The following is a 72089-nucleotide window of genomic DNA, read 5'->3' as shown; positions in this document are numbered from 1 at the left end:
TTGCTCACATTTATAGAATACAATTGTTTTGTTTCCTTTCCTTACAAATAAAACAATAGTTAATTAATTTAAATTCATAATTCGATAATAATAGTTTTTTGTTATTTAAGGTCCGCAAATCTTATATGGATTATATGGTGCAACTCTTAAAAGTTAACTATGAAACAAGCCACCGAATTCAACACCAAAAACTCCATTTTCCCAGTGCTATTTGGAGATGTGCTAAAAACATAGAAATGAAAGCAGCACAAAAATGTATGATTGTACAAATTTATAGAAAATATATTGGATCTGTGGTACATGTGCATAATATTAACAAATAAAATTGTTTTAATCATTAATTTAAAAAAATAAAACAAAGTTTTGTTGTAGGTTCAGGAATTAAAAAAAGATACAAAGAATAAAAAGATTAATAAAAAATTATATGAATACCTAAATAAGCATCCAGAAAATGATAAAAAAGTTCAAACAACATTTATCAATCAAAATGCTTGTACTTGTCCATGTGTTTGTATGAAACTTAAGAGAAGACGTAAAAATGATACTCAAAGTACACCTGAGAGTAACAAGCGACATATAACACCATTGAATGATCAATATAAAATACCGGTTGTCATTAATATGCATCCAGAGGCTCAAAATCCAGTAATTACCAAAGATATTCATGCTATGGAAACAATACCACAATCTGACATTATATCTAAACCGGACAGTATTTCACCAAAACTTAATATGCCAAAGCCAGTTGATGATCTTGACACACATGATGAGTTAATGATGCAACTGGAAAAACTGTTTCATGGGAATAAAAATGATGAAGATTTATTCGAAACAACTCTCTGCAACATGCCTACTGATGGTAACTTATTTGAAGATTACACAGTAAATAATGATGCTAGCAATGTAAATACATCAGTTATTGAAAATCATGCAAAACAAATAAAGTCACTAGATGAAAAGCTGGCATCATTAGCAGACATGCTTGTTAATAACACCAAAGATAATTCTGCACGTGAAGACCAAAAACTGCAACAACCAAAAGCACAAACACTACAACATAAGAAGCAAAATCCAAGCAAGTGGTTATGTGAAGAATATTTTTTAAAAGTGAAATTATTTGAAATACTTGATCTTATTGGAGATTCAAATAGAAAAAAATTAGCAAGGGTATATAGATACTGATGCAGAGCTTCGCTTAATCTTTTTAAAGCTCAATTATTTAAATTTGGTAATTTTTTGTTTTTGTTTTAGATCAAAGAATTGTTTGCTGATTTATTTGGACCAGACAGTGATGATGAAAGCATACTATCGCCATTAGAAGAAACCCCTGAGTTTGTTCTGAGTTGTAAAGAAAGAATTGCTCCCTGGGTTGTTAAAATACTTACTCCTGTATACACAAAAGGTCATATTAAAGGGAAAGCACTGTTCAAAGCATTAGCGAAACATCTAATTAATTTGATTTATCAGTGCAGCCACTATCCAGGTAATCCTGTCAATGGTTGATATTCATTTTAATGAAATAGTTAGTTCTGAAGTAAGAAATACTTTCATTTTCAGAGGAGTATGAAGTGAAAAGTTTTGTTTGTGACTTCTTGAAAAGTCACAGAGTGATAAGATGTGAGGCAGATTTCCACCAATTTAGAATAGAGAATCTTTAAATAGATACTATGATGCTTTAAATATTATGTTCTGTGGTATACATATTAAAACCATAATTCTCAGCCATGTCAGTAAATATTCCATAATAAATTCAGTTGTAAAAAGTAGAATAATGTTTAAATCTGTAACATTATTTTTAAAGTAGAAGTTTATTAATTTAAACATAATATTCCAGTTCAGTTCCAGTTAGTATTTTAAAGTTAATAAAAAAAGTTTTTCGTAGCCTCCATAATAATTGTCAAAAAAATAAAAGATTCAAATTACTTTTTGTTTAATTTTATAAAATTATTGTATATCCATATTCGAAAAGTACCAAGGTGACATTGAAAGTTATTAGACTAACACCGGTCACTCACATGCACACGAATACGCAACCCGCAAGTGTAGGACGACATTTGCAAATTATTTTACAAAGTTTTCGCTACATTCGTGGTTTTCCAAGCTGTGTCGGTTTTTTAAGAGACATCAAAGCGCGCGAACCGCGAACCTTCGCGTAGTCTCCCACACATTCGTTTGCCCAGTTGCGCCGACGATTGCGAAGGTAACGGACGTATCGCCATTTTCATAGTTCGTGACGTCTACTATGTAGCGTATCTTCATCAAAAGAAATCCCATAAAAACAGCATGGCTGTTAATGATGTCTGGAAAAGAATTCAAAACTCTTTTTCTCTTCAATGTTCTATTGACGAATTAAAAAGGAGGAGAAATTCGTGAGACATTCGTAAACAAGTGGGAGGAAGCGCAAACGGGTTCGCAAATCGAGCACCGAACCCATTTGCACAGCCGCTAGGTTTGCGAATGAATGTTTGACGGCCCTTCACATGCGCGCAAACATTCGTACAATGTACGAATATGCGCGCATGTCAGTGGCCGGCATTAGAACAAAACAACATCATGTATGTGCATGTATGTGCCTAAGTCATTTATGTATTTTTTTTAAAATCCATTCCTTCAATAATTAAGCATTAATTAATATGGTAACACCACTGAAAATCAATGGACACTTTTCTACAAAGATAATCCCACCTTTTATAAGACGCTCTCCCCAAACGGAAATTTCATAATTTATCACCATTTTTTCGGTGTCTTGAAACTCGAGTTTTTCTTTTTTTAACGGAAATAAATAGCAAAATTCGAAGTCTGCGGTATATATGTAGTCATATGGCGGATGAGTCATTAATGTAGGCACTGTAGAAGAACCTAAAAATGTGATTGCTCCTTCGGCGGAATGTGTTTTGTAAAGGTCGATGCTACTACCAGGACGCTGCTACTGTATACTATAGTGAAAAACCCTTTTTTATCCAACATAGTGATTGTCGTGATTCTCGTGATAAATTGTGGCCAGTCTGATGGTAGAATGAAAGAATCATCTTGTTTTCCAGTCTCCATTCTCTTTTCATTTCACTATTTTTTATAATTATTTGAGGAAAAAAAAACACCAACTGGGATCGGGATCTGTCGAATACTATCAACACGACAGCACTTAAAGAGCTTCTAGCAAATCGTATGTTTTTTTTTAAATGTGGTCTTTGAGATTTATTTTCATACGCTAACCGGTGTAGATGTTAATACTATTACAGACCGATATCACCGCGAAGTTTCACGATTTAAATGTATGGTGACAAAACATTTAAAATTTGCGTAAAAAATTTTTAAACGATGACACGCAATATACATTTTTACATTATGCAAGGGATTCACCTGATCCCTCGAAATGCTGTTGGACGCTCCTAATTCTAAAGCTGGTAGCAGCCATATCACGATTCACTATCCTCGTCGAAAAATTCGACGTGAGATTCAGCTATAACATCAACCCGCAGATTTTCGGGCCAGTCATCAGCAATCAGATTTCGATCTGGTAGTAAATGCATTCAAACTACAGGTCCGATTTGAAAAATTTGTTCAGTGTTAGATAGCTCATTTATTAAGGAAGGCTATATAACATCACGCTAAGATCAATACAAGCGGAGCCTTGAATATATTAAGTGTATAAATCTATGAGCGGAGCACTAATAAAGAATGTTTCATAATCGTTTTTTTTTCTTTTGAGAGCTTCTGCTGCGTGCGCTGCGGAAATAGTTAAAGTTTCGCTAAAATAATGTATGACAAATATTGTTCCCCTTTAAAATTATTTTATCTCTATATTTTATGGTTGGCTCACTATAAAGTTTTATATGCTAACCAAATTTATTCTAAAATAAAGCATTATTTGTGAAGGTGTTTTTATAAAGATGATATTAATCCCTATCCAAATAAATACGTTTTTCATTACAAGTATTTAATTTTAATTAAATTTAGCCACACTTGATTTTAATGAGTATGAGAAGATATCGCAGTTTTAAAATAACATCGCAGCAAAATAATGATCAAGCGTGTAATATTAATGTACTTACAGGGTGCCGGCCGGCCGGTGCGCAGCGACACAGTATAAAAAGAATAACAAGAAACACCCAAATCACTTCAAGACAGGCTATGAAAATATTTTTTCTGGATTTTTTCAGAATCCCATCATCAGATCTTGATGATTACAGGATCATTCGGGAAGTCAACCCTTTCGAACAAAAAAAAGAAAAAAAGATTATCAGAATCGGTCAAGCATTCTCGAGAATTCTGGTGGTAGGACCTCTTGGGAGTCCGCACGGGTAGGTACCACCACCCCGCCTATTTCCGCCGTGAGGCAGTAATGCGTTTCGGTTCGAAGGGTAGGGTACCCGTTGTAACTATACTGAGAGCTTAGAACTTATATCTCGAGGTGGGTGGCGCACTTACGTTGTAGGTGTCTATGGGCTCCAGTAACCACTTAACACCAGGTGGGCTGTGAGCTCGTACATCCATCTAAGAAATAAAAGAAAAAAAAAATCGGTGAACACATAGATAAAAAATAGTGGTCGAATTGATAGCCTCTTTTGAAGTCGGTTAAAAAGTTTGATTTTGGTACCTTAAATAGCTCCTTAACATTCTATTATTCAAAAAGATTTTCACTTTATACGTAAATGAAGTCGCGGGTAAAATTATTTAGCGTTATGCCAAAGTAACTATTCCACGCGGACGAATTCGCGGGCAAAAGCTGTTCTTAAATACCTTTAAATACATACCTTTTCCCATACATATATGTACCTACAAATTCCAAATATAAAAATTATAATTTTTGTTTTCACGTTTTACTCGAGTTGTACATCAGAGGCAAAAGGAATGTGCAGCCTTTACACTTAAATCTTTTGTTATTAGAGATCGAAGTAATTTCTATATTAAAATGAAAAGTCAAATGGAATCGACTGAACTGAAATAAATTATTATAGAATGAAATTAAATATAATTAAATAAGGTAGGATAAGAAATAACCGAAGGAATTCAGATTCTTAAAAATGAAATGTAAGTTGAAGTTGAAATCATTTATTACAATAATCTCACAGTGAAATTGTAGGATTTTCTTTCATTTTAATTCAATTAATCCACATTTAATCTTGAAGAAAAAAAAACTAGACATCTGGTATTCCCACCATACATTTCTCGGTTTATTGTACACACTTTTTACTTTACAGCTTACACTACCATAGATTAACACAATGAATTACCGTCAAACGGGGTTAATAGGAATCGAGGGGTGAATGGGGATAAAATTGGGATTGAAATGTTCGTATTAATAACTATGAAAATCTACTAGCCATAGCCTATAAAATGGGAAAAATGTATAGAAGAATAGTTATTTGTTGAACCGGCAACACTTATTTGACATGAAACTAAAAATAAATTGTCAAAACATCATTCTGAAATTGCCTGTTTGAAAGTACCGTTGGAGCTCATCATTTTACCGATCGATATAAACTATGTTTTTGTGATTTTTGTATTGAAACAACTATATCAGCGAGGAGGTTATTTATTCTGGAGTCTGGATATCATAATTTAATTAGAATTGAAAGGCTTTTTAAGTCATAAAATTACATTTTATTAAGACTCATATTTTTTTAACATACTAAGAGGTTTTTCGGTACGTCTCGGGGGTCCTTAGGTACGACTGAAGGGTAAATTGGGATGAGGTATTTAATAAAGAGAGACGACGCAGTACATCAAGAGACAGTAAAGGGACTATAGGGACAGGGTTGTCACTTTATGTATGAAGTACCTAATTACCTATTGGTGATGTAATTATGAACATTTTGAATTTATAGTCACAGACGCAAATAGTAGTGTGTTATAATTTTACAGCTTTTGGCTATTTATTCGTGTTTATGTAGGCATTGTAGCTCCCAAGTAGATGAATCGATTTCGATACTTTACCATCGGCCGTTTTGAAGATCGATCGCAGCTTTTTTTTCGTAATGGATGAAAGGATTTAATAATGTGTCGGGAGATTTTTAAAATTACGTTTATCTATTTTATTTTATGAAGATTATTTTCTTTCAGATTCCTAACTTCCAATAATACCGCGAACATAAAAACCAAACCGAGAAAAAAATTATGAAAGATATGATGAGCTAGTCATAGAACAGGCACTAAATGAGTACAACAGTACTAATCAATCGTTAATAGATATTGCACAAAAATATAAAATCTCCAAATCAGTCCTTCATAATTGTGACAGCCCTAGCAGTTTTTCCCTATAATTCCAATTATCGTACCTAATAGCCCCATTTCGTGTTTAAATAGGGAAGGCCTATAATTTGAAGAAAATTTTAAAACTGGATGCTTTACATGGTTCCGTGTAAAGTCCTTAAGAATCTTCAGGATGCGACTCAAATATTGATACCAATATCAATATAATATTTTCAGCCATTACTAGTGATAAATGAACTCAAAGTTCAATTCCGTATCCATTCACCCCGTTTGACTGTATGTGGTTGAAGTGGGCTATCAAGTATCAACAGGAGTTTGAATGCTAACTATAACAAATAAAAAATAAATAAGTTTAAGAAATGCAAACGCGATGATGTTATTAAATTCGCTATGAAAGTGTACACATATTGATTTAAAATACACGTAAATATTAATTTAAATGTAATCATGTGGAAATACGTCTCACGACGTATACGAGATACCTTTGAAAGAAGTGTAGCCCAATTTGAGAACCGTAGCACTGTTGGTGTTGTTAACAGTTCGAGTTCATCTGATGAAAAAAGTCTATGTACTCCATCTCGTTGGTTTTCATCTTATAAATGCTTGAGCTCGTGTAGGAATGACGGGACAAACAGCAAACGATGGAATTTTGAGCACAGAACTTGGATTGATGCCATTACATGGGTGAGCCTATTTTTTTTACAGATAATTTTTTTGTTACACAAATTACGTGTTTCAATATTTTTTAACCAAATTTAATTTCCAAGCGGATGTAATGAATGAATATACTTTTTCAGAAAAATATTTTTTTCATCTTAAACCATCATAACAAACTTTAAAGAGCAGCAACAGAGCCGTAAGCAGTAGGTCATGATATTGCACAAAAACCTTGGACTGGCCGGTCCAATCTCAGGCCCTGAGTCGCATAGAAAGTTTACGGGTTTTATGGAAAAGTAGAATCAAATACCATCAAACAAGCATTTGGCCAAGACCTGTAACTCTTTCAGCTAAAATCTTTCAAATAGTTAAATGTTAGTTTTTTATATTACAACAACATATACAAGACGACTGTGTAATTCATCCCTGCTGTATGTTTAAATACACTTACTTACATAGATATTAAATTCCTAGGCAAAGATCTGATTGATATTCACATGAATGTTTGTTCAATATAAGTTTTAAATCCACAACCCTCACCACAGCAGTATAGTCAGGGCACTAAGTGTTTTTTTAAATTAATGAAATCTGTATTATATTTGAGTCGACTATTATCAAAGCCGGCAATCTGACTTTTGGATAATTATTGGTAAATCAAAAAAAAGAATTATTGACTTTGTATTCCATTGGCAGTCACAAAACTCTTCAGAACTACATCTTAGATAAATAACAGGTTAACTATTTATACCTTATAACCTTTATTTAATGCAGGTTTTGAACCGTATTCTTTGAAGGAGACGATTATATTCAAATCAATCTGTATTAACAAATCAATAATATTTTTTTGTCCAAATGCACAGATTGCCACCTTTGATAATAGACGACTCATTTTAAAGAAGCATCTAGCTCCATATTGCTCATAATTTGAATGTCTTCAGCAGAGATGACATTATTTTCTTTATAATAATCATCAAACTTTTTATAACAAAAGTTATAAGGACAAGTTTGATTATTAATTTTACAAAAACTAAATAAAGAAACTGTTTACTTGTGCTATATTTATAATTGTTGTCTTTGTTGGCGCTTATTATTATAAAGAATTGTAACTGAATTTCAGAGCTACAGCATTTTAGGTGACATTAAGTAAAAAATTTAGTACCAGATACATATCGACGCTTGAAAGGCAAACGTGACTAAGCGACAATCCGTGAACTTTACAGTAGACTAATTTAAAGTTGAAATACCTGAAAACAAAATTTATTTTAACGAATCTAGCTGTAGTGGAATCTAGGTAGTAGCTGTAAGATTGAAATGATTTTAATAGACCTAGAAATATTTTTTTTTGCGCATTGAATATGGTTATTGCCTATCATTTATGTACAAAGCAGTTATTGTCGCTTAGTCATATTTGCCTTTCAAGCGTCGATATCTTTAATTCTACTTTTCAGAGCAGTGGATTAATAATTGGCTGGTACACAAGTCAGCTGATTCATATAAAATACAAATACCACAGTAATCAGTATCAAAAGAAATGTCCTACCTTGTCACATATTGTGAATAGTTTACGGCCATATTTCATATGTTCCATAAACAATGGATTTCATCAAACTTCTCCAGTTAGAATTGAGAAAATTATCAGTACATTTACTCCTTCTGTCCATTCCATTTCTAATGAAAAGATTGAAGAAAGTGAAGAAAATTTAACTGAAAGGAAAAATTCAAGTGAAAATGATCTGGGACAAGTCTTAAATTCTATTGAGAATCAGCTGGGTTTAGCTGCTATAGAAAATGGACATTATGAAGATGGACTCAATCTTCTAAGGTTAAGCTTTTTTTACTATTCATATGAAATTGATTTATGAGTTATTTGATTGTCGTCTTATAAAGTTCAGAAAAAAAACAGGCTACAAAAACACACATTACAAAACTGTAATGGATGATTATTTCAGGTCAGCTGCAAATCGTGATCATGCACCAGCACTGTATAATTTAGGCTTATGTTATGAAATGGGTCTGGGAGTGTCTGTTAATGAGAAAATGGTAACAATCTTTATATTCTTTAAATATCAAAACTAACAATACTGTATTTTTGACACATTTGTTAACTAGTCTAGTGTTTTTTTTGCATAAATTGGTGAGCAAACTCAGGGGCCCATCTGGGATTAGGATTAGGTGGATACCAGAGCCTAAAATAACATAATATATATGCTGCCAACCCACCCATCTTGAGACATCCTTCAAACTGGATTACATTACTGCCTCTCAGCAGAAAAGGACAGGGCATATGTTTGTCTGGGCAAACAAGACTTGCTAGCACCAGTAAATAAGTAGAGTGATTGAGTGTGTATAGCTTAATACCACTTTATTTTTCTCATTGCTTAAAATAGTTTATTCATAAATATTGTAATATCATAGGACATTGAAGACAGGAAATAAAGAAGAGTTATTGTTATACATATTGTTCCTACTAGTTTAGCCAATGAATCTATGCTTTTATTATTATATATTATTTATAATATTAAGAAAATATGAGAAACTTGCATTGCAATCCAATCTTTTTGGGACCATATAATTGTTGTATAATGTACATGTAATAAACAATGTATATAAAAATATATATTGTATTTTTAGGCAATGGAGTTATATAAATCGGCTGCGACATTGCATCATCCAGGCGCTCTATACAACTTGGGTATTTATTACGGCCAGGGTCGAGGTGGGCTTCAGCAAAACTCTGAAACGGCTACGCGTTTGCTCCGTCTTGCCGCCGCTCAAGGCCAGAAAGATGCTGTAGAAGCATTAAAAACGCTCAATTTGAATTCTGTAGAGCCACCAGCCGAAAATCACGCGGACACGCGTATTTTGCTTCATAATTATTCAGCACAAAATAATCTTTACATACCAACGCAGACAACTCTTTTTGTTGACAACTTTAATCATTTGAAACACCAAAACTATAGAGCAACAATGTGCTAGTAGTACGTAGCAAACGTATTTAAAGATGAAAGGTGCTGGGCTATATAACAAGTTAGCGAACTTGCTACCGTTGTAATTGTATACTACAACTACAACTTTGTTTTGTAATGTCTTTATTATTATAGATGACGAGCAGTATAAAACACATCGCAATGTGATGATTGTAATGAAACTGGATCTGACTAACTGCCACATGCTTATGTTTCAATTGTTATAAAGCAATTCAAAATTAGGTTCAATTTTAAATGCCAGAATAAACTTCCCTAATAATTTGATTAAATTATTTTTTTCATTATAACAAAAAACCGCCGAATATAATGAAAATGTCCGTTTCGACATTTGAATAATAAATTGTAAATTTATCTCATTGCGAAAAAATCTTGAATAAATAACTTTGAACAAATGTCTCAACTCTTTTTTTTATTAATTTCAAACCTTTGGTAGTGGTAGCCAAACCTTTAAAAAAATCTGTTCGTCCTTAACACGTTGAACTGGTGGTAGGACCTCGTGAGTCCACGCGGGTGGTACCACCACCCCGCCTATTTCTGCCGTGAAGCAGTAATGCGTTTCGGTTTGAAGGGTGGGGCAGCCGTTGTAACTATACTTGAGGCCTTAGAACTTATATCTTAAGGTGGGTGGCGCATTTAAGTTGTAGATGTCTATGGGCTCCAGTAACCACTTAACACCAGGTGGGCTGTGAGCTCGTCCACCCATCTAAGCAATAAAAAAATTAAAAAAACTGATTTATTGTGACATTTTTTTATTGCTACATACACTGAACAAAGCAACTACGGTACGCAATTTACAATTTTACAATATCCGAATTTGCCCTTAGTCCTTAACCACGACTGAAAAAATCTGGAAGAGCATGAATAAGGTAACATCACATAAAACGTCGAATGAAGTTTTTCAATTTGTTACTTTCTTAGTTAAATCTTAAGGCATCGTTGTGCTTCTAATGCTCTATTTTTAGCACAGTTTTCGTCTCAGTCCTATTGCCCCAAGAATTGGACTTTCCAATGTTACACTCTTTTTTTTCCTTCCTAAGATGGTAGCTTTGAGGCTATGCCAGCGTGACCGAGCGAGTAGGTAAGTTCACGGGGCTGTAACCTGAGATTTTTCACTCACTACGTTGACACAGTAAGATTTGGGTTTTACCGTAACAAGAATGATTTTTGGTACCTTATGGGGCTATTCCAACTACGCGTGGACTGTTCACAGGGTTTAGCCTGAGAAGACTTGCTAACACTAGCCCTAGTGAGAGCAATATTTCGCTGAATCTACCACTGGTTCGAAATCGCGACCCACTGAAAAGAATCGGCGAGAAACTAACTCAGTGGGTTGTGTTTATGGACCAAGTTGGCCAATGCCAATGCAAAAAAAAACAAAAAAAAAAAACCTAAATTATTAATATTTTGAAGGGATAGGTAAACAATATATTTTATTGCTTAGATGGGTGAACGAGCTCACAGCCCAGGTTTTACGTTGTTACCGGAGTCATCCATCAACCACATAAGTGTCGCTACTCACCTATTTTTTTTTTTTTTCCTACCTAAGCTGGTAGCCTGGAGCGGCTATTCCAGCGTAACCGTAACTAGTAGGTGAGCTCACGGGGCTCAAACCTGACGACGATGCTAACACGAACCCTAGCAAGAGTCGTGCTTCGCAGAATCTACCACCGGATCGGAAACGCGACCCACTGAGAAGATCCGGCGAGAAACTCAGTGGGCTGTGTCTGAGAGTTAATTTACTCGTCGAGCCCTTTGTCGCAAGCGACGGGTTCGACGAGAGCGGTGACCGGTGCTTGAAGTACCTAGAAGCACCGTTAGTGGATCGGGAGGACCCGAGATGACGTGTTTTGGGCGACGTCGACTGCTTTCCATTCTGTCCGCAGGATCGGGAATGTAGTTACCGGCGGCCACGATGAGAGGGTTCTCGTGTCGTGCCGCTTTATCGAAGTGGCGCATCGAGGCCGACTGCATATACTTAAGTCCAGGTCGTCATGGAGGTCGACGTTCCTGACGAACCGCGGGGCTCCGACGGCTATCCTGCAAAAACGGGATTGAATAATTTGGAAGGATTTTAAGTGAGTGCGGGCCGCGTGGGCGAACACTACACTTGCATAGGTCATGACGGGGCGTATACAAGTTTTGTAATTGTCACCTTATTTCTAAGGAACATTTTACTTCGCCTGCATATCATCGGGTAGAGACGTCCTAGAATGAAGGCGGCACGGTCGCGTACTGTCTTAATATGAGGGCGGAATGTCATCCTTCTGTCGAGGGTGACGCCTAAATATTTGACCTTCGGGGCCCACGGTATGGACTGGTCTGAGATATGAATGAAGTCTCACTTTATAGTACAACGGCTACCCCACCCTTCAAATCTGAATGCTCTTTGAAGACAGAAATGAGCAGAGCAGTAGCAACCCCACTAGATCGCTTTGGCAGAGCAGTTTTGCCAGTAAAATAAAGTCTGGAGAATCTTCCTAACTTTCAGGTATTGATTTTCCAGAATAATTCACATAAATTCAATATTTTACATACGGTCGATCGAAACGAATAAGGTCTTCCGATAAGAATTGAGATTGATGAAATACTCACAACGGACTATAATGGTTATCCCGTATCATTTTAAAGTGCAGTTTTCATTAGCATTTGAAAAATGCATTTTCAAAACAAGTTTCTAACGATTTTTAAAAATGTTGAGTTGAATTTTTCGTCATCCATCAGACACTACTCGGACCACGTGACTGTTAGTGCAGATTCTACAAACAAAATATATTAACAGATCAAATTGTACTCTATTGTCGAGGCAGCTTTATTTTTTGCTATTATCAAAAATAAATTAATGGGAATGTTAAAGACAGTACTTGTCAATTTTCAATCAGCTAAATTGTAGAGTTAATTTTTCAAACTTTCGTTTGACGAGATTGACACATAATTAATAAGCCTTTAAAAGCAAACTTTTTAACCTGGTTCGTATTACATTTATTTATCTAGTCAAGAAATTAGTAATAATGTAATATTTGATCATCTGTGATTTAGGGTGATATTTCACTGGGTAACCAGGTTCGTAACTTTGACACCAAACAGCGTCAGATTTAATAGAGATGGCGTAAGTTGTAGAAACCAATGATAAGCCGTGCACGCGTTAGCAGTTGTTGGCGTAACCAAATTGACACAATCATTAGAACAGTTCAATTTGTGAACATGATTAGGTTGCGCCGCTAGTTTCTCAGTGAAATTGAAATTTATGGTTGCCCATAAAATATTACTTTAAAAATAGAACCCTGGTGATCCAGACAAAGTTGAAAGGGTTAAAGTAGAGTTCGAAATGAGTTTCCACTAAAATGCATTAAACAAAAAATCACATTTATTAATTGTAGGTGTACCTTTTATTGAATTATTCCCAATATGCTTTCTGAAGTCCTTAATGTGGATATTTTACACATTTTCTAAACTTAACACATGTTTTTTGTAATATTTTCATATTGATTAATTTTATTACTTAAAAGACCTCTTTTAAGTATTCTATAATAGTAAAAAGTCCTGCACATTACACATGTTTTACATTTTTATAAAACTATTACACCTTCATAAGTTTTTAATGTATGAAATAAAATTTCTTTAAACAATGCACACAATACGGAATGACTTAATTCACATGTTACAAACAAACTTTACGAAGCTACGAATTCTCCATCACAAATAGATCTTGAAAATCGGCACTGCATTCAACTTTTGTTAAATCCTGTAATAAACACAAAATATGTTGAAGATTTCAGTTTTTTATGCTCCATTTGCGGGACTGTAGTTTTTAAATCATGATAATTTTCAATGTATTTATGAACTTGAAATTCAAATACCTGGATACATATAACAATAGTATAGAGAATAACCAGAACGGTAAAGAAAACAGCAGTAGTATTATGCTTTTGAAGTATAATTATGTATCTATTTAATTATTACAAGTTAGGCCTCCTGTGTGCTTAGTGCGAGTTTTTTAACTTTCTCGATAGCGTAAAAGTTAATCCAATTTTGTATGCAGTTGGAACAGCGCCCCTAACGGCAAACGTAAGCAAACGATCCCATTCCATACAAATAAAAGCTAACTTTTACGATATCGAGAACGTTAAAAACTCACACTGATGTTAGCGGTAGTATGCAGACCTAGTATTTGCGTGGATAGTCTCGAGAGGGCGGTGCGTATCTGTCGGGGTAGGAGGCACCCGGCGGCGGCGGCTGGTAGGACTGGTAGGAGCGCGCCTCGTAGCCGGTGTATCGCGTGTCCCCGCTCCACACCTCGCTGCTGCCGCCGCCGCCGCCCCCGCCTCCGCCACCACCGCCGCCACTACTACCTAGCCAATCAAACTAGCATTTAAGTATAATTCTCACTACTAGAATTTTGTCAGTACTTTAAAAGTAGTATACAAAGTAAAGTGAACCTAAAATATTTTTATTTTTTATCAGCTGATTCCTGAATTATGGACCTATAAACTATTTTAATGGAACAGTTTTTTTTTCTGAGAAGTTTACATTTTCATCTTCATAACACTTCAAAGTATGCCATAATATTAGGAGGAGGATAATAAAATTTTCTATAAAATTACGATTTTTTTCCCCATTATTGGTTTATTGTTTTACTAACGTTATGGCAGTCTTTACCTTTGGTGGGGGGTGCCGAATCAGTATATCGCGGCGCAGTGTTCCAGCGAACCTCTGGCTTGGCTGGCGGCGACGGGCGGTATGAACGACTTTCACGGGAGTCATACGAACGGCTGCATATTAAATAAATTTAATTTTTTTTTATATCATCAATTATTATTTAATTCAATGGAAGTTTTCAAGTAAATATAGCTACACACCCAGGTTCCTTCGGTCTAGTTCCAGGCGGTATTGGTTGCCTCGCGTCATCGTTAGTGCTTCCGTTGCTCGAGTATTTAATTGCACTCGCTGGAAGTGAAAAGTTTTTGTATAATTATTAATGAAATACTTGGTACCTACTTAATCTCGACAGTTGCGGCATAAGCACGGGGATATCCCTCCATCCTACTTTTCAAATTTTCCTTGTATATACAAATTATATTGTAAAATTGAAGACCCGAATAAAAAGACGAATTCGTATTGACGCTGGGTAGGTTTGCGTTGTTGTAGTTCCGGATGGCGCAATGTAAATTGAATTGTGACATTACAATAGCTATTGGGCAATAAATTTCTGTTTCTTGTTTTATTTAAGATCAATACTGTGAATTTTCTAAAATGGAGATAATAGTTGCGCCAATTATTATATCGGAACGACAAATTACTTATCTGAACCTCGGATGAGATAATTCAACTGATTGACAAGATAGCGCAGGGCGTCTCTTGTCCTTGCGCCCACAGGATAGCGGACCGGCGGCATCGGCGACCCGACCACTGGCCTACCGTGCAGTTTAGTTTAGTGGTGGCCAGTGTTAAGCGGTAGTTTTTTTTTTTTTTCCTACCTAAGCTGAGTCTTGAGAGGCTATATCAGCGTAACTAACTAGTAGGTGAGCTCGCGGGGTTCAAGCCTGACGACGTTGCTAACTCGAACCCTAGCAAGAGCCGTGCTTCGCAGAATCTACCACCGGTTCTGAAACGCGACCTACTGAGAAGATCCGGCTAGAAACTCAGTGGGCTAGTGGTAGTAAGAGCGGGGACTAACAGGAGACGTGTCGCGGGTAGTCGCGCTTGTAGTCGCGGTCACGGTCGCGCGGCGCGGTGTCGAAGCGCGGTGGAGGGGGTGCGTCAAAGTGGGCGCGGGGCGGCGGGGGCGGGGGCGGAGCGGCCCGCTTGTGTCGCTCGCGCTCGTAGGCCGGCTCTACACCCCCGCGGTACCCACCACCTCCAGACCCTCCGCCGCTGGTACTCTCGTACCCGCGCTTACGACGTTCTTCCTCTAATCTGTACAGACATTTTTTTTATTGACAGGAGGTGATTTATGAGTATTAAGCGATTTTATGAGCAATAAAAAACAAAAAAAATCTTGAAAGTTTTAAATTAATCTAAATTTAGATACCTGAGTTGTGCTCTTTTCAGTTCCAACCTCTCAAGCTCAAGTTTCTCACGTTCCAATCTATGTCGCTCACGCTCTAATCTCAGCAGTTCATTTTTCTCACGTTCAATTTTTTCACTAAAATGTGTCAATGAATTATAATTTTTTAATAGCTAAGTATTTGTAAAGTGTCATCAGATTGCTTTATCATATATTATGCTGATAATTATGAAATTAACAACAGAAAATCTCAAAATATTTACATTTCGTTAATTACCACATAACATAGGGAAAATAAATTTACCCACCCAATTGCATTAAAATACATTTACCAGATCTGGTCACAGAAATAAAAAAGGAATCAACCTAAGTCTTAAGTCTTCGAAATTTTTTGTTGTCAGCCAGGCCTTTTGTATTTAGTGCCTGGAAGTCAAAATAAATAAAGTTTTATAACCGGTTGTATATTTACCGTTCAGCACGGAGTTTCTCTCTCTCGAGCGCGAGACGATGTTTCTCCTGTCGCTGTCGGCGCTCGCGTTCCCGCAAGGCTTCCTCGGCGGCGCGACGGCGGCGCTCCTCCTCGCGGGCGGCGCGGGACCGCTCGCGGGCCCGGGCGACGTCACGCTCTTTCTATATACAAAAAAAATATTTTAATAATCTATTTATTTTAAACTTTATTTAATAATTCCCATTACGAAAAATTACTCTTGCGTAAAACGCGTGCAAAACAGCTTGCACGTCGTCTTCTTAGGCCCCCCTTGCCGGTACCCAGATCGACATGTAAGGGCGGGCGACCCGAAACACTTAAGAGGGCCAGGGCTTGGGCGACATACGCTTCACTGGCCCCCTCCGTCCGCGTCTCTCACGCGCCCCGCCACCTCCTTCTGCGAGATAGTGCACTCGCAGAAGTCGAGTGTAGCCTTCCACGGCTCGTCGCCATCGATGCTACAACACTCGGCAACGACAAGGCGTTTCCTATTTTTGCGAGAAGGTCACGGTGCCACCCCTCCCGTGAGGGGGCAGGCGACGTACGTGTACTCCACCGTGTCCAAGTCGCAACCACTATGGGATAGTCATATTTATTGGGCTATGAGCAATTAAGAAATATATTGAGTTTAAATCAACTACCCAAAATTACCAATGAAGTTATGTGTAAAAAGAATATGAAATAAAATTACCCATATTTTTGAAAATGACAGCACTTCTCTAGGGGATCGTCTTCGCTCATTACTTTTAGTGCTCCTTTTAGGCTTTTCCTAAAGAAAAAAATTTATTAGACATACAACAAATAAATTAAAATATAATTAATAAAATATGCAATGTTCACCTCACCCTATCAGAGCGATGAGACTTTTCTCGTGTGCGAGATGTAGAGCGATTGCTCTCAGAAGCAGACACATCCCCTTCCTTTTTAATTTTGATATCTTTATTTTCGTCTTTTACTTCCTGAAATAAAATTTGTTTCGTAGAAAAATATATTTAGCGTTAATTATTTTAAGGACTTGGGAGCTCAAGTAAGGACTAAATGTTACAAACCTCATTTTCTTTACTTTCCTCCTTCTTGTCCTTACTTGGCCGTCGTTCAGGCCGCACCACTGGTTGTCTACGGGATGACGACTCAGATTCCGATTTAGCCTTCTCAACAGAAATCATGCGACCATGTAGCTCTGAGAATCAGATCATATTACAAAGTTAATTACTAATATGTACTGAATTTAAAGTGTTCTTATAAATTGTTATACAATTCCGTTTTTTTTAAAATTGCAAAATTTCTTGATACCCAAAAGTTACCTGTTCTGTGCAAATTTTTGATGCAGTTTTCCGCATCTTGTGCTGTAGCCACGGTAACATATCCAAAACAACGTGATCCAGGCCATCTCGCTGTTGTTACTACTTTCGCTCCAATTACCTAAAGGTAAAATTATGATTTTGATGATACAATTGTGCTGTTACTTTATTAGCATAAAATCAATGGCATCTATCTGATTTAAATTAGCTTTATACTTTTCCATGTTTACTGCAGAGTTGCTTCAGGTCTTTGGCACGAGTGTCCCCTGATAATCCACTTATCCAGAGATTACGAGCACCACTCTCTTTACTTTCATCTTTCTTTTCCTTTTTGTCACCTTCATTGTCTTTTTCCTTCTCATCTGTTGAAAAAACACAAATTTACTGTAATAATAATAAACAAAAAAGATGCACTTTGTCATAACAATATTATTATGTCATACCTTTCTGTTGATTATCATGTTTGTCATCCTCGTTGCTGCAAAAATAAGAAAAAACAGTGTACTTAAAGCTTAAATTGCTACTGTTATATTTATACCTTTATCAACATAAATTCTAAGTTTGTGAAACATTTATATCTTGATGGTGAATGATACAGAAATACAATAATCAACTACAAAGTTTTGCATAATTATTCCACTGTTCATGAAGTTAGAAAGCAGCTCGAAGACTCGGTTAATTCACGTTGCACGTTGTTGTTGTGGCCGAAAACTCGAAGGCTGGTTCCGCTGCTTGTTGCATTGTTCACACCTGAACTCTGTTGTTTTATCTTCTAAGCAAGATATGTTAATCTTGCAGAAATTGCCTGCTGTTCCTTTTCATTTTTCAGACTGGATCCTCTGTGTTGATGATGTCAGCTGTAGATTATTCCAGGTCAGCAATATCCAGTTTATGGTAAATTAATGCAAAACTTTGTAGTGATAAGAAAAATTAAATTAACGTATACATGACAATCGGAGCAGAATAGTTGCGTGACGGGGCGAAGCAGCTGCCGTTCGACGTACACCAACCTAATGGCTGAAGTTTCTGCATTAACTTGATGATCCTCCGTTGAGATGGAATCGCAGCCAGCAGCAGCAGTGTCCTGTGTGGTATTCTCGTTGGTCGTCCCCGTGTTGTCCTCGTTCTCACCATCATCTACACCAGTATCAGTTGTGAGAGGAGGCAGCACTGGTCGCTCATTAGTATTGGAGCGGCCGGCACTGGCTCTTGCCTGTAGAACTCTTAATATCTTGCTTAAAAATCTTCCTTGTTGTCTCACTTGATGATGTAAGTACATAAAATTTTGACCTGAAAACTCGATTGGAGATTAGCACCACCATCTGTATTATAGGAGCCCTGAGTCACAATGTCCATTATAATAATTTTTTTACATTCTGTAGACACTGGTATCACCTTGTAATGAGGAACACAAATCAGGGAGGTCAGCTCTGTCAATTTGCACTGGGGCATAACTTTCTCCAAGAGGTAATTGCAGCAATTCAGGATTCATTTTTACTTGACACAGCAGAGTGCATTGCACGTTTCTTCAAATGCATTGCATTGATTCCTTGTTGTGGCCATCTCAGTCAAATCAAATCAGCACCTACTTCATTTTAAATTGTACCACTTTCCGATCAACACATTTTTTTTCAATATACTTTTAAATTTCACTGATAGAATAGACAAATTTCAAGAAAAGTTGTTGCTTCCTAGAAGCAATACACTATTTGCACTGTTTTTTTACTCATTTTTTTTTTTTTTTTTTTTTTTATTGCCCTTGTAGGCAGACGAGCATACGGCCCACCTGATGGTGAGTGGTTACCGTCGCCCATGGACTTCAGCAATGCCAGGGGCAGAGCCAAGCCGCTGCCTACCACTTAATACTCTCCACAAGCCTCGTTTGAAGAAGGACATGTCATAGCGCTCGGGAAACACCGTGGAGGGGAGCTCATTCCATAGCCGGATGGTACGTGGCAAAAAAGATCTCTGGAAACGCACTGTGGATGACCGCAGTGGCTCCAGGTAGTATGGATGAACTCTACTCCGGTGGCGGGCGGTGCGATGGTAAAAACGAGATGCCGGTATCATCTCGAACAATTCCTCAGAGCACTCCCCATGGAACATGCGGTACAGAATACAGAGGGAACCAAAGTCCCTCCGCAGACCCAGAGGCTCCAAACGATCCGTGAGAATGGGATTATCGACAATCCGAACGGCCCTCCTCTGTATGGAGTCAAATGGAAGAAGCTGGTATTTGGGAGCCCCGGCCCAGAGATGGGAGCAGTACTCCACGCGAGGCCGGACTTGTGCTTTATAAAGCAAAAGTCTTTGTCCAGGCGTGAAGTACCGCTTTGCTCTGTTGAGGACTCCCAGCATTTTGGACGCCAACTTGGCTTTGCCTTCCAAATGACTCCGAAACTGGACATCGCTCGAAATGTCGACCCCAAGTATCCCGATACTCTCGGAAGGTTGCAGGGATACTCCTTGGAATTGCGGCGCCATGACAAAGGGGTCCTTCTTCGCAGTGAACGCGCAAACTTGTGTCTTTATCGGGTTGAATTGAACTAAGTTCAATTCACCCCATTCGGAGACTCGCCCCAGAGAGTTCTCCACTTCAGACACAAGTTTTGATCGTCTCTCTTGCACCGCGCTCCGAGAGAGACTCTGATGGCCGATATATCGCGCATCCCCCGTGCTGTCATCCGCATAGCAATGCATGCCATCAATAGACAGCATGTCATTGATATACAGGATGAAAAGCGTGGGGGAGAGCACCGAACCTTGTGGAACGCCAGCGTTAATGGTCATGGTATCAGAGCAGTCACCGTCTACAACGACCGTGATGCTCCGCCCATCCAAAAAGCTAGCGATCCACTTGCAGAGTCCCTCGGGGATTCCGTAAGATGGTAGCTTCGATAGAAGTGCCCTATGCCAGACCCTGTCGAAGGCCTTCGCGATATCAAGGCTCACAGCAAGAGCCTCGCCCTTGCTCTCCAAGGCTTCAGCCCACCTGTGAGTAAGGTATACAAGAAGATCGCCAGCTGAGCGACCGTGACGGAAACCGTACTGTCGGTCACTGATCAGCTGGCGATCCTCAAGATACTTCAGGAGTTGTGTATTTATTATTCGCTCCATCACCTTGGAAAGCAAGGAAGTTATCGCGATAGGCCTATAGCTCGACGGGTCCGACCGGTCACCCTTCTTGGGGATAGGGTGGACGTGGGCGGTCTTCCATGAAGACGGAACCCTGTTAGCGCAATAAGAGAGGCGATACAAACGCGTTAGCGCAGGTGTCAGCTCAGGGGCGCACGTTTTCAGAACCACTGCGGGGATGCCGTCTGGCCCACTCGACTTATGGACGTCCAGGAGTCGGAGCTCCCGCCTAACTGCACACTGTGTGAAGCAGATATCCGGCAGGGAGCTATCACACCGGGGGATGTTCGGTGGTGTGGCACCCCCGTCGTCCACAGTCGAGTTCGAGGCGAAGAGTTTGACCAGAAGGTCAGCCTTCTCTTTCGCGCTGTGGGCCAGAGTGTCATCGGACTTGCGCAGTGGTGGGAGACTAGACCTACAAAAGTTTCCTTCTGCAGCTTTGGCGAGCGACCAAAAAGCACGGCTCCCGGAGGGATAGCTCTTTAATCGCTCGCCAACTCTAGCAACGTGCTCCGACTTCGCCTTGGCAATTACCCTCTTGTAGGACCTGGAAGCGGCGTTATATTTCCGCCTTTCCCCTGAGATGTTAGGATCCCGACGTCTCCTGGCATTATCCCATGCCACTTATGCGGACCGCTCGAGGTGTGCAGCATCCCTACTGGCATTGTTATACCAGGGTCTGCTGCGACCCCCAACGGGCACTTCAGAGGAGGGAATAAACAATTCCATCCCCCGGAGCACCACGTCTTTAAGACGGTCCGCACAGACGTCAGGATCAGCAGAGGAAAAGCAGAACCGCCCCCATGGGTAGGATGCGTAAAATTCACGCAATCCATCCCAATCTGCTGACATATACCGCCAAACTCTACGATACCCGGTCGTCGTTCGACGACCAGGACGAGAGAGTGGTACGGCAGCACGAATAAGGCAGTGATCAGACGATCCAAGCGGAGCGTCGACCACCACACTGTATCCGGCCGGATCCGTGGTCAACAGAAGGTCCAACAAAGAAGGTTCGTGCCCCTCGATATCTGGGACACGGGTGGGCTGTGTCACCAGCTGGGAGAAGCCGTAGGCCAAGGCGAAATCGTAGGCAGTCCGACCCGGGAGGTCAGTGGTTCTGGACCCCAACCACTCTTGATGGTGAGCGTTAAAGTCTCCAAGAACCACCACCTCCGCAGATGGGTACTGCTCAAGCACGCGGTTAGTCCCCTCTTGCACATGCTCAAACAGAGTTGAACCTGCATCACTGCTGTGGGACCTGTACAGGCACGCGTAGATTCGGATACAGCCCCCGTGATCCACGCGCAGCCACAAGAGGGACAGGTCCCGTTGTTCGAGGCCCCGAAGACGGCGACAACAGACATCCGCCCGGACGAATACGCACACCCCGGCTTTACGTAGGAAGTTGTGCTCCAATACGTAGCCGGGGTATTCAAGGTATGAGGTATCGTCCGGAGCAGATATCTGCGTCTCCGTTAAAAAAAGCAGGGCAGGCTGCGCCGTCTCGAGGTGGTGGTGTACGGCGTCAAGGTTGCTATGTAGGCCCCTGACATTGCTGAAATCCACATTAAATGTGGAATGGGGAACCGCCTGTAAAACCCTTTTCTTTTTTTTAAACTTCATAAATTATATTTTACTGTATTTGATTTAGTATAATATTAAATGATGTCTCCAGTGGTCATATGTAATTGGCATTGCAATGCAATTATTAAAGTCATATTAGTTTTAACTCAGTTCAACTGAAATCAAATTAATCCAATGAAACTTACCTTTTTTATTACTTTTGGTGTTGGTGTCAGTCTGCAAGAGATAAGGATGAGAGTATGAAATTGGCTTATTTCCAATATTTTAACTATCTTGATTTAGAACCGTAAATATAGCAACAGAGAAGGTAAACTGTCAGCTTTTTGCAGTTGTTAGGCTAGCTAGACAATTAAATAAATAAAGTGAACTTTCATTTTATTGCACTTTATATTTTTATATACACAACAAACAATAGAACATTGATGTGGATACTTTAATCTACTTCCATCATGTACCCATTTGTGACTTTAGTATTTGCCGATGGTAGTTTTACAGTTACACTGAAGAAATAGAAACATACCTCCTCATTAAGTAATTCGTCATCTCCAATATCTAAGTTGATACTATCATCTGCATCTGTGTTTTCTTTATGGTCTTCATCATTCTTTTCTTTATGAATACAGGGTTTTTTAGCCGGGGTGGTTTCTTGATCATCCTTTAATTCTCTTTTTCTACTATTTTTATCACTTTCGTCAACTTCCATATTGGATTTGCTGTTAGGTTCGTCACTTGATTTTTGTTTAATGTTCTGTTCAATTTCTTCTTCTTCCCCAGCGTCGTCCTGTACGATCATATCTTCCATAAGCGGCGTCTCGTCGCTTTCCTGCTCTAGGGAGCTTTCCGTTCGCCTTGTTCGCTTTGAAGGTGTCTTTGCGTCAGAGGTCGTCAATTCAAATTTAAAAGTGGTCGGATCATGTCCCTCCTCTTCCAAATACTAGAAATATATAATTTAAAAAAATTTAGTGGCTTAACTTTTTCAGAAATGCGATAATTTAAGCACGTCATGTTACCTTCGACAGGCGTTGTATCAGAACACCACGAACACCGCTCTTGTCTAGGTTACGTTTCTCTAATTCGGCACGCAAGTCTATTACTCTAAGATCGTTCAGTAAACGCTTTTTGTCCGACATCGTCTAGTGTTATTTTCGGAACGTAGCTATTATTATCTCAGTAAAATTCACACTGGGTATCTACTAACAAACAGCATGAAATATTTTCAAATTTCCATTTCTTATTAAATTTCAAAATGGCGACTTAATGGGAAGACACGCGCATAGCCCATGCGATGATTATACACTTAATAAAAAAAATAAGGGATTTTATAACCTGGTAACCTAGACCTTTGAGTCACGTCTTATTTTAATTTATGTTCTAATTTTTATGAAAAATGATATTCCCTGTTTTCCAATGACAGCACTGGAGCGCATTAAGCGGGATAATGCTCAACGTTGAATGTTCCAACTACAGCAACGCTTCGGCCGGTTACAGTGCTCCACCGACCGTCTGTGCGTACGTCAGTCGCGCTTGTCGTTTATATGAAAATTCATAAATCATTACAGTGCTGGACTGACCGTACGCACGCGTATATTGCAATGCACTGCGTACGAGGACCGTCGGTCTAGCGCGTCCGCATGCGTGTCGTCGGTCGACCGACGCGCAATGGAAACAAATAAACGCGTTCAGTGCTGCACCGATCGGTGGACCGACCGTACGGATGTGGGTATCATCATCAAAAAAAGCGATTTCATATTAAACGTGACCAAATATATCGACACCGAGCGCCCAATCACCGAAGTTCGTGAACCGCTGTGGGACAAAGGCCACGTGTTATATAAAGATCGCGATGCCAAGTTAAAGGCCTGGCAAGAAGTATGTGCTGATTCATCAAAACTTGATAGACATTCTGAAATAATTAAAAAAACTTAAAACGTTCCTTAAACGTTTTCGAAAATAATAAGCAGCAATTAAACTATTTGCAAACGCTTCCCTTTTGCGTACCGACTATACCAATCTGGTCAGATTGTTGGTCAGGAGAGCACTGAATGAAGCAAACTGACGATCGGTTAATGCGTACCGTCAGGACGGAACGTACGCACAGACGGTCGGTGAAGCACTGTAACCGGCCTTCGCACAATCAAGCACTCTCAAAAGTACTGCTCTCGCGTGATACTCGCAATGATACCGACTCAGTGACAGAAAATTGACAAGTGTTTTTTCTTTAAGTTGGCATTGATCGAAATTTTGTTTATATTATCGTTAGTAATATTATTTATTGTTGAAAAAATTTGAAAGTCTTTCGTTTCGTCGTAGTTTCTTGGAAATAATCAAAGTTATTCAAACTGTGCTAAAAAAATAAATATAAGTATGGATGATTCAATTAAAAACTATATAATTTTCATAGAACTCATTTAAAAAAAATACTCAAAACGAAAAAAAATGTTAATGAAATAATCAAAATCCAAATTACTTAAAATAACCGTAAATAGTTTTCAACCAATTATTATTGTTTACCACATTATTTATACATTAATGAGGTTGCTAACTCCATGAATATATTCTTTTCAACATTGAACTTAGCGCACTCTGCTGATGCATTTGAAAACTATTTCACGTTTCAATTAAGCTTCAGCATAATTCGGCATTGTGTGCCATTGAGTCGCATTATGCTCTGTAATTGGAAAACTACCGTATACTGGAATGTGTGGTACTTCATCTTTGTATGGTAATTTCATCTTACTGGCTCGGAGTACTTCTTGGAATGGGTAGACAAGCACAGGTTTAGCCACGAGAAGTAGGACTTCTCAATAACCCCCAATCGCCTCTAAAGGAGTCTTTACAGTTCAACTAACTCTGTCACTTGTGCTTAAGCTATCGTTTAAAGGAATCGCAATCCACTCTCAAAATTTGACGAACAAGTCAGCGGGCTGATGTTATGAGCTAAATGTCCCGTCGAAATCATCGACGAGAACTGTGGCCTATGCTGTGGCTGCCTGCTGTCTTAAATTGAAGTAGTAAAGGTCAGTTCATCATGACGTGTAGACGTGTATCGACGGTGCTGCGCAATGCATGAGCCGTCAGGTGTGCTGTGGAATTTGGAACGTTAAATAATTACTCTCACAGACTAATAAGGTGTGTAACGCGAAGTTTGTATATTCCAAAATTTTGGATATCGATTTTGTATGACCTCCAAGAATGGTAGTGGTAAGAAGAAGTGAGAACAAGAGAATATGAGTGAAAAAATGCCCAATTATAACAGCATATTACAGCTCAAAAATCCATCAATATGGCGCTATTATTTATATAATCGTAAACGAAGATATGTATGCATAGTTGAAAATTTGAAAATAATGACTAGGCACTGTCTTTGAAATTACATTATTAATTACGGTGCCAACAACCAAATTCGTTAAAATTTTGTACACAGAGTGTGTTTTTGCCACGATCCACAAACCACCAATAGACATTCTATTTGTAAATATCGAAAGGCGAAGACACACAGATATTAAACAGATAATAAACCACCGTTATTACACATTTAAACCTGAAGAAATACTAAATAGACAAAATAAAACAAATCACACAACTTCATTCCTCTTCTTCGGGTTTAAATGTGTAATAATGGTGGTTTATTAACTGTTTAATATCTGTGAAAGTGCACAAATGTGGGAAAATGAAACAAAGCCGCTGGACGTAACTTCTCGGGATCTTCCAAAAAGTCCATTGAAAAAATCTTAGTAAATGACCACCATTTTACTGAGATTATATTTCATCCCATTTCATTTCATTTAATTTCATCCCAGTTAATTAATGTCTCAAATTAATCATCTTCATTGCATTTCACTCCATAATAATCATTTTTCATAAAAATATGAATATAAATTAAAATAAGACATGACTTAAAGGTCTCAGTTACCAGGTCATAAAATCCTATAAAAATAGTAAACTAATTTATTAATCTGTGCAGAAGCAACTCGTGATCCTGTGCTTTAAGCTTGTGAATCTTGTGATGAAAGTTATTTATTTAAGATAATATTTTCTTCACTATTTGATAGAAAATGTGCTGTATACCATTTTAATTTTCCCTCAACAATTCAAAGTTATATAGGTAAGGATTTCTCGACAATCAACATTGCACCATGTCAAATATTGAACCAGCTCACGATTTATTGGATAAAGTAATTTTGAGACAACTTGACCTTTTAGAGCAAAAAATAAAGTGTGAATTGAACATAGAATCTAATGTTAACAATGGAAGCATTCACCTTGCGAAGTCTCGATACATTATGGGACAAAGTTCTGTGAGTACAACCAAATTACCCACTGAAAGTAGTCCCGATTTTTCTGCTTCAATAATGTGTAAAACAATTGAAGAAGATGGAATGACGAAACTAAAATTGTACCAAAACAAAGAAAACACTATAGTTCCACTACATTGGTTTGGTGTTTTGGTGCCGCAGAACCTGCATATGGCGCAAAAAATATTTCAAACAACATTATCATATGTTGTTGAATGTTCAAATATTCAGTTACAACTCGAAGAAAACATGAAGAACATAAACGCTCTGAGAAAATATTTAAACATTATTTCAAAAAGTTAAAATTTATTGTAATTAATGTGCTTTGTTAAGTTTATTCTAATGCAGATTTCTCTAATTAAGCTGTTGCAAATAAATTATTGTTAATTTACAATAAAATCAGCATTGAGTAATATTGTGTAAATATGTTTTGTTCTTATTAAACCTTTTAAACAAGCAATTATTATTTTTAGGTAAAAACAATATGTAAGCAAAATAGTTTCAAGAAATCATGCAAGAGCATATCGACGCTTGAAAGGCAAATGTGACTAAGCGACAATGCGTTAACTTTACAGTAGACTAATTTAAAGTTGAAATACCTGAAAACAAAATTAATTTTAACGAATCTAGCTGTAGTAGAATCTAGCTAGTAGCTGTAGGATTGAAATGATTTTAATAGACCTAGAAATATATTTTTTTTGTGCATCGAATATAGTTATTGCCTATCATTTATGTACAAAGCAGTTATTGTCGCTTAGTAACGTTTGCCTTTCAAGCGTTGATATGTAAAAAAAAATGTTGAGTGTTGAAGTGATTCTAAAATATAATAGAACTCTTTAAATAAGAAACTGTTTTTAACATCAATATCTGTTTATTTGCTTAATCCATAAAAACACAATGACATAAAATAATTTAATTGGTTTATGCTCAAATTTTTGTAGGCACACATTGTTTTTAGTTTATTGAAATTTATCCAATCTGTATTTAAATGTCAATATATGCATTGAGAGCCTTGATGAAAACTCAAAATACAAAGATATCTGAACAAAAAAAAAATTATGACGTCTGATATTATGAAATTGAAATATGTCATAAGTAATTATAAGTAAACTAAACAACTTTTAAAATACAATCTTATGTAATGTGCAATTCGATTGTGTATTATTAAAAATATTTAGGAAATTTTATAAACTTTTCATTTTAGTACCTACTTATTTCACTTAAATTATTACATTTGTCTCTTTTAGCCTATTAGAGGCCATTGATTAATTACCTAAAGATGACACATTATTTTTACCTTACTCTACTCCCATGTAATATTTCTGTTTCTCCCTGACTGTCTTACATAGGATTATGTTTAGTTTTCGTAAAGATTTCAATGTCATTAGAAGAGGATCATGTACAGTAATTATACTCAATACCTTGATATAAATCAAAGATTTTTATTTTACTAAATTATCACTTAAGGTTATACTGTTAAAAAAGTGAACATTTGAAATGAATAGAAATTATAAAATTCATGTCTGTGTAACTAAATTTTCTCTAAAATGTCCACGATACTATATTGAAATATGTTCATTTGGACTGGAAAAATTTCCTTTATCCCTCTGTCTCTCGAGATATGGTTATGAAGAAGTTTAAATACCTACTTGTCAGGATCTTTATATAATCAATGAATGGCCTCTTATGTGCTTTTTGCGTACATGAAATGACAAGTTTCATAATATTACTACTTATTACTTCAGTAAGTATGTATTGACATAGAAGTTAAACCGACTAGCACCAAAGAAATTAACGTGAAATAGCTTCTCAGCAGTCGGAGATTGTCTTTCCTTTTTTAATTACATTAAGTGGGAAGATAATGGTCCACTTGGTTTACCGGGACTCGAAACAAAACATGTGATACATTATCCCTATACATCGGAATGCACAAATGTTCCAATGTAGAAATAAGTAGGACGGTAGTTTCTCCTCAATAGATGATATTGAGAGATGCCAATCAATGAAATATGTGTACAAGTTTACAATATTAAATAATTAAATATTTTTACGGGGCGCCCGTGTGGGGCCAGTCCCTGACCGTGGAGGTAGCGAAGCTGCTGCAACGGCCGCAACGCACCATCGCGGTCAGGGTCATCTGTGCCTATCGCAACATCTCCCTCGAGGCGGCTTGTGTACTGGCTGGGACGCCGCCTTGGGTCCTGGAGGCGGAGGCACTGGCCGCTGATTATCAGTGGCGGGCAGACCTTCGTGCCCGGACGTGGCACATCCCAGCCCCAGTATTGTCAGAGCGCGGAGGGTCCAATCTCGACGGTTCGTGCTGGAGTCGTGGTCCAGACGGCTGGTCGATCCTTCGGTTGGTCGTAGGACCGTCGAGGCGATTCGCCCGGTTCTTGTGAATTGGGTGGATCGTGTCAAAGGACATCTCACTTTCCGGTTCACGCAGGTGCTCACTGGGCATGGTTGCTTCGGTGAGTTCCTGCAACGGATTGGAGCCGAGTGCCACCATTGTGGTTGCGACCTGGACACGGCTGAGCATACGTTCGTCACCTGCCCTGCATGGGAGGGGTGGCGCCGTGTCCTCGTAGCAAAAATAGGAAACGACTTGTCGTTGCCGAGTGTTGTGGGATCGATGCTCGGTGACGACGAGTCGTGGAAGACGATGCTAGACTTCTGCGAGTGCACCATCTCGCATAAAGAGGCGGCGGGGCGCGTGAGGGACGCACAGACCCGCCGCCGTTGAGCGGGGGCCAGGGAGGCGGATCTCGCCCAAGTCCTGGCCCGCTAAGTGTTTCGGGTCTCCCTCACATGTCGGCCTGGGGACCGGCGAAGAGGGCCTAAGAAGACGACGCGCAGCTGCTCCGCATGCGTTTTATGCATGAGCATCCGGGTGATGGAAGGCCGGCTATCCTCAACCCACGCTGGTTCTGACCCAGCGGGGTATTCCGTAGGATAGACCATTCTAACCGGCGCCATCTAGGCGGGCTTCGGATAGCCTGCCGACCGAGAGGGCTGGTGATCGTGGCGCTGACGACCGCCAGTCCGGCGTCCCAAGGGGGAGGGTGATGGGAGAGATGTGCTCCGCACTAAACGCTTCACTTTCCCCCCTTAGCCTTTTCATGAGTTCTGTCTTATGCGAGTTTTCGATGCTGGTTGTAGAGCGACAGAAGGTATTAGTCGGTCCGAATCCGACATGCCCCGCCCTCCATCCCCAGTGAAGGGCAGAAGTCCGGCGATTTCTTCCTGAAGAAAAAAAACCTAAACATTTTTAGGTAAAAATCTCATATTTTTTAGCTTTGTTTTTTCGACAACTCCAAAGATAAATATAACTTATGTCACGCAGTCACAATAATTGGCAATTCAATATACATAGAAACCCAATTAAAAAAATACTGACTACAATAATAAAACACATCACTAAAAGCTAAATACAAATTTTGTATAGGTATTTTATTAACATTTTTTCTAATAATTTGGTTTTGGAAAAGAGACCGCTGAACCGATTTTGTTGATATTTGTGTGAAACCAAACTAAAAATATATACTTTCAAATAAAAGCATAATTTGACCGCCCTAGACATGTCATTACGGTTCTATCAGACCCAATAATTCTTGTATTATACGCCTTCAGCTATAACACTAGGAGCAGGGTACTCGTCGAACTCGACAAAGAATCCGATATGCAACATAACCCTGACGTCAGTCCGTGAGTTTCTCGCCGGATCTTTTCAGTGGGTCGCGATTTCGATCCAGTAGTAGATGCATTTGCGAAGCAACCTTGAGTTGATAGGTCTCCTGGAGAGGCGCTCGGACAGCTGTTAGCAAATCCCTTCCCTCGTGGTTGAGCCTTCTTCCGCCCACCTGTCCTGGTAAAACTGGAAAGACCACAGAGCCCCCCAGTAATCATTCATTCCAAAAACATATTGATAAATGTCGGTGTACCTAGGGAACATAAAAAAAACCGAACAACCTCCTTTTTTATTCAAGTGAGCTAAAAAGAAAGAACAGTTTTCTATAATATAGAGATTATCATTTACGGCTATTGGTTAATATGTATACTAGAATTTATAAAAGTTATGCACATCTAATCAAATTACAGTTAGTTTACATATTTTAATCTCATTTATGTCATTCAATATTGTCCATTAATTTTGCAGGCAGTTTTCGTTTATAATATTATTATGTATGAACTCTAACTTAACCCTAAACCGTCACTAAATATTTAAACCGATGACCAAATCTATGTATAGTGTAACATCAACTTACTATTTTAAGGGGGCTGTGGCATTCACTTTGTATTTAGGAGGTACCTACATTGATTCTAGTAGCATCTAAACACTAAATAGATAGGTCGTCATCTGTTTAAAATCCACAATTAATGTTCATAATAAAAACTCTTTGTGATCGAATTAACAATTAAGAAAATATGTAACGGTCCTTTTGGTGAACTTTACATCATTAATAAAAAAGAAAATCAAGTAAAAGCTGCACGCGTCGTTACAAAATTAGAAAACTAAAGTTGTTTAGAAAATGGTGTTTAAACTTTTAATTTGAATCTTGTTTTTAAATATTTTGTATTAACTGTTGTAACTAATGCGTGTTCACGAATGACTTCCACGACGAATGAATAATGTCGTATGCTAAATAAATTTATGATATTTGCAGAATTCTAATTTTGCATAATTCGATTTGTCGTATTTTCAAGCCGAACGGGTAAGTATTACCTTACATTCAGTTATTTCTGTCGCAAAGTACGCATCCGTTTACGAAATCATATATATTATATTATTATAGTTTATGTGCAATTATAATGGAGATTTTTAATGTACTCTTTAAATACAAAAAACTTATTTTTACGTAATTGATTACGCATCTAATGTATTGTAAATAAAGCTCAAGATTGTGGAATAGGTATTCATATTATAATGTATGTACCTATCTATTGTGAATGCCAAAACATTAATTATAAACATTCTAAATTTTCAATATGTATTGTATTATCAGATTGTCACATTTGCGTAAGTTCAAAAAAAAAAAAAGGAAATATATTAATTAATAATAATTCAAGGAAAAAATCACATGACATAGGTATTTACTAATATTTTGAAGAATTACTTACCCTGGTTTTTCTTTAGTATTTTTGTTAAAACACTAAAATAAGTAGGTTGTCAAACAATATTTATAAACACTTAATAATGTATATGTTTATGTATATCATATTATCTACCTTTTAACTCTAAGCTGTTTCGTTGTTTTTGGGTTACACACACAGTGAATGTTGCACAGCGTGCTTAGTGCAATCGGTGCCTAGTGGCAAACGAAGGGAAGCTACATTCCAACTCAATACAAATTTGAGGTAACTTTTACGCGATCGAGAGGTTAAAAAACTCGCACTAAGCACACTGTGCTTTTGATGTGTTTAAATCGGTTCCAATAAAAATTTTGTATCCAATTTGGTTAATTTACAATTTAACAAATACTTACAACAAAGTTATACAAAATTTAAACATTATGCAAAATAACAGTTGAAAAAAAAGAAATAAACAACAAGATAACACAGGCAATTGAACTTAATGCTAATAGTTCCTTTAGTGTAGGTAATTGCTGAATGATCTCCGAATTAGATTTATTAGCTGAAAATGGCGATATAAGCGTCATAATTATACATAAATAATTCATTTTGCTAGTAAATAAATATTTTTTCCTGTATTAGAACATATTTTTTTATTTCATGTCTAAGACCTCATTATCGTGATCGCAGAGTAATACTGAGTTTTACTGATTAATGTTTATTTGTAGTATGTTTGTAATTTTGTGTGCATTTATCAAATATTTAACCAGATTGCAGGAATATAATAATAAATGCTTATACAAAAAATGTGATGTTATCTGTGGTATCATGATGTCAATTTTTAATCACGATTACAATTAAAATACAATAAAAATGTGTTCTGTTATCTGTGGTTATTAACAAATCTCAAAAATAATAACAATAATTAACCTCAGAATCACAGGTTCACCTATTAATGATAAACAACAAGCTAAAATTTGTACCCTGATATATACTTAGCAAAAAGTAAATAAAAAAATTACTAAAGTAAATTTAACTTCAGTACCAACGAAATTCTAAAAACATTACACCTAAATCAGTTTAAATGAGCCGTGCGTTCAATAATAATATACAAATAATAATAAAGTTTAACAAATTTTCTTAGAATTAGTTTAAACTGTAACATGAAATACATTCACTTATATTAATGGGTTTTTATTAACAATATGAAATTATATTACAATATTGATGACTGAATATATTTTTTTACTTATATATTAAGTTCTATAGTTACTACGGTGTTTTATACTGTGCGAAAAGTTGAATGCGTAATTTTTTGTGCTAACTCAAATAATGGCATCGTGACTAGACTTGTCAAAAGTGTAGAAGTTAAAGTAAGTCGTACAGTACAATATCAATATCGCATGTTTTGCATTTGATATTTAAAATTTTTTCGAAGCTATTAAACTAAACCCAAACTATTAAATAATACCATTAAAATATTTCAAAATTCAACAAAATAGTTTTATAAATTAAAATGTGTGTCAATAAATCCAATACAAAATATTATTTTAAACTAAACAACTTACAGTTCAAAAACAACTTAGTAAGTAGTAAATGCATAGGTAATTTAAATAAAGAGATCAAGTAAAATAGCCTCACGTTGGGCGCCAATGTAAACTGTAACAGAAATGTAAAAAAAGTAGACATATCTGATTTATATTATAGTATTTGAAATTGTATAATTACTTATCACTAAGATTTCTGTGAGGCTGGTGTATTATTCCATTAACGTTATCATTGTAAATAGTTGTTAATTAAGAATTTATTTCATAAAATACAACGCTTTCTCTTTATTTGATGATTTGATTGCAATTAAAATGTATGTCAATGAGTGTACAATTTCTATCGACACTTAACGCAACTGTGGACGCGAAGACGAATAATTCGTAGCAACACCTAAATATGGCCTCAGCAACTTGAACACGAGCAACGCGTACATATTGGATAAGGCTGTTTTTCAGCCTAGTGTTATTGTTCTGAAGCTCGGAGTTTTCACATGTACGTCTCATAGACGAATATTGCTTAGATTAACAAAGGCTGGTTGGTCAATAATTTATCCATTATCTTTAGTATCAGATTCCATGGCTCGCCATTCGCCTCGCGTGCACGTGGAGTCCCGCCACCATGCCTGCACGTCGCTGTAGTGAGTATTCCTTTGCCGTCTTTCGTTCGCGTGAATCATCGCACATACGCGGCAAAAGAAATATGTGTTAATGAATTCTCCTGTTCCCTATAATGGTAAAAATTTATTATACTTGTGCATCATTTTATGCAAACATTAAGATAACTGTATTTACGTAGATGTAAATTTATTTTGTTTAAATCGTGGATTTAGATACCTAGATATTAAAAAACCATTATTTCATGTTTCATTTGGAACATTTCTAAAAGTAAATTACCTTCCATTTAAAGTAAGAGTTGTATAGATCTTGGTCTTCATCAAGGCGATGTAAGTACGCAGCGAGTTCTTCAGGACCGGCAAACTCTTCTACATGAATGTACGAATTACGTGGAGCCACTGCTGCATACTCCGATGGCCGGGCTCCCATCACGATCGGTAAAACGTTGTGTCTTAAAATTAAATTATAGGAATAATTAATTGAATTTAATTGTATACAAAGTATTAAATGCTTATGTTATGTATTAAGTTTTATTTGAACAATGAGTGTCCTTAAAGATACAGCGTGTAAGCAGACCGAGCCGAAATAATAATTAAACACTAATATCGGATAATACCGATTTGTAAAATATGTGTACTCGCTTCGTTTAGTTCTGTTTAAGTGTATATGGAATTTGAGCCAAGGCGAGTTTTATTGAGTTACATTTGTGAGATGCGAACAGCATGAGAAAAAAACGTGTCCGTACTCTGACACTAGCTACATATACATTTAGAACAACATGCTTAAATATTGTTTACTATCAATTCAGAATACTAAGTAATCTAATATATAATATATTTACTGTAATCCATTGACGAAGAATTTTTCCGTTATGTAATCCCGACAGTTTGAATTTTCAAAAGCCAGATAAAACTTGTATTCTTTGTCCAACATTTCCAAGCAGTTGGGGTCGGTTCGTGGGCAGTGATGAGAGCCGCACGCGCCGTATATGTCCACTTGGATGAATTTGCTGAGTTGCCGCGCGTACTGGAGCCGACGGTTGCGAGCGTGGCAGTTTGATACAAACCACGCTACCTGTGCAAATAAAGTTTAAAAAAATTAAATGCGATTTTTATAACATACTAGTAGGACATTTTAACATACTTTTTTTTTCCTGCCTAATCTGATGATAGCCTTGAGAGGCTATATCAGCGTCGCCTTAACTAGTAGTTGAGCTCACGGGGCTCAAACCTGATGACGTTGTTAACACGAACCCTAGCAAGAGCCATGCTTTTCAGAATCTACCACCGGATCAGAAACGCGACCCATTGAGAAGATCCGGCGAGAAACCCAGTGGGCTTTTAACATACTAGTGGTAGGACTTCTTGTGAGTCCGCATGGGTAGATTCCACCACCCCGCCTATTTCTACCGTGAAGCAGTAATGTGTTTCGGTTTGAAGGAAGGGGCAGCCGTTGTAACTATACTGAGACCTTAGAACTTATATCTCAAGGTGGGTAGCGCATTTACGTTGTAGATGTCTATGGGCTCCAGTGACCACTTAACACTAGGTGGGCTGTGAGCTCGTCCACCCATCTAAGCAATAAATAAATAAAAACATAGAAGACCTATAGGATACTGAGAACATAGAGGTATTTCGGTGTGTTTTAAATATCAAATTGAATCAGAGACAATATAAGTAATAGTACGGTGTGGCTTAAAAGATAAGACGTCCGGTGCCTTCGTATCGATGAGTGAGTCGGTGTTTGAATTCCGCAGGCGGGTGGGTACCAATTTTTCTGTCGTGATATCTGGGAAATGTTCACGAATGACTTCCACGATAAAGGAATAGCATCGTGTAATATAAATCAAACGCGTAAAAAATATTATTTGCATATTTACTGGTGGTAGGATCTCTTCTGAGTCCACACGGGTAGCCCAACCCAGCCTATTTCTGCTGTGAAGCAGTGATGAGTTTCGGTTTGAAGGGTGGGGTAGCCGTTGTACCTACTATAAAACTGAGAGTTTGAACTCATAAAAGGAGTAAATAAACTTTCATAATAATTAGAACCCATATAATCCACAAATTGTCGACTCAGAATTTAACACGTTCTAGTTTAAATTATGTTAGAACTATCTCATAATTCTACTTCTTCAAATATGTACTTAAAAATACTAATACAGAGAAATGACTCGCAAAACACAATAAAAAGTAGCCAAACAAATTGTTCACCCACAGATTAAGTCTTATTCGAGAACAGATAAGAGATTATTCATTCGAATTTAATAGGGACCAGTGATTTTGTACCTTCTTTGTTTTATTAGCTGCATAGTTCCTTTCTATATCTTTTTCAGGAATCAAATTATCATAATACACCCATCTTTCGTAAGGTGCTACTATATCAGAGTCTCTGCGGTAAGTTGCAGTCCAGTTAAATACGTCGAAGGATGAAGACCGCAAGGAAGCCGTGTGGTAAGGACATTCCAAGTAGTAGAGAATCCAAATCTGAAATTAAGGGAGCACAACTACATAATTAGGTTATATACTATTAAAAATACAATTTAATATCTAATATATATATAAAAATGAATTGCTTTTCGTTAGTCTCGCTAAAACTCGAGAATGGCTGTACCGATTTGGCTAATTTTGAGAAGGTTTAAAAGGTAGATAAATATGAAAATGCTCGGAATTAAATAAAAATAACAATTTAGTTTTTCCTTTGATGTGGGGGACACAATGTCCCTCGTCGGACGGATTCCTTTTGTTTGTTTTAAGTTTATTTTATACAAAAGATTAGGTATTTTATTTATCGATTGAGGCACTACGAAGTCTGCCGTAACTAATATAAATCGGTAAAAATATATAACTTTTCTATCATTATAACAAATTAAATTTAACCAACATCCCCACTTGTTACTGCCTCTCTGAATATGTAGATTATGAATATGATGAATATGAATATGAATATGAATATGTAGGTTTAGATTTGTAATGTTTAACGACGGAGGGAAGATTTTCCATCGAGCGGGTGATATTGCTCGGTTGACTGTCCGAATTTTGTTCGGAACTTGTATATATATACATATTAAGCAATTTATCTTGCAAATGACGTCAGCGAAATTCAGGCATCTGTCAAATACCTTCTGTTCTGTGACGGCTACCGCCACATTTATAACTACATGTACTATTTGTTTCTTATTTTTTCGTCTCTACAGTTGGTTGAGTTTTACTGCTGGGAGAGCGTTGTAAGGCCGGGTAGGTGCTACTGTTCTGCCTATTTCTGTCGCGAAGTAGTTAGGGATAGCCATTGTACAATACCATATACCATTCCTATTGTAATAACTATGGTTTTTATAATTTCTATGAGCTGTAGTTACCACTGAACACCAGGTAGGTTGTGAGCCCGTTCATCCATCTGAACTATAAAAAGAAAGATGTTAATCGAACGTGAAGCACGTAAGATTTTGAAAATTTGGTTTTATTTATTTATTGCTTAGTTGGGTGGACGAGCTCACAGCCCACCTGGTGTTAAGTGGTTACTGGAGCCAATAGACATCTACAACGTAAATGCGCCACCATACCTTGAGATTTAAGTTCTAAAGTCTCAGTATAGTTACAACGGCTGCCCCACCCTTCAAACCGAAACGCATTACTGCTTCACGGCAGAAATAGGCAGGGTGGTGGTACCTACCCGCGCGGAGTCACAAGAGGTCCTACCACCAGTAAATACCGTTACCTGATTAGGAGATCTTTTGACGTTAAAAGGCGTATGGTGATCTTTGAAGAGTATAGCGTCTGCAGAGGCGGCATCCCTCGAGTCCGCCGTAAGATGACACCGGTCTATGGGGCACTTGTTTCGGAGGAATTCTGTACGACCACCGGTTACGCCCCACGCCCCGAGGCCATTGGCAAGTAGTATTTTTTTAATAGGCGCCTCCTCGTCGTTCGGTAATATGTATGATAGCTGTTGAACGATTCTGAAAAAAGTAACAGTAGATTAAAAAGGATCAGTTTTCTTAGTTTCCGGTAAGTAAAAATATGAATACGATAAATTGAGATTTCAATATCCGGTGATCCCATCCTTCAAACTGGACGCGTCAGAATTGCTTTGGGACGGAAATAGGCAGGACGATGACACCAACTTGTGCGATAAACCACGTCTCAAGATCGGACCTTGTTTCTTTGGTTCAGGAGGAAATCACCGCCATTCTGCCGCGTTAGGGGGATTAAGCGGGTAATGTTGGAGTTGACCAAGCTACGGACTTCCAAAGACTTTCATATTTACATTCTTTAAAAAAAGCACTAAGACTATATTGGAGCGTAAGCGTGCGAGGTAAAAAAGTGGCTTAGAAATGTGTTAAACAGTTTATGAGATATTTACACTCTGTTTAGAGTTTTCTACGAATAATTTTTTTTGTTACTTGCGTTCGTGTTGAAATTCTACCTTAAATAGACAATTCAGGGTCTGCGGAGGGACTTCGGTTCCCTCTGTATTCTGTACCGTATATTCCATGGGGAGTGCTCTGAGGAATTGTTCGAGATGATACCGGCATCTCGTTTTTACCATCGCACCGCCCGCCACCGGAGTAGAGTTCATCCATACTACCTGGCGCCACTGCGATCATCCACAGTGCGTTTCCAGAGATCTTTTTTGCCACGTACCATCCGGCTATGGAATGAGCTCCCTTCCACGGTGTTTCCCGAGCGCTATGACATGTCCTTCTTCAAACGAGGCTTGTGGAGAGTATTAAGCGGTAGGCAGCGGCTTGGCTCTGCTCCTGGCATTGCTGAAGTCCATGGGCGACGGTAACCACTCACCATCAAGTGGGCCGTATGCTCGTCTGCCTACAAGGGCAATAAAAAAATATATTCAGGATTTGAGGTCATTTTATGTGTTTTATTTCTCTTTTATTTTGTTATTGTCAGTTCTTATCAAAGCGAGTGTGAAAAACTGGACTGTTTCCATTTCTTAAATGAAAACACTAAAGCTCGTCAAAAGCTAGCAAACAAACACAACCGGTTGATGAGAGAGAAGAACTAATACACGCAGTTCAAAAACTAAAAAAAACACGCTTAAATAGCAAACAGAACTAGCGATAAATAATTATTTTTTTATCATTTTGTTACTGGTCAGGATATTAGAGTGAAGCTATAACATTATTGTGTTGTCACCGGTTCTTGATGCAGTGCAAATTTTCAAATTAATCCGACATCTTCAAGGCCGCCGGAACAAATATTCCGTTGTTCAAACAACAAATAAACATACACGCATACCAACCAAATTAAATAGTGTCAGAAGTGTGCTAGTTGATTAGTTATATATTTATTTCGAATTTTAAATTACTATTTTAATGTATTATTAAATACAGACTTGTACGTCCAGATTTCTAATAAAATTACTCCCTATTTCTTTACTTTAAACTGTTTCTCTAGACTGTGGCTAACTTAACTTGACTAAGTTAATTCTTACAAAATGTGTACATATTTTATTATTATAACGCATGCGAAATTTGCAAAACCGGGTCTCAGTTCCATTGTTTAATTTTTGCGGAGATCATCTAATTTTTTTATGATTTATCTGTATCACTGTCTTATCTTCAGCCTTTGTGAGTTGTATCCATAATTAAAACTACATACAGCTAATCTCCTGTCTGTTATATCTGACGTTTCGAGAAGATCTTTAATGATTGACAAACTCCAAATACTTAGTCTGGCCATAAATACTGTTACAATTGAAAATAAACAAAATATTACATTTGAATTTGGAATCTGTCATTTTTATATGATTGCTCATTGAGTTTCCTCATTTTGGCACCAATACATTGTACAATATTTTGCGATATTAAAATGGAGTGGAGTGATAAAGAGAACCGAATCGCTGTGATTGCATTACACAAAGTAGGTATGGAGCCAAATGTAATTTTTAAAACTCTCCATACGCTTGGTATTAGTAAAATGATTGTGTACCGGGCTATTAATAGGTGCAATGAGACCTCCTCTGTTTGTGACAGAAAAAGATCTGGCCGTCCACGTAGTGTTCGTACGAAAAAGGTGGTCAAAGCAGTAAGGGAAAGAATTCGAAGAAAGCAAATGATTTTATCTCGGGAGATGAAGATAGCACCTAGAACCATGTCGCGTATTTTAAAAGATGACTTAGGACTTGCAGCCTATAAGAGACGTACTGGTCATTTCTTAACTGATAATTTAAAAGAGAATAGGGTGGTAAAATCGAAACAACTACTGAAGCGGTACGTAAAGGGAGGTCATAGAAATTTTTTACAATGAGCAACATTTTAAGAAACAAAATGACCGTATTTATGCTCAAAGCTCTAAGGAAGCTTCCCAATTAGTCGACAGAGCGCAACGTGGGCACTATCCGACTTCAGTGATGATTTGGTGGAGTATTAGCTATGAAGGAGTGACTGAGCCATACTTTTGTGAAAAAGGTATCAAAACATCGGCACAAGTGTATCAAGATACTATTCTTGAGAAGGTAGTGAAGCCCCTTAACAACACCATGTTCAATAATCAAGAATGGTCCTTCCAGCAAGACGCGGCGCCAGGTTATAAAGCTCGGTCTACGCAGTCTTGGTTGGAAACGAACGTTTCGGACTTCATCAGAGCTGAAGACTGGCCGTCGTCTAGTCCCGATCTTAATCCGCTGGATTATGATTTATGGTCAGTTTTAGAGAGTACGGCTTGCTCTAAACGCCATGATAATTTGGAGTCCCTAAAACAATCCATACGATTGGCAGTGAAAATTTTTCCCACGGAAAGAGTGCGTGCTTCTATTGATAACTGGCCTCAACGTTTAAAGGACTGTATTGCAGCCAATGGAGACCACTTCGAATAAGCTTTTTATACTTTAAATTATTTTATATTTATGTATTAAACTAACACACTGTAAAAGTAATAAATGTTATTTGCAATAGATTTTTATTTATTTTCCTTGGTAACTGTATTTATGGCCAGACTAAGTACATATTCGCTTATGAAAAAAGTTTTTTCCAATTGATAGCGAAGCCAATGAAAACAATACAATATCCTAACTTTAATAGAGGTGATTGAGGCCTATTTAGTGAACAAACAAACAGACATAAATAAAAATCGCAGTTTGCATAACATTCGAATGTCGTGCACTTTACTCGTTTTTGACTAGAACAATTTCCTGTTGTTTCCGTATCCGAAACGTTAGAAATTTTATAAACACGGTATTAAATTGCAAAAAGTATTAATAAAACTAAAATAATTTCAGTGTAAATATCACTTATATTTCAAAAAAGTGATATTTAATGCAATGAAATCAGTCAGCACCTCTAATGTCGTTCTCAGACGATTCAAAGAGCACCAAAATCCCTCAGGATTGTACAGTGCATTTTCAGACATAATTTCTAACTCCTCTTGAAGGTTTGACGTGCCCTTCTTCAAACGGAATTTAATAAGAGTTGTCAGCCATAAGCCGTGACTTGGGCTATGTAACAGCCATTACCGACGTCCATAATAAACGATAGATAGATATAAATAAAATGTTAATCTTTTTGACTGAATCTTTTTTTTAAGAGATTTAATGACCTAGTAACTAAGACCTTTAAGTCATGTCTTATTTTAAATTTATATTCTTATTTTTATGAATGGAGGGAAATGAAATGAAATGAAGATTATTAATTTGAGACATTAATCAACTGGGATGAAATTAAACGCAATGAGATGAGATGATATGGAATGACATATAATCACAGTAAAATGGTGGTCATTTACTGAGACCTTTCAGTGGACTTTTTGGAGGATCCCGAGAAGTTACGTTCAGCGGCTTTGTTTCATTTTCCCACATTTGTGCACTGTCACAGATATTAAACCGTTAATAAACCACCGTTATTACACATCTGAACCTGAAGAAACACTAAATAGATAAAATAAAACAAATCACACCACTTCACTCCTCGCGTTCCCGCCAAAAAGTCGACTGAATCTTAGTTTAAATTAATGAAGGCTCTTTTACATAACTCAATAGCAGTGTCAAGTGTTGTTACCTGTCATCCCCAGGGGCATCCTCAGGGAATATTTGTGCACTAGGATCGTGTTTCCAAGGCCGTTGTTCACCTCCGCGCATGAACCAGTGGCGACGGGATACGGTGTCACCTTCCTCGTGCAGCACCTCTTCTTGAAGTTCATTGGAACGATCCTTAAAATACAAATAAATCAGTTATAGTACAGTACAAATCCTTTTTTGCTTTAATGAATTTATATCATTGCCTGAGACGTGAGACCGAGGTATCATTGATTATTGTATAATACTTCCTTCCTTTCAAGACAGGTAGCAAAATTCTTCGGCGACCCTAATGAACATGATGATGCTAACTACCCTCTCACAATACCTTTCACCACCAATAATTACGCAAACAAGAAGGAAATTCATTGACGTACCTACCTGTTTCAAAAAATATTTAAATTACTATTTAAAATTTTGTTATCATTTAACTTTTCCGCGCATAATACAGAGAATAATAGCACAGCATGTGAGTACATACATATGGAAATGAGTACGATCTCACTACAAAATAATTAGCCACCTTACCGTGACGAATTGTTTTAAAGGTCGATATCAAATGAATGCGGGTGATATCGTAGCTATAAAACTTTAACGGGCTTGTAAAGTACGTGGAATTAAATATTAAAATAAGTATCGACCTTAATAGCTGAATGCTTGATTTGAAAATTATAATTCACATTTCAGCAGGAAAATGCGCCTAAAAATGATCAAATATACAACGCAAAATTTATTATTATATTTAAATGTAAAAATAGCTGGATAATAGATTCGTTTATCTTTTTCGGATTATTTCCTTACGATTATCATTTAGTTACTGTTTTTGGAAATACATTATACAAATCAACAAACAATGTTAGATCTTTACGAGATATTGGAGTATTTCACAACATTTGCCTTTTTCAAGTTCTGGATTTGGTATTGGTATTGGATGCTTGGGTTTCTACTGGTAGAGTTAATGTAGTGTTCCGATATTTCTAGGACTTAAAAGATAAGAGGAAACCGAAAAACCCAAAGTACCTACTCCGGGTCCTCTCTCGCACCTGCTCTCTAAATTTTTTTGCCTTAAAATCTCGCAAATAAGTCTGCTCGCATTATAGTTTGGTCGGTATCCGATTTTTTAGTGGTGGTAAGACCTCTTGTGAGTTCACACGGGTAGGTACCACCACCCCGCCTATTTCTGTCGTGAAGCAGTAATGCGTTTCGGTTTGAAGGGTGGGGTAGCCGTTGTAACTATACTGAGACCTTAGAACTTATATTTCAAGGTGGGTGGCGCATTTACCTTGTAAATGTCTATGGGCTCCAGTAACCACTTAACACCAGGTGGGCTGTAAGCTTGTCCACCCATCTAAGCAATAAAAAAAAGAACTATTGTATAATTTGTTCGCACTTACTTGAATATGCTGGTCGTCTTTGAGCGAGTGGATCTGTGCGGCAATGGTAGGATTCTGTGCAAGGGGTGTGAGAGGTCCCGGGCGCGGCAGCAGGATTAGCGCCAGCGCAGTCAATACTAGCGGAAACAAGAGTGCCACGCGTCTTAAAGCACGCAGGGCCCGAGCCGCCCTCACCCGCATCTCGACTCGCGGTTATCCGCCCTGAACCCCGGTCCAGATGCACTTCTTTATTATTATATCCATTTCAATGGAATTAGAATCGTATGTGTAATGCCCGGCTATCTGGAATAAAGGCAGTAAATAAAATTGAACTTTATGCAGTCAATTTGTGTAAAATGAGATGACATTTCAATTGCGATAAATATATTGAAGACGAAATTTTCCTTATAATTATACTTCTATGTTTATAAAGCTGTTTGGCTTTATTTTAGTACCATAATTATTTAACAACGTTGGCTGTATTGCACTTTGATAAATTTAAAAACTGAAATGTCGAAATAATACAGTAACAAAAAAAATAAAACTATAGTCGAATAAATGTCGTTTGATAAATTTTGACACAAAATCAGAGTAAATAAATAACTCTTTGCTGTGTTTAGTTTCAAAATCGATAGCCTTTGCACTGCATAGCTTACCATCGATTAGTGCAGCGGTCGGGGAACCTAGGCAAATTACCCCAAATGGGGTAAAATGAAATTTTGGCGGGTAAAAATGAAACTTTTGTGAGTAAAAATTAATGATAAAATTAATAATATATATAACAAAAGTATATATCGAAGTGAAACTTCTTTAGAATCGTAAAATTTTTTGTTGTTGTTTTCTTTTTAAAATTATCATAGGGGCTATAATATGAAAGATACTAAAAAGAAGCGATTTCGTTTTTTTTTGTTCTTCGCCATCGAGTAATATCAACTTACACAAAAATATTTTGGGGTAATAATTAAAAAAGTTCCCCGACCGCTGGATTAGGGTAACTAATGAATTATTGTAACGTGTAGTTTTATCGAAATTCGAACCAAAAATTTGAGCACAATTTAAAGCTTTACTACTTTACTATCCGTCCGTCGAAGTAAGTAGTATATTTAGATTATTTTCCGACTGTCTTGAAAAATCAACCCTATGCAAAATATTAATTCGAAAATGCCAATTCAAGACCTGCAATTGCTAGTTGGGGGGATATTAATTATCAGACAGCAGCCGGTCTCCACATAATAAAGTAAGTTAAACCAAACTACAGCTTTTTTATGTTTCATAAGTAAGTAAATGAAGTCGTCGTGGCCTAAAGGGTAAGATGTCCGGTGCATTCATATCTAGCGGTGCACCGGTGTTCGAATCCCGCAGGCGGGTATTAATTTTTCTAATTAAATACGTACTCAACAAATGTTCGCATGAAGGAATAAAATCGTGTAATAAAATCAAACCCGCAAAATTATAATTTGTGTGATTACTGCTGATAGGACCTGTTGTGAGTCCGTACGGGTAGGTACCACAACCCTGCCTATTTCTGCTGTGAGCAGTAATGCGTTTCGGCTTGAAGGGTGGGGCAGCCGTTGTAACTATACTGAGACCTTGGAACTCATTTTAAGGTGGGTGTCGCCATTTACGTTATAAATGTCTCTATGGGCTCCAGTAACCACTTAACACCAGGTGGGCTGTGAGCTCGTCCACCCATTTCAGCAATAAATTAAAAAAAAACGTGCTCATAGTGCCCTTACAACCTATATATGATCGCTTCGTTGGTCTAGGTCGTTCGCGACACTTTCATGAGTTGTTCTTATACTTCCAGTACCGAAAACAAAAGAGAAACTTCTAGTTATGAGCCGTTGAACGTGGTATTAGTTTAAAAAAAAACAATTTAATACAAACTTGAAAAAACTTAAAGATAATAATAGTATTTGCATTTAATTAAAAGTAAATAAGGATGATAATACTTCTAGTTATGAGCCGTTGAACGTGGTATTAGTTTAAAAAAAAACAATTTAAAACAAATTTGAAAAAACATAAAGATAATAATAGTATTTGCATTTAATTAAAAGTAAATACGGATGATAATACAGTATTAAAGGTACTGGGTGTAAGTAAAATAATATCAACTTGACGTAAGTACATCAACAGGCAGAAAAATAATGGTATTTGATTTTCATAAGATATTCGAGGAAATGTTTCTTATCAACCATAGTCGAAACTTTACAGTCTGGTGATTTCTATGTACATCATAAATATTAAACGAAATTGAGAAATTTGTGAACGCAAAATTAAAAAAAATTGTTGCATTATGCAAATTAAAACACTTTTTAACCTAACATAAAAGTGTAACAGAATGTGTGAGAATAGGTATATGGACCATCTCAATGGAAGCGTTGTTGTTGTGTGACACTTTAGTGATGTCATAAGTCAAACGCCTGGAGTACTTTTATGAAATAATGCGCCAAGATCCATACTTCGAGTTCTGCGGCAAGTAGAAATATAATAATCTTAGTAAATTTCTTTTTACTTTAGTGTTCTAAATATAGTTTTAGTTTTGAAAACTTAATCTATGTGACACAATATAGTACAAAAATACTACCTATGCTCTAACTTTAATTCTGCTGTGTTCCGCTATGTTTATTCAAAAGCCATTTAATTCGAAGGTTTAACGTCTTCGGCGCCGGCCTTTAATTTCTTCAGCCTCCGAGTCTCACAAATCCCTCGCGCCCCCTAGGCGCGGAAATTTCGAGGGGGTTTCGGTCCCCAGCTCAAAAAGCTGCTACTGTCTGAATTTTGTTGAATACATTTTTTATCATATCGGGCCGGAAAGAGATAAAAGCGGTGACCTTGACACATCAACAATATATTTTTAATTGTGAGAAGAAGATTTCCTAACCAATGAGATGACAAAACCTTAAATTAAAAATATTTATTGGCATTGCGTGACCGTTGGGTGATTGAGGTTATGATCCAACTGGTATTTAGGGATAAACGGAACCCTCCGCCACCGTGCTATAGTCACACCGTGACCGTCGCCACCTACCTTGAATTACGAACCTCAATTGTGTCATAGACTCGAAGAGAGAGAACATATGACAGTTTCGCGATACAAATACGCAGTATAGTGGTACCTACTCGAAAGGGCTTACAATATGCCCCATAACTAGTTTCCTACTCGATTAAAATAATGTATCTACGTAATTATAGTTATAATTTACGAAATCCTGATTAGGATTGGCCCTCAGATATTATAACTAATATATATTATCGTATGAAATCACAGATAGTAAATAAACTTTTCGATTAGACCACGTGTAAGGCGCGCTCCACTTATCCACTCCACGATAACGACGATTAAAACAATTCTATTTTATTTTATCGCTTTAAATTCGTGTTTACTTTAAATATCACATACATGTTTATACCTATTTAAACATATGTTATTTGAACTATTATAATACGGATTAGGCACAATTTATCTATAAATTTGAAATTTAAACAATGCAATTGTGGCTATACATGTTACAGAATAAGTCTAATTAAATAAATTAAAAATTATTTAGATGAAAAATTTTAACAACAGGTCAGCTTAAAATTGTACTATGTACTACATATATATTAGTATTTATGTACGTCGCCGTAGTGCTCGGTATGTATAACAGCGATGAATGATATCTGTCAATTTGTAACAGGCAATGCGTGTTAGCTTTCACTACATTTATCACGTCATTGTCACTGTGTGATACATGCCAATTCTATGGTATTATCTACGCGTATCTGAACAAGGTGTACAATAACACAAACTGGCCTATTAATTTAATCATATTGTTAGTGCGAATTATCGTAGTAAATTAGTTACACAACAATTTACCTAAGTACTTAATTGGTTATTTTGAACCACGGAATGTGTTGTCTAAATGACTCTTTTCGTATTATCGATCCCTTTTTTTCTAGAACAAAGTCACCCTCAAAGTTTTGTATATAGCTCATCTTGTTAACGCTAAAAATGATTTCTATGTTTTATTGTCAGGGATACATCTATCTTGATTTTCAGTGTTTAAATAGAATAAATTTAAAATCATAGATAGTACAGAGTAAGCTATACATAAAATACAAATAATTAACAAAGAAACAAATATTTTACTGGTGGAAGGGCGCCTTTTAAGCTCGCACCGGTAGATACCACCAACATCCTGCTTACTTCTGCCACAAAGTAGTTCAGATTTGAAAGGAGGGACAGCGGTTATAAAAAAACAATCCTGAATTTAGACTCTTTAAAACTATTACGATTACCCACCTGGTGTTAAGGGGTTATCGAATGCCATAAAGATAACCTCGCGAATTTCACGGCATGCCTTGGGAAAAGAAGATGATGTCTCAATTGAATTGACTATCCTATTTAAACTAAGACATGTCTCAAAAAGGCCCGAGTAATTGATATTGGTTTGGCTGTGCCTTGGAGGGTTTATGTCCAAAAGCAACGGTGATCTCTGATCATCAGGCTGCATGTGCATGTGCCTTCACTAAAAAGCAAAAGTACATATATGTATTTTTTTTAAATGTCGAACTAGTAGGTTACGTGTTCAATTATGTTATGGTAAAACACAATTAAACGAAGCACCTCCGTCTCGTGTGTAAATGCCTAATTTCGAAATCTTTTGTACATTATGCAATGCAACGTTTGGAGCCATTCACCTTTTTTTGTAAGATCATCGCATTCATTTCATCAACGTAGTTATGCTTAGTGAATTCTTTTGGGGTATATCTATCAGCGTCTTGATGTGTTTCGGTATCAATTGAGGTCACACGTAAGGGTATAATTATTCATCGACCAACTGAATACAGTTACAGCTTACTAGCGAATCTACCGTTGGGTCTGTGTATGTAAACAAAAATGTGGGACGTCATATTGACACTACTGTGATGCTTTTATTAACACGAAACTAAATAGGTATAAGTGGAACTGTATCGAAAGGTCGTCCCGCGAGTGTTTTGTTTGCTTTTCATGTTTACCGTGAAATATCGCGAGACACGGTCATTCTTGACCATCGAATGCAACTACGTAAATCAGCGAGAAACTCTAAAGCAGAAGTGAAATCCGAGCTCATCATCATCAGCCTGTGGCAGTCCACTGCTGGACATAGGCCTCCCCCAAAGCTCGCCACTGAACCCGATCTTCTGATCTAATTCTAATCTGAGCTAATTCTGGATAAATATAGGAAGTGAATCAAGGAATTAAAAACAAATTAACGGCTTTGTTTAATAATGTTATGTTAACGGTGTTATGCTTCAGCGGAAATTGTTGCCTGTAGATATCAATGTAAATGTCGCTACTTATTCCTAGGCATGAGGTCAAAGTCCCAATTGTATAACGTCTGTCAAGCCCTTCGAATTGGAACGAATGACAGCTTCGTGGCAGAAATAGGCAGATGGTACCTAACCGTCTAGACCGAAAAACGTGCAACAATGAAAAACGACATCAAAAACATCTGTATGTTTTATTTCTTTATTTAATCATTACATAATATAAATTAAATAAAGAACAATAGCAAAAAAAAAACTCCATTCCAACCGCGTGTCCATAAGAAACCTCTCGCTTTTTCCCTAATCTAAATCTTGGTATAAAATCATGTTTTTGTAACCTTAGGCATGCAAGCTAGCCGCTCACTTGGTATTAAGTGCTTACTGAGGGCCGGAAGCAAAATTTAAGGTGACACAGGCGACAATCACATTATGATAAATCAGATCATCCCATCAAACCACGTAGTTGCTATATATGTATTTAAAAACACATGAAAAGCATCAGCTATAAACCAAAAAAATAATCACCATTAGCGGAAATCACAGAGAAAAAAGTTCTCTGGTAGCAGACATAAAAACACCCGAACCTCCTCCTTGTTGATTCGTGAAAACCGTAGAATGTACCTACTATATTATCCCCTCAGGTCAACTTCATAAGGAGGATGTTCGGACCGAAGCGTGGTATGCAATGTTACTAATTGTAATGGTAAAAACACAGTTACTGTTGGTAGGACCTCTTGTGAGTCCGCGCGGGTTGGTCCCACCACCCCGCCTATTTTTGCCGTGAAGCAGTAATGCGTTTCGTTTTGAAGGGTGGGGCAGCCGTTGTAACTATACTTGAGACCTTAGAACTTATTATTATTATATTAACTAACAAGGTGATTACGCATTTACGTCGTAGATGTCTATGGACTCCCGTAACCACTTAACACTAGGTGGTGAGTTCGTCCACCCACCTAAGCAATAGAAAAAAAAAACCTACACAGTATAGTAGATAAGTTCAATATTGTGTAAATGTGTCATTTTCTGACACATTAAATATCAGTATTTGGTATCGCTGTTAAGACTAGATAACTGTTGGCTAGAATGTAATTTCAACTTCAATGTAATCAAACAGAACTGAAGATATCGTGCTTTAATCTTAAACCATTATAAAGATAAAAAATAATAGTAAAATGTATGTGTAAAAATGTATGTGTGTTGCGATGTTTGAGATTAGTGTACCTACCTTGTTCAATACCTACCTTTATTAGTATCGCTTGAAGCGTATCATATAAGATACAGCAACATATCTATCTATGTCAACGAATTCAATGTCATAAACTAAATAATCGTAAACAGTCCTAATGACAGTTTTGTTTTGCGATGTTAAAACCAACTTCTAAAGTTACTTCGGATTAGTTCGATCGGTGCTGAAGGACTTATAAATTAATGAAGAGAACAATTTTCAAAGTTATGTACCTAACAAAAATTTATTCTCGTAAGACTGATCTGGTCAAACCAATCCTGTTACTTTTGAGTTACCTCTACTACCAGAACACAGACTTTTTGGCGGGAGCCCGAGTTGTGTGAACTATTTTCACACAACTCGGGGATATGTTATTGATTAAATATTGTGGGAAAATGAGACAAAGCCGGTGAACGTAGCTTCTCGGCTTCTTCTAAAAAGTCGCATGAAGCAACTACCATTTTAATGAGACTTTGTTCTATCCTATCTGATCTCGTTCCATTTAATTTTATTCTAGTTGATTAAAGTCTCAAATTTATCAAATTAATTTTATTTTATTTTATTTAATATATTTTGTACACACAGCTGTTAGAAAAGACACGTCAATAAGGATACAGAGTACAAGGGCACTACTTATTTCATGCTGAAATCTCTTCCAGTAGGCCCGCAAAAGGAAAGAACAATTAGGAACACAAACCTAGTGCATACAGTAAACATTACATATAATAATATATACATATTAAAAGATACAAAACAATATATATACATACAAATACAGACACACACACACACACATACATATATATAACATACACACATATACTTACTTTATATTATAATACATTATACAAATATATATAATTTATTTAAGATGGTAAGGATAAATAATGTTCCTTAACAGATTTCTTGAATGCTGCTATGGTTTTGCACGCTCGTATGCTTGGAGGGAGGGAATTCCAAAGTATAACTGCTTGTACAGAAAACGATTTTGCGTAAGCATGTGTTTTATGAACATTTCTCATACTCATTTCATATTAATCTCATTTCGCTTCACATGATCTTTAAAATTTTGAGTCGTTGTGGCCTAAAGGATACGACGTCCGGTGCATTCGTATGTAGCGATGCAACGGTGTTCGAGTCCCGCAGGCGGGTACCAATTTTTCTAATGAAATACGTACTCTCAACAAATGTTCACGATTGACTACCACGGTCAAGGAATAACATCGTGTAATAAAAATCAAATTATAATTTGCGTAATCACTGGTGGTAGGACCTCTTGGGAGTCCGCACGGCTAGGTACCACCACCCCGCCTATTTCCGCCGTGAAGCAGTAATGCGTTTCGGTTCGAAGGGTGGGGTAGCCGTTGTAACTATACTGAGATCTTAGAACTTATATCTCGAGGTGGGTGGCGCATTTACGTTGTAGATGTCTATGGGCTCCAGTAACCACTTAACACCAGGTGGGCTGTGAGCTCGTCCATCCATCAAAGCAATAAAAAAAAAATAAAAAAAATAGGATCTAAAAAGAAAATAGATTTGGCTTAAAGGTGCCGTAAGTCGGTCATATAAACAATCTTTAAACAACACTAGAACAATTTTGGGATCTAGATAGTTTGGGGCCAGCTGACCGTTTGTGATTTATTGCAATTAGCAATTAGGTTTCAAACTGGCAATGCTTAGCATCAGTGATACGTACTTAAAGAACAGTGTAGGGTTGGTCTACAAATGAGTTTGACTGAACCCTAATTGTCAACTTTTTACAGCAATATTGGTGTGGTATATTCCACAATACGGTATACTCCCAAAGGAAATCAAAGTCTAAGCTAATCTCCAAAAGTTTTCCATAGGCATCGTATTAAATGTATCAATTCGATTTTTTTTTGGTTTCAGTAGGTCGGTAAAGGCATAATGCGTCATAAACACATATGTATGTTGAAAGTTACTACATACATTATCGATTGTGTTATTCTCAAAACATTCTGTTCCCGCTGTCAAAACATAAGGAAATATGCAAAACATCGATTGTCGTAATGAAATACTTGTTTCATTTTAGTATTCAGTTAAGTTCTTCTCTAATTTACTCATCAAATAAAAAATCACCATAGAAATGAAACATTCATTTATTAGTTTTGACGCATCTAGAAAAAATATACATATTTTAATATTTTCTTCGGTTTTCGCGAGTCATAGCTATAATTAAACTACTTTTAAGGTTTTTTTCTAATTTTTATTGCTTAGTTGGATTGACGAGCTTACGGGTCACCTGGTGTTAAGTGGTTACCGGAGCCCATAGACATCTATAAATACCTACCTTGAGATATAAGTTTTAAAGTCTTAGTATAGATACAACGGCTGCCCCACCCTTCAAACCTAAACGCATTACTGCTTCATGGCAGAAATAGGCAGGGTGGTGGTCACAAGAGGTCCTACCACCAGTAATTACGCAAATTATAGTTTTTCGGGTTTGATTTTTACTACAAATTGTTATTCCTTCACCGTGGAAGTTAATCGTGAACATTTGCTAACTACGTATTTCAATAGAAAAATTGGTACTTGCCAGCAGGATTCGAACACCGGTTCATCGCTAGGTACGAATCCACCGGACGTCTTGTCCTTTAGGCCACGACGAATTTCGCGTTTTCCGAAGGTTCTAATAAGTGTATTATTTATGCACTTTAAATATTTCGATTTTTATATCATACTTATATTCTTTCAGTCGCAAAGCTACTGAATTAGTATTTATGAAATTTAGCAAGAAGGAAGCATAGGCTTAGAAAGAAGCATTTTATTATAGTATATTACACTCTCAGTTTATAAATGTTTAAAAAAAGCGATTAGACTATCAACATAATTTTATAAAAGTATGTTGAATTAAGTTTATTTTTAATTATTGATTATTTGTATATATTTTAATTATTTATTACAATTTTTATATTTATTATTAGCTTTATTTAAATTATATTTTGTTTTATTTTAAGTAAGTAAGTTGACTTGGCGTTATGAAGTAAACATTTATTGCATATATGTATAATTAAATTGGTTTCTCCAGCGCAATCACTAACATAAAATTGACGTCTTTAAAACATACGTGCGTTTGATGGAAAACGTATCTGGAAGGTTCAGACGTTATCAACAGCCTTTTGCTTCGTCTGTGTGCAACGGAATGTTCGAACGTGATTTTTACCCAATTCAAAAAGTCAAATTAAATTGAAATTTAGCTTACTTCTTGCCTGAGACCGAAAAGAATGGAGTGCATTTGAAGAGACCTACACTCAGCATTGGATGGACACGGGTTGAACAAGAGAAGTGTCTCTCACACTTATCAAGAACCGTTGAAAATATAGTAATTTAACGATCTAAGACTTTTATCAGGTTTACCGGAATATGAATGAGAAATAATACAATGATATTAAATAGCGATTGTACTTAGCAACACGAAAAAGCATTTTAATTAAAGAATTGAGAAGCTAAGCAGAAGGTAAGCATTTATCACCATCACTATATATGCTAGCTTACTTATTTAAGCTCATTAGGAAAGATTAAGTGAAACAATATGGTATTTGGCCAGACCGCCTTGTACGAGAGACACACGTGATGTCACGTTAATAAATTGTAATGTTTAATAACATTTTAATTATATTTCATAATCTGGTTAACATTTCTAAATCTAAAATTTAAGTGATCAAAGTCAAATATTTATTTAAATGATTTTATTTTAATTGCCTTATAGGATTTCAATATTTCCCATTCTTGTTAATACTGCGGCTTTATTCTGTTATGCTTTTAAAATGATTGGTGTGAATAAAGAAAATCGATAGGTGAATTGAGATGTATAGTTACGAAGTAGGTTCGATAGGCTATTTTTATTGATTTCTTATCGCATACTAGGTATTAATGTTTTATAGCATGTACAAGAACGTCAGTGTTTCAGTTAATGTAAAACTTTTTTAAATACAGAAATAGGTAGTTAGTTCTATACATTTAGGTATTGTATGTTCCGGCTCGGGTAAAGTTTTATGTAATATAAAATTAATAATAATATGATAATATTAATATATAATATACAAGTAATTAATTAATTATTTCTTTGTTATCTATGTGCATAAAAACCTGTTAACATAGAGGAAAATATTAAACTGACGGGTAGATTGTAAATTAACGCTTGCGTACATTTCGCCTATAGTTATACTCGTACGTAGCACGTAGGTACATAATTATATTTTGTTATTTAATTATGTTGTTATAGGTTGTCTGTATTGACAGTTTTGTGGTTTGAATCAGAAATTGTTTTTTTTTTTTTTTTTTTAAAAGAACGAACTAACAAACGGATGACAATAAAAGTCAATTTCGATAGTTTCTTAATATAATCTATGAACGATGCACGATACTTTTTGATATAAATAAACCATATTGATGTATTAACCCAATTAAACTTTTCGCCGGTAGTAAAACTATATACAGGCTATACATTAATAGACCTGAAGGTTGAAAGTGTTGTTTGAACAAAATATTCTTTTTCGTTTACGTAACACATTAAGGGTTCACAATTTATAAGGTTGTCAAAGATACGACTGAAACATTCCGTCCAAGATCTAATTATCTCTGTTATATTATTTCATTCACAGTTTTCATTATAATTTTGCATTATTACGATGTCTTGTGTTTTGTAATTTGTTAATTTTAAGGAAGTTTCGGATACAGAAGAATACAAAATGTGCATTATAGTCGAGCTTACATTGTGTATGCTTCCCAAGCAGCCTTATTACATACAGACATTCTGTGCTAGTACACATTGACGATTAGTATGTAACAATATTATCTTATATTAAGTTATAATATTGTAGGTATCATATGAAATGGTTGGGAATGCGTGGTGACACTATTAATTAATGTTAATAAGTGATAATCACTATTAATTACATTTTTATTAATTATTATTTTATACGTTATACATTACGAACCATTTTGAATTGCAGCATAAAGTTGACGGGATGCAGTTGAAAAACGATATTTGTCCTAGTTTTATTTTTGTTTGATCTCAATATAAGTACTCACCGTTGTGTGTTCAAGATAAAGAACGATAAAACATACTCACATAAAAAAGACTCTTGTTCCATTCACTGATAAATTGATAACAGACTTCACTGACCAGGTAACTTGACCGATACTTAAATTATGTTATTAAAAGTTTTATTATTATTATTATTATATTACGATACAATAATATATCCGGGTGTACAGTATGTGCGTTCACGTTTGTGCGTCAATACCAGGGCGGACTGCGAGAGGCGCGCGCTACTCGACTTCTAGCGTGTTATTGGCGAAAAACTGCGGCTGCGTGCGCACTCGTCTGCCGCAGATCCGCGCCGCATTGATACCGCGCCTTGTGGACTCATCGTTCACCCACCTAACCCCGTATTGCTTCAGCCTTCACACAGGAAAGGTTATATCGGTGTAAATAATGTACTATGATAATGCGTCAGTCGATAGATAGGTTCTATTTTTATTAGGTTAAAAATGCACAATGCCTTTAGAAATAACTAGCGACCCGCCCTCGCTTCGCTTCGGAAACATTAAAACACACATGAAACAAAAAAAAAAATTAATAAATAAATAAATAAAGTAGCCTATGTTCATTAGGGAAAATGTCGGCTTCCAATGGAAAAATAATTTTTCAAATCGGTCCAGTAGTTTCGGAGCCTATTCGAAACAAACAAACAAACAAATCTTTCTTCTTTCTAATATTATTATATAAGTATAAGTATAAGTATAGAAAACAGTACAGCTTATTAAATTACAAGTTAAATGGAACAAAACAATTTACACTTACAATTTTACACAACAGTTACAATTTTAAAAGTGTGGATAGGTAAACGAAGTTACAGACCCCTTGAGGCTGTGACCTGGAAGGTGGGGCACAAACGTTGTATGCGCTCATAAGCCGAAAGGGCTGGTGGTCATGGCACCGACGACCGCCGGTCCGGCCTTCCGAGGGGGAGGGTGATGGGAGAGATGTGCTCTGTACTAAACGCTTCACTTTCCCTCTTTGCCTTTTCATGAGTTTTGTCTCATGCGAGGTTCGGACGTGGGTTGTTGAGCAACAGGAGGTTTTAGTCAGTTCGACTCCGACATGCCTCGCTCTCCATCCGGGGAGGACGGAAGTCCGGCGATTTCCTCCTGACTAAAAAAAATAAATACTTATCTTCTGAATGAGATTTCGGCTTCTATTAAATATCTTGTGCTCTGTGATAGGTACCACCATATATCTACCGCAGCCGAGCAGAAAGACAGTTTTCGCCCGGTTTCTGTTCCCGCAAATCTTTAAGGTCCTTTTACACGTCTGTTAGATGGCCTTTGAAAAGGATTATGTTAATAGTGAGAATTCCGTCAATTTGATAACATGTGACGAGTTTTCTTGTAGTAGGCAGTGGCTCGGCTGTATACTCTGGCTAACTGGGACGTAGTCTAGCCACTGCCTGTCCAGAGGGTTAAAGGCAGTGACGTCCTCGGATTCTGTGTCTTTTGGTGTCGAGGTGACGTAATTTGCGTAAGTCAAGAAGTTTTGAAATCGTCGTGGCCTAAAAGATAAGACCGGATGGAAAGGATGCACCGGAGTGCATTCGTGTTAAGCGATGCACCGGTGTTCGAATCTCAGGCGGGTATAATTTATTTTAATAAAATACGTACTCAACAAATGTTCACGATTGACTTCCACGGTGAAGGAATAACATCGTGAAATAAAAATCAAACCCGCAAAAATTATAATTTGCGTAATTACTGTTGGTAGGACCACTTGAGAGTCCGCGCGGGTAGGTACCACCACCCTGCCTATTTCTGCCATGAAGCAGTAATGCGTTTCGGTTTGAAGGGTGGGGCAGCCGTTGTAACTATACTTGAGACCTTAGAGCTTATATCTCAAGGTGGGTGGCGCATTTACGTTTTAGATGTCTATGGGCTCCAGTAACCACTTAACACCAGCTGGGCTGTGAGCTCGGCCACCCATCTAAGCAATAAAAAAAATATATGTAGAAACCTACTTTATTCGTTTTACCAAATGAAAATGCCTTTTTATGAAATTCAAAACGTTACGGAAACTTTGAACTGTAAAAAATTTGGTGGATGCTTCAACTTTCATAATTACCTAACAGCAGGAGAGCGCAACGATCGTCTGTTTATTAATGAAATAAGTATGTCACCTATTGTTGCATGTGCTCTTTTGACATCTCATCTCTGATGATAAAAATGTTTACTTGCAACATATTTTTACAACAACGATGCTTCCACTAAGGTGTATCATTTCGGGAAATTAGTCCAGGTTATTTTATACTTTTTATTAGGGTTCTGTCATCGAATAATAAAGTAAGGCTAAGCCATTTTACTCGCTGATTTTCAGCACTAGAAATATGAAAGTTTTGTTCTTTTGTTAAGGTCTTTAGTCCGTAAAATGTAGAGCAATAAAATTTTGTATAGGTAGATGTTATAAAAAATGTGCTTCCTATTTTTTAATGCCCATGACCATTCTGAAACAAACTGATGTGGTAAAATTATATGTAAATTTTCAACGGAAAGTATTTTGAGGGAGATGAGAAGTTTTTAATATACTACATCGTTTTTGTTAAACTTGACTTTGAATTGAATGAGATCCTTCCAGTTGACCGGCACTTAATCATCTGGTTTTTTTAAATATAAACTGTCTTTATCGTACATGAGTCACATTTTGAATTTCATAACTTATCTTAAAAAATATTTATTTTGTTACTCTGTTATTTCTAGTTGACAATTTTTTTCCCTATCTAATCGTTGGTAGCCTAAGTATCTATATCCTATTGAAACTGCGCACGGACTTACCCTGGAAGGATTTGCTAACATTAGTAAGAGCAGTCTTTCACTGAATATACTACCGGATTGGAATTGCGATCCGGCGAAAAACTCAGTGGGTTGCGTTAAAGGGCTAAGTTGCATGTTGAACTCTTCGAACAGTGATCTGTGCCTATAGAGCCTAATAGCACCGTGGGTGTCTGAAGGATAAGATGTGCTTAGGGCGAGGTCGGTTTTGCCTTGACCCCTCGTCTGGATCGCGTTTTGAAGCGATCACGATGAGGGTTATCGTGTCGTGCCGTTTTATCAAAGAAGCGTTCCGACGCTATCCTCAGATACTTAGATACCTATTTATTCTAATTTGAGGTCATCGTGAAGATCTTCATCCCTCATGTTTGTGATAAACAATTACGTCATCGGTATATTTCTGACATTCAAATTCGTAAGAAAAATCATTCTAAAAGAAAACTTTTAAAAAAATGTAAGTTACAATGCCCGAAATGTCCAATTCAGTAGGAATGTACATTTATATTGGGTAGGTTGTTATTTGTGATCGTACTGTTAATTGTTATTATTATTTAATATCAAAGGAAAAACACGATAGCTTCACATTAAAACAGTGTACCAGTTACCAAATTCTCAAAATTGTGTTCCAGTTTCTGAAACATATTTCTGTAAATGTTGGTCACCAACTAATCCATGTAATCCAATTAAACCTGATTTATTATCGTCTATATGTGGCTTACAAGTAAACTTAAAAAAAAAAATGCATATTTATTTAATTAAAAGTCTATTAATAATATGTGACAGAACGAACTATTTGAGGTTTCGCAAGAATTTATTTCGCGAGATATTTTTAAATTACCATCGTTCATGTAGAAAAAGTTTACTACCTTACGTACTATTCACGTTGAGCGATGCACCGGTGTTCGAATCCCAGGCGGGTACCAATTTTTCTAATGAAACACGTACTCGACAAATGTTCACGATTGACTTTCACGGTAAAAGATATCGTGTAATAAAAATCAAATCCGCAAAATTATAATTTGCGTAATTACTTGTGGTAGGACCTCTTGAGAGTGCGAACGGGTAGGTAACACCACCCTGCCTATTTCTGCCGTGAAGCAGTAATGCGTTTCGGCTTGAAGAGTGGGGCAGCCGTTGTAACTATACCTACTTGAGACCTTAGAACTTATATCACAAGGTAGGTTTTTTTTTTTTTTTTGTCAGGTGGAAATCGCCGGACTTCCGCCCTTTTCTGTGACTAAAACCTCCTGTCGCTCAACAACCAACGTCCAAACCTCGCATGAGACAGAACTCATGATAAGGCAAAGGGGGGAAAGTGAAGCGTTTAGTGCGGAGCACATCTCTCCCATCAACCTCCCTCTCGGGACGCCGGACTGGCGGTCGTCGGCGCCACGACCACCAGCCCTCTCGGTCGGCAGACTGTCCGAAGCCCGCCTAGATGGCACCGGTTAGAGTGGGTTACCCTACGGAATACCCCGCTGGGCCAGAGCCAGCGTGGGTCGAGGATAGCCGGCCTTCCATCACCCGGATGCTCTTGCGTAAAACGCGTGCAGAGCAGCTTGCACGTCGTCTTCTTAGGCCCCCCTTGCCGGTCCCCAGACCGACATGTGAGGGGGACCCGAAACACTTAGAGGGCCAGGGCTTGGGCGAGATCCGCCTCCCTGGCCCCCGCTCGACGGCGGCGGGATTGTGCGTCTCTCACATGCCCCGCCGCCTCCTTCTGCGAGATGGTGCACTCGCAGAAGTCGAGCATCGCCTTCCACGACTCGTCGTCGCCGAGCATCGATGCCACAACACTCGGCAACGATAAGTCGGTCCCTACAAGGTGGGTAGCGCATTTACGTTGTAGATTTTCTACGGGCTCCAGTAACCATTTAACACCAGGTGGGCTGTGAGCTCGACCACCCATCTAAGCAATAAAAAAAAAAAAAAACCTGCTTTAAAATTTCGCAAATTTTCTTATTAAGGTTGTAGTTACTTTAATATCACGTCGTTTTACGCTGTCGTGATGGACGACATCTTATGAAATTTAAGCAGTGTTTGTCTTAAATATTAAGTGTATTATCTATGGTATATGGTATCTTTTGGCCTGAGAAGATCACTAACAAAGAGCTGTGGAGGATCACTAAGCAGACACCAATGGAGAAAGAGATCCTAACGCGGAAGTGGCATTGGATTGGTCACACTTTGAGAAAGCCCGATACCCACCTATCAAAGAGAGCACTGACCTGGAAAGTGTCTGGCAAAAGGAAGAGAGGCCGCCCCAGAACAATTTGGCGTCGCTCGGTGGAGCAGGAGCTAGGGGTCTTGGGCATGACGTGGGAGGAGCTAGAACAGACTGCCCAAGACCGATATAAATGGAAAAATTTTATTCGAGCCCTACACCCCAGCAGAGGGTAATAGGAAAGAATGATGATGATGATGATCTATGGTGTTAAGTATGTAATGTATCGTACTGATATTCGTAGCACTCAAAAATGCAGCGTACCGCACTACATCCGATCGTCCTTTACCGGGAATATAATAATCCCATATTATTCTCCGATAGCTGCAGAAGTCATCGAAAGGTTGTACTTTGTCACAGAAAGTTTGAACTAACTTTTTTGAGATTCAGCTTCTTCGTTAGTCCTGTCTTGGGTTCAAGTTGAGGAAGAGAAACTTAGGGCCGAATAACATCATATAAGCTGGGAAATTAAGAATTAAATGTTAGGATTAGCTGTATGGGACATTTATAAAACAAATTCTCCACATACCAGCCAAGTCTGGTACTTTTACCACTTCTAGGTCTTCTTTGATCACTTGCTTTCGAAGTGGATTCTTCAGTAGATGGAAAAGAGAGCATTATGGATGCAGGGGACAGCCTATATTATATTATTAAGGTAGTGATTACTGTGCTCCTCAAAAAACAACACATATATTTTTAAACAAAAAGAATAAGGCTTATTTCCTTGGACTATTTTATTAACCCCACAATTTTCAAATCACAAATCACCATTCTTAAAATTATTAGTTCGAAAAAACGTCATGACATTGCAGTGACAATAAGTGTCACAAAAGTAAAGTTTTGAGGAACGCTCAAAATTCCCTGAAACTATACAAAGGTATGCATAATTTATATTGAAATTGATATATAAGTGCGGCAATAATATTTTAACAACTAATATCTAACATGTACTTAATTATGAATTACTAAATACTTCATAAATGTTTGCACCTAATAGCTTCAACTTTTCATTAAGTGTTAGCTGTTGTGTTAATAAATCTGGAATGTTGTTGTCACCTTTGCACATGTTCTTAGTAATAAGGTCATTGATAACAGGTAACAATTTAACAAAGTAAATCTCTACTTTGTTCACATCAACAAAAGGCTCGCTCTTCAATTTTAATACTCCACTTGTGATGACATGATCTTCTACTTCTAATTGATTCTTACTTGGTGGTATCGATTTGGTCACAAATAAATTTGCAACTTCATCAATGACACATGAAAAACTTCTGCTAACTGATGACATTGTAACTGAAATTACTTCATCACTTTCTAAAATGTCCATTGTTTCTTTAACAATTGTATCCAATTTCGAATCATTTATTTCATTGTGACCAATTAAATAATACACCATGTTTTTTAGAGGATCACCTTCAACGGTGTCAGTACACAAAATAGTTTGAATAGACCAGAACATCTGCTCTACTTCCTGTAAAGTGATCTTTTTTTTAAGCAAAACTGGTTCTACAACTCTTTTAACAATTTTTTCAATTCTCTTGATCAAGTCTTCTATACCTTGTCCTACAAAATAGTGGCACAGAGACAGGTATTTTGTTTGTAAGTTACTATCTACAATTGGATCTCCTTCTTGTACAGAGTCTTTATATAGATAACCACCAATGACATTTAATTGAACTCTGAGTGCAACTTGAAGCATGCACAGGCCATAGACTAAAACACAAATTCTTGTAAAAATTGTGATTTTCAATTGTTCCCATAGTGCCAATTTATCTTCAGGATTCTCTTGCAGTTTTTGTACAATCTCCTCTGTGTTTAGCAAACTCAAAATACTTTCAGATACAATTTTAGAAAGTGAAAGTATTGTTTGGTTGCATGTTCTCTCAGTGCCTTCAAAATGCTGTTTTTTGCGAGTCATCTCAAAGAACTTTTTTGCTTCTTTCTCCTGCCAATCTCTTAATTTTTTCTGAGCATAGCTTGTGAGTACATAAAGCCCACCTACAACTGCTCCAGTCACAAAGAACTTTCTTCTATGACGATTTAAAAAGTTTTTGATGTTAGAAAACATTTTGAGTTTGATTTATTGGAATTCTAATGGAGCATCAGATCGGTATTTAGTTGTACTCATTAGTCGCTTTGTAATATAAGTTGTAGCATCAATAAACCTTTCCACACAGTTCATAATACATACTTCAGTCTTCGAGTCTAGCCGTGTTGATGGTTTTCCCATACATGTGTCCCAGCAGGTATCTGTGAGACCGTGAACAAGGACCTGAAACATTTATTTTTAGACGGCTGAATTTTTTTATTCATTTTATTTTGAAAAGAACTAAATTAATGTGACGTTTTAGCAGAGTTTTTTAACGATCATTCACTTTAAATTAAAACTTAATCACGTTTTGGTTTTAACAACACTTTAAACAATAGAGTAGGTCAAAGGTCAACTCAACATTGTATTTGTAATTTAATTAACAATTGTAATATGGTACTTCTAAAAATTATCTGCTACATTTTAATAATTTGCTGAGAATTCCACTAATTTCTGGAGTAATAACCTGGAAACGTTGTTTTTGTGTTTCGGCGAGAATGAAGTTTTCCAGTTGCGGATCGACGTTGTCTGTTTCTGACATAATCAAAGGTTGATTTTATTTAAAAACACTTCATATGCATACATCAGAATTACAGTTTCTATTTTCTCTAATCAGATATGTACACTTTTAACTTTTAACAATCATTAGAAGAAATTAAACATGGAGTAGATTAAGCCACAGTCCAGTAACAGTACCGTAACTATTAACTAATAAATTAATCTGTGCCACAGTCCAGTGCAAGCGACTACTAGGACTTTTTGGCGGGAACGCGTGGTTTGAAGTTGAATGATTTGTTTTATTTTGTCTAATTAGTGTTTTTTCAGGTTTAAATGTGTAGTAATGGTGGTTTATTAACTGTTTAGTATCTGTAAAAGTGCACAAATGTGGGAAAATGAAACAAAGCCACTGAACGTAACTTCTCGGGATCCTCCAAAAAGTCCACTGAAAATGTCTCAGTAAATGACCACCATTTTACTGAGATTATACTTTATCTCATATCATCTCATCTCATTTCATTTCGTTTTCATTTCATTTCATGCCATGTTTCATAATAATCAACTTCATTTCATTTAATAATATCATTTTTCATGTAAAAAAATTATCATTATAAAATAAAAAATAAGACTTGACCTAAGGGTCTTAGTTACCAGGTCATAAAATCCCTTAAAAAAAGCGACTACTAACCGTAATTAACACATTTTAATTAGTTAGTACCATTTAATTAAAATGTGTTATTTACGGTTAGTAGTTGTAACATGAGCGTTAACTGTTCAAAAACAACACATAAATAGCAATAAAGTTTCAATACCAATTTAAATCAACACTTCCTCATTATGTAATATTTCTATTATTTCTATATAAAATACTAAAATAATTATATGAAAATATAAGAATCCATTTAAATTTATGAAAAGATAAATGTATTTTCTTGTAGATATACGCCATAGATTTTCCAAAAAAATACATAAATCATAAAAAGAGCCCAAAAAGAATGTATCCACCACAAATGAATATTTTTTTCCTACCTATGCTGATAGCCTTGAGAGGCTATATCAGCGTTACCGGACGAGTAAGTGAGCTCACGGGGCTCAAACCTGGCGAAGTTGCTAACATCGACTCTAACAAGAGCAGTGCTTCGCAGAATCTACCTCCGGAATTAGTATAATAGTTATGGTATCCACTTATAACGACTATTAATACCACAGGTTAATTGGAGTATCATAGTTAATTTTGTATTCATACTGCTATAGAAATATTTTTTTAACTTTACGCTTTGATCATGGTTTTTTTTTATTGTTTGATTGTTGATTTGTTCACTTAAAAATGGATGTAGGTCATAAGGCCAAATCAAGCAAGGGAGATATTTTAAGGTAGAAACTGTTTTGTGGATGTTGTAACCTTCTTTTCCATATTCCATTATTTGAAATATACTTCGAACACATTGTCATTTTTACCATCTATCATTATTATATTTTATGCTATGTCTTGAAAACATTGTTTTATTATATTGGCGACGAGGAAAAAAGAAATTAAGATGAACGATGAACAATTCGCATTATTTTTACATGCACAACAAAATCAGCAAGAGCAGATTTTACAAATCTTGAAATTGTTGGTACCAGCAGTTTGCAATACAACAGCCAAGAGCGTGACGAACGACTCTTTTACAAAACATGATACGGATAACAAGATAAGTATAATCAAACATTTCAATATGGATAAATACAATCCAGATACATTCAGAATTGACGATTACATTAATTTTTTCGAAAACAAATGCAAAATTCTTGATATCGATAACAGCGACTTACAGAAAGATTTGCTTCTGAATTTACTAACACCAGAGATATTCCACGAATTAAAAGTAGCTTTAACGCCTGATTTCGATATAGCTACATACAGCGAAATTTGTAACAAATTATTAGACCTCTATCGCATAAAAACGACGAGATATAGAGCCTTAACAGAATTTTGGAATTGCACTAGAGAACAAAATGAAACGATGGAGCACTATGCAAACAGATTAAAAAGTCTTAGTCGGGATTGTGGCTACGCTAATGACTTCCTGGAACGACAATTACGTGACCGCTTTGCCACTGGATTGAATCATCCAGATTTAGAAACCGACTTGAAACAAAAATGGCCTGATTTAATTCAAATGGTAGACGGAATACCAAGAGAAGTAACCTTTCAACAAATTTTTACAATCTCTCAATCAAGAGAACAGGCAGAACAAGACACACCACGAACAAGTATTAAAAAAATAAATAGGAGCAAAACCAAAACCGTACCATTACATCAAAATACAATACGAAAATTAAATCCAATGCATTGTTTACGCTGTGGAAAGAAAGAACGGCAGCCTATCACAGTGTTCAGCCAAGGACCATATTTGTAAAGAATGTAACACGAAAGCACACTTTGAGAGTTGTTGCATTAAGTCTGGACGGGCATACATCAGCTATTCAGAAGGGAGCCGAAAATCAATTAAAAAAATAACAAGACCTCATAAGTCCTCAACATCATCATCATCATCTATCAGTAATAACAAGGAAGAAAGCGATGATGAAGTTATCTGCAGCGTCTTGGGTACACGTAAGAGAGAATGCAAACAAATCGATGTACGCATCAATGACATACCTTGCACTATGGATTGGGACCCCGGCTCTGCGTATTCAATAATAAACACGACATTATGGAAAAAATTAGGATCACCATCTTTACAACCCGCCCCGAAACTTAAGGCCTACGGTAACACAAACTTAAAAACAAAGGGAATTACAAAAGTAACAGTCGAAGTCGACGGACTGCAAAAACTTCTACCTGTGGTCGTAATGAAAAATGCCAAACCAATGTTATTTGGTTTACATTGGAGTGAAGTTTTTGAAATGGAATTTCCAAAACCAGTATACTCCATCAAAACATCAACACCGATGACTCTTAAACAAATATTGGATAAACATGTACAACTCTTTGATGGAAAACTAGGAAAAGTTAACAATTATTACGTAAACATACATGTCAAACCAGAAGCTGAACCGATCCACCTTCCTGCACGGCCTATAAAATTCAGCATGAAAAAGAATATAGAAAGGGAGTTAGATCGTCTGATCTCAGAAGGGATAGTGGAAAAGGTAGATCCTAATATTACACCTATTGAATGGGCTACACCCACAGTTAACATTCTGAAATCTACAGGGGAAGTTAGGATATGTGGAGACTACAGAACTACACTTAATCCAGTACTTATTAAACATCTACACCCAGTTCCGATTTTCGATCAACTACGCCAAAATCTCGCAAACGGTAAATTATTTTCAAAAATAGACCTTAAAGACGCATACTTACAATTTGAAATAGCACCAGATTCGAAAAAGTACTTGACGTTGTCAACCCATAAAGGGTATTTCCACTACAATAGAATGCCTTTTGGAATATCGACTGCTCCTTCAATTTTTCAACATTTTCTGGATCAACTGCTAGGCGATATCACCAATGTAGCTGTATATTTTGACGACATAGCTATAGCAGGGAAAGATCTTTCAGAACATTTACAAACTTTATCTATTGTATTCGATCGCTTACAAAACGCTGGCCTAAAAGTTAACTTAAAGAAATGTAATTTCTTACAGAATCAGATTGAATACCTAGGTCACATAATAGATAAACATGGCATCCACCCAACCAAATCTAAAATTGATGCCATAACTAAGGCCCCAGCACCGTGTAATGCAAAAGAACTACGATCATTTTTAGGACTAGTTAATTTTTACGAACGGTTTGTACCACATCTTCACGGGATTTGTTCGGATCTTCACGATCTAACTAGTGAAAAAAATAGATGGCGTTGGACTGATCATGAAAACAGAATATTTGAAGATACAAAGAAATGCATAACTTCTTCACAACCATTAATTGCATTTGACGAGAAACGTCCCCTTTATTTAGCATGTGACGCTTCCGAAAAGGGATTGGGTGCAGTATTATTCCACAAGGACTCGAACATAGAACAACCAATTGCTTTTGCTTCAAGGAAACTACGACCAGCGGAAATGAAATATTCCGTTATTGATCGTGAAGCTTTAGCAATAGTATTTGGTATAAAAAAAATTGATCAGTACTTGAGAGGAACGAAATTTAATCTAGTTACGGACCATAAGCCTCTTATATATATATTATGGGTGCACACCGCAACCTTCCTAAACTAGCCAATAACCGATTGGTAAGATGGGCCCTAGTAGTGGGAAGTTATCAATATGACATTTACTACAGGAGACCTCAATTTACATCTTATGAATTTAAAGAATATTTCACAAAACAATCTATTTTACATGTCACATCATCTCCATATCATCCTCGGACAAATGGGCTAGCAGAACGTTTAGTCAGAACATTCAAAAATAGAATGGCATCGGTAGACAACACAAATCTCGAGCGCCGACTATTAGAATTTTTGTTTACATACAGAAACACTCCGCACTCGTCCACTGGTAAATCTCCAGCTGAGATGATGTTTGGACGACAATTGAATTGCATACTTTCCAACATTCGGCCAGACAAAAGAAGATTAATGCAGTATTTACAAGTAAAAGAAAACATTCGTACCACATCACCGAGTTACCGACCAAGTGACCAAGTATATATTAAAACACGCAATGATAAAATATGGGAACCAGCGGTAATTACATCCCGAAAACATAAATATTCATATATTGTTTCAACACCAGGAGGACTAGAAAAACGAAGACACGCTGATCACATCAGGCCACGCGAGTTCTCCACCTCAGAAACCCCGAGGATTGAAAGGGCGCATTCTTCTATGCTGCCGGTGACTGCTTCTCCAGACATTGGAATGGAAACAACAATTAACGAAAGGCTAACTAAAAACAAGAATTCGGCAGCAGTACCATTACCTACACCGCGGTCACCTACAAATGTACAAATTTCTCCAAATTCACCTTTACAGCATTCGAAGTTATACTCCTCACCTGTTCCGGTCTCCACTCCTGTGCCATTTGCTCCGCGTCGAAGTAATCGACGTATACAGGCACCCCGCCGTCTAATCAACGAGATGTAGATGGGGAGGAATGTTGTAACCTTCTTTTCCATATTCCATTATTTGAAATATACTTCGAACACATTGTCATTTTTACCATCTATCATTATTATATTTTTATGCTATGTCTTGAAAACATTGTTTTATTATAGTGGACACCGCAATGTAATTAAAGGGGAATTTCGTTTCGACAGGCAGCGGTTTAGTTGTGTCTCTAGCATTACTAATGGCCATAAGCGAAGGTCTTATCACCACTAATCATTAGGTAGGCATTATGCTCGTCTGCCATCAATACCAATAAAAACACCGGTGTACCTTTTTTGAAAATTATATTTATTTATTATTTATTATTTATTTCTAAATACATAAATTATTTGCTTCTTTTAATAATACCTATATTATAGTATTTGCATTACAGCTCATTACCACAATTCTAGGAAATAAATAAAGTAACATTTAAATATTACCTGCCGCTAACTAATACAACCTTGACTGTGCTCACGCAGCACCCTGGAACCATAGCATGCCCGATTCCAACTGAGCAACACAAAGCTGGCCCCTCCACGTGGTTAGGTAATACAAAAAATTGTAAATAATTTCGTTTCATTTCATTTTACTTTTCGTACAACAGACCTGTTTTCGGCCTTTGTTACAAAAGAAATGACTGTAAGAGCTTATTCCCTTTGCATATTTAACATAAGCATTATATATTGTGTAATAAGTATACGCATGCCATAAACAAAATAAAGCACAAATGTGGGAAAATGAAACAAAGCCGCTGGACGTAGCCTCTCGAGAACCTCCAAAAAGTCCACTGAAAAAGCCTCAATAAATAACCACCATGTTACTGAGATTAAATTTCATCCCATATCATCTCAGCTCATTTCTTCTAATTCATGTCAATTTAAATTAATAAACTTTATTTCATTTCACTTCATATTATCATTTTTCATAAGAAAATATATAAAAGATTCAGCTGTATGGTACGAAGCCTTTGCCTTTACAGTTTGAAAAATAGAACTACTACTACATAAACAAAAAAAAGTTGTTTTTACGGTTCTGCTCCTTCCTTGCACATGTAAAATATAAAGAAAAATGGAATTAAAGTGGAAGAAACTTGATAACAGTAATTTACGCGGTTATACTGCCGTAGTACCAAGTGTCGCAGTTGGTAATGTGGGACAGCTTGCATGTGATTTACTTATATCATCTTTAAGAATGAAAAAAATTGCTTCAATAAATAGTATTGCAATAGTTCCAATATTGGGGTATGACCCATACGATCATAATACAATAGATTTATCAATGTGTTGTGAATTATACAAGTGTGACGAGAAAAAAATTATTGTTCTACAACTTCGGGCACCATTGGTGTATAAATATGCAACGTCATTTTTGAAACAGATTCTTGAAAAATTCAAAGAAAGCGGTATAAATGATATTGTGATATTAACAAGTAGCTATGCACACGAGAAGAAACACATAATGACGTCACCATTTAGATATTTGGTAAATGAGTATAGCTCATACAAAAATGAAATACAAAAATTAAACTGGACCGAGCATGAAATCATTGAAAATGGAATTAAAATACTTGGTGGAGGATTTGCTTCTTTACTTTATGGAATATGTATAGAGCAGTTGGTACCTTGTTTAATTTTGTATAAATATTGTTCTGAAGGAGATAATATACCAGATGCATATGAAATGATCCAATACTTAGATAGTGTACTGAGAATCTTCAATAGAGATAAGGATCTGTCATCTCAATTGGTGCAGCCTATTTCATGGAAATATTTGTATGGACGTCCTCCACCTATTGGCATTTATTAAATAAAAATATACTATAGTATTTGTTTTACAATAGTGTGGCCTTAATTTTTATTCTATTTTGGATAAGTCAGTCAACAGAATTGAAGGAATAATCGGATCTTTCTCACCATAGTTTGTATCTACTTCAATAAATTATAGTTTTTTTCAAATTTGGTTTTATTTAAATTTATGTAGATTTTATTATAATTGTTTTATTTGAAGTTATCCTGGCCTAAAGCATAAAAAGTCCAGTGTAATCATATTGGATGATGTGAATATGCTAGTGTTGAAATCCCATAGGCCGGTACCAACTTTTGAAATAAAATATATACTTGACACAAGCTCATAAATCAACGTAATAAATCAAACCTGTTTAGTTACCTTCAGGATTTTGCTCAGTGGCTCAGCTCAAATCAAAATGCAATTTTATATTAAAACCTGAGATTAAAACATAAAAGCTATAAGACGATTCAAAAAGCTAATGTAAAATAATTTTATATGAACATACATACATACATTTTCTTTTATGTATATAAATTTCATATTAACACGACCTATGGTTCAAATAACCTATAATAATAAAAACTTACGTAACTATTTTCATCGCACTTAATACAAATGTGCAGTTTCATATTCCCCAAATCCTGATCACATAGGAGCCAGTTACAGTCGACGCATTAGACACGTCCTTACGGGCCCATCAGATTCAATAACGCAAGCCTTGCATTAGACGCCTTTAGCTCTAGGAGCAGGCTTGGGGACCCCGGTAACCATACTCGTCGAACTCGAAAGAACGTTCGACCTGCAGCCTTACCAAAACATCAGCCCGCTGAGTTTCTCGACGGATCTTCTCACCGGGTTGCGATTCCGATCTGGCAGTAGATTCATTTGCGATGGAACTACTTCTGAGATGTTAGAACTCCTTTGGAGGCGCTTGAGCAGTTCTAGCAAATCTCACCCTTCAAGGCTGCGAAACTGGAAAGGCCTTCGGGCCACCAGTAATACTTCAATAATAAAAAAATATTTCATATCAATTTAGCTTACGGTTATCGAGTTTTAGGTGAACATACATACATTATCTTCTATAAACTTAGTTTGGCCATAAGTAGTTGAAATTCGACTGTAATTAATTGGAATTGTAACTTTGTACACTATTATGATTGTATTTTATTAATCACGAATTTCGCCAAGACTACACTACAAAAAATATTAACAAAGACAAACAATATTTAATCTCAATTTGACAACAGACGTGAAGAACAAAAGGTTAACAATAAATAGTATGCATGCGTGTGTGCGTCAAATACATGGTATGTAGTGTGTGTAATGTTTTATTTATTGAATATATATTTATTGTGCACTTCTTCTCTATATTCTCTATAAGTGTGGAAAATTTCATACTCCTCCGTCCGCGCAATTTTCGTAAAAAGGGATACAAAGTTTTTGCTTCACGTATTAATATATAGATATAACAATATTATTAATAATAACATGAAATATGTTAATTGACTGGTGGTCAACTAAGCAGTCCAAAAGTGTGTGACCCGCAGTGATACATATTGTCCTATGTGGCCCTTGACCAGAAAAGTGTGACGACCACTGCTTTAGAGGAAGAGTAGACCTAAGAAAAAATGGATGGATTGCGTGAAAGACGATATGTGTAAGAGAGGAGTGAGCGAAGAAATGGTATATGATAGAGTTTGGAAGGAGAAAACAGTACGAAGTAAAAATTAAAACGCAACGCTTAGAAATTTACGTAAGTTGTAGTTATCACCGTCCAGCTTACGATTATTTCTATAGCGAAGTGGTATTTTTTCTCTCGATTAAAAAGTAAAATACTCGATAAGCTACATCATTAAGAGTCCAAAATGGCCGCTACGTATGTCTTATGACCAGTAACACTGACCACTGATTAATTAATATATTTGAAAAAATGTACACAAAATCGTTCATTGAATAAATAAATAATATACTACAATAGTATATAGGTCCATAACTATACATTTATACTTAGTCTGGCCATAAATACTGTTACAATTAAAAATAAACAAAATATTACATTTGAATTTGGAATCTGTCATTTTTATATGATTGCTCATTGAGTTTTCTCATTTTGGCGCCAATACATTGTACAATATTTTGCGATATTAAAATGGAGTGGGGTGATAAAGAAAACGGAATCGCTGTGATTGCATTACACAAAGTAGGTATAGAGCCAAATAGCCAAATGCAATTTTTAAAACTCTCCATACGCTTGGTATTAGTAAAATGTTTGTGTACCGGGCTATTAATAGGTGCAATGAGACCTCTTCTGTTTGTGACAGAAAAAGATCTGGCCGTATACCTACGTAGTGTTCGTACGAAAAAGGTGGTCAAAACAGTAAGGGTAAGAATTCGAAGAAATCCTGTCCGAAAGCAAAAGATTTTATCTCGGGAGATGAAGATAGCACCTAGAACCATGTCGCGTATTTTAAAAGATGACTTAGGACTTGCAGCCTATAAGAGACGTACTGGTCATTTCTTAACTGATAATTTAAAAGAGAATACGGTAGTAAAATCGAAACAACTACTGAAGCGGTACGCAATGGGAGGTAGAAAATTTTGGTTTACGGATGTGAAATTTTTTAAAATTCAGTATCATTTTAACAAACAAAATGACCGTATTTATGCTCAAAGCTCTAAGAAAGCTTCCCAATTAGTCGACAGAGTGCAACGTGGGCACTATCCGACTTCAGTGATGGTTTGGTG

The 72089-nt window shown here is 36.7% G+C and overlaps 6 protein-coding genes and 2 long non-coding RNA genes across 16 annotated transcripts in view; 4 read left to right on the top strand and 4 right to left on the bottom strand.

Annotated features, from left to right (window-relative positions):
* Positions 1-1922, top strand: part of LOC101742851 (uncharacterized) — a 3390-nt gene extending 1468 nt beyond the window's left edge. For all 5 annotated transcript variants that reach the window (XM_021351420.3, XM_062669382.1, XM_062669383.1 and 2 more), the window contains exons 2-5: positions 111-296; positions 373-1167; positions 1252-1483; positions 1558-1922. In XM_021351420.3, coding sequence (XP_021207095.1) covers positions 126-296; positions 373-1167; positions 1252-1483; positions 1558-1658 — 1299 coding nt within the window. In that variant the 5' untranslated portion in view covers positions 111-125 and the 3' untranslated portion in view covers positions 1659-1922. The remainder of the gene's footprint in view (positions 1-110; positions 297-372; positions 1168-1251; positions 1484-1557) is intronic.
* On the bottom strand, positions 1914-4853 carry LOC134199153 (uncharacterized). Its single transcript, XR_009973511.1, has 3 exons — positions 4755-4853; positions 4053-4210; positions 1914-2300 (listed from the first exon to the last, which is right to left on the bottom strand). It is a non-coding gene; the product is annotated as an uncharacterized LOC134199153 (long non-coding RNA).
* Positions 4770-10249, top strand: LOC119628711 (uncharacterized). 3 transcript variants are annotated; one of them, XM_062669384.1, is made up of 5 exons: positions 4770-5031; positions 6458-6897; positions 8319-8692; positions 8820-8910; positions 9502-10249. In XM_062669384.1, exons 2-5 carry the CDS (start codon positions 6661-6663, stop codon positions 9844-9846), a joined length of 1047 nt encoding a protein of 348 aa, XP_062525368.1. In that variant the 5' UTR covers positions 4770-5031; positions 6458-6660; the 3' UTR covers positions 9847-10249. The 3 variants fall into 3 exon arrangements, with proteins under 3 accessions (XP_062525368.1, XP_037867904.1, XP_037867903.1); XM_038011976.2 differs by lacking the exon at positions 4770-5031 and having other exon boundaries at positions 6402-6897; positions 8324-8692; XM_038011975.2 differs by lacking the exon at positions 4770-5031 and having other exon boundaries at positions 6421-6897.
* A 2950-nt stretch (positions 10250-13199) lies between these two features.
* On the bottom strand, positions 13200-24478 carry LOC101742702 (scaffold attachment factor B2). 2 transcript variants are annotated; one of them, XM_004931265.5, is made up of 16 exons: positions 23382-24478; positions 22892-23305; positions 22557-22587; positions 18660-18786; positions 18093-18127; positions 17866-18011; positions 17653-17770; positions 17398-17528; positions 17194-17307; positions 17040-17117; positions 16331-16491; positions 15886-15999; positions 15532-15770; positions 14714-14801; positions 14514-14626; positions 13200-13599 (listed from the first exon to the last, which is right to left on the bottom strand). In XM_004931265.5, the coding sequence occupies exons 1-16, from the start codon at positions 23499-23501 to the stop codon at positions 13583-13585; spliced, it is 2046 nt and encodes a 681-aa protein (XP_004931322.2). In that variant the 5' UTR covers positions 23502-24478; the 3' UTR covers positions 13200-13582. The 2 variants fall into 2 exon arrangements, with proteins under 2 accessions (XP_004931322.2, XP_062525365.1); XM_062669381.1 differs by lacking the exon at positions 13200-13599 and adding an exon at positions 13774-14206.
* A 1841-nt stretch (positions 24479-26319) lies between these two features.
* Positions 26320-27857, top strand: LOC119628716 (uncharacterized). Its single transcript, XR_005244877.2, has 2 exons — positions 26320-26476; positions 26575-27857. It is a non-coding gene; the product is annotated as an uncharacterized LOC119628716 (long non-coding RNA).
* LOC101742412 (glycoprotein 3-alpha-L-fucosyltransferase A) lies at positions 27518-55233 on the bottom strand. Of its 2 annotated transcripts, none has more exons than XM_012694907.4 (8): positions 54909-55233; positions 43318-43599; positions 41907-42058; positions 37613-37853; positions 36184-36381; positions 34740-34972; positions 34178-34349; positions 27518-34008 (listed from the first exon to the last, which is right to left on the bottom strand). In XM_012694907.4, the coding sequence occupies exons 2-8, from the start codon at positions 43495-43497 to the stop codon at positions 33832-33834; spliced, it is 1353 nt and encodes a 450-aa protein (XP_012550361.1). In that variant the 5' UTR covers positions 43498-43599; positions 54909-55233; the 3' UTR covers positions 27518-33831. The 2 variants fall into 2 exon arrangements, with proteins under 2 accessions (XP_012550361.1, XP_021207104.1); XM_021351429.3 differs by lacking the exon at positions 54909-55233 and adding an exon at positions 43752-44533.
* A 5414-nt stretch (positions 55234-60647) lies between these two features.
* On the bottom strand, positions 60648-62647 carry LOC692959 (peroxisomal biogenesis factor 3). Its single transcript, NM_001046799.2, is given in 2 exon segments — positions 60648-62154; positions 62438-62647. A coding segment is annotated over 1 exon segment (1113 nt). The 5' UTR covers positions 61951-62154; positions 62438-62647; the 3' UTR covers positions 60648-60837.
* A 5885-nt stretch (positions 62648-68532) lies between these two features.
* On the top strand, positions 68533-69511 carry LOC101742273 (proteasome assembly chaperone 2). Its single transcript, XM_004931262.5, has one exon. It carries the CDS (start codon positions 68625-68627, stop codon positions 69360-69362), a length of 738 nt encoding a protein of 245 aa, XP_004931319.1. The 5' UTR covers positions 68533-68624; the 3' UTR covers positions 69363-69511.
* Positions 69512-72089: the final 2578 nt, after the last annotated feature.

This window comes from Bombyx mori, chromosome 7 (genome assembly GCF_030269925.1).
Source record: "Bombyx mori chromosome 7, ASM3026992v2".
Classification (NCBI taxonomy): Eukaryota; Metazoa; Arthropoda; class Insecta; order Lepidoptera; family Bombycidae; genus Bombyx; species Bombyx mori.
The sequence above is the reverse complement of the archived record's forward strand: the minus strand, read 5'-3'. Positions and strand labels throughout refer to the sequence as shown.

Bases quoted from the DNA above. Each gene is read 5' to 3' on its own strand.
- LOC101742702 (XM_062669381.1), bottom strand. From the start codon at position 23,501: ATGTCGGACAAAAAGCGTTTACTGAACGATCTTAGAGTAATAGACTTG. The intron at 18,012-18,092 runs GTATGACATAAT...TTTTTTCAACAG, and splicing joins ACATGATAATCAACAGAAAG to ATGAGAAGGAAAAAGACAAT. The intron at 14,802-15,531 runs GTTAGTCCCCGC...TTTCACTTCCAG, and splicing joins CTACCCGCGACACGTCTCCT to CGAGTGCAATTAAATACTCG.
- LOC119628711 (XM_062669384.1), top strand. From the start codon at position 6,661: ATGTGGAAATACGTCTCACGACGTATACGAGATACCTTTGAAAGAAGT. The intron at 8,693-8,819 runs GTTAAGCTTTTT...TGATTATTTCAG, and splicing joins GATGGACTCAATCTTCTAAG to GTCAGCTGCAAATCGTGATC. The intron at 8,911-9,501 runs GTAACAATCTTT...TTGTATTTTTAG, and splicing joins TGTCTGTTAATGAGAAAATG to GCAATGGAGTTATATAAATC.
- LOC101742412 (XM_012694907.4), bottom strand. From the start codon at position 43,497: ATGCGGGTGAGGGCGGCTCGGGCCCTGCGTGCTTTAAGACGCGTGGCA. The intron at 34,973-36,183 runs GTACAAAATCAC...TTATTTGCACAG, and splicing joins CAGCTAATAAAACAAAGAAG to GTAGCGTGGTTTGTATCAAA. The intron at 34,350-34,739 runs GTAAATATATTA...TTTAATTTTAAG, and splicing joins TTCTTCGTCAATGGATTACA to ACACAACGTTTTACCGATCG.
- LOC101742273 (XM_004931262.5), top strand. From the start codon at position 68,625: ATGGAATTAAAGTGGAAGAAACTTGATAACAGTAATTTACGCGGTTAT.